The following is a 72089-nucleotide window of genomic DNA, read 5'->3' on the forward strand; positions in this document are numbered from 1 at the left end:
CAAGCGAGGCTCTCCTCACAGCCTCCATCTCACGTCTCTCCTTCTTCCGTGCTCAAGCTTTATCCTCCTCTAGACCCGTACGCCTCTTGGCATGCTATCGAGGGGGAGGTGGTGGAATCTCTGAAGTGGCGAATAGGGTCGCAATCACTGTGTCTTCAGCAGGCTCTACAGAAGGGGCCTCAGACTCAGGCACCCTAGCCTCTAAGATCATATCAATATCCACGCGAAGACTGTCGACTGCAGCCTGAAGGGTCGACACATCCACCGGAGGGGATGGACGGGCTAGCACCCACAACTCAAAAGCGTCCAAGCGCTGATGAACCTCTGCGATCTTCCGCTCTGTGTGCTGGACCAGTCTCCGCTCCAAGCGCTCTTCTGCCTCGGCAATAGACCTCTGCATCCAAGGCTGGATATGATGCAGAAGTGTAGCCATTTGGGCCTCTAATTTCTGGACCCTAGCAAGCTGGATCAGAGCGGGTAAAGGGGGTGAGTGAGAGGAGCTCGGGGCAGTGCTACTACCCGGGATAGACTCGACCGGGGTAGTGTCAGTGGAAGCCGCCTGCGTAGCCGTGCGGGCTTGCGCTACTATATCAGCCAGATTGTCAACAAGCGGAGGCAACTCTGGACGGGGCCCTCTGCATGGAGCCAACTCATTGGCCTCATCCCTGATGAGGCCGATATCAACAGTGCCCAGAGGGGTCTTGAGCTAATCAACGTGCCATATAGGCACACTTGCGGACCTGCATAGAGAAAATATCATGCACGGGAAAGGGTAAGTAGTTGTGACCTTAAAAGCCCTCTCGTGCATGACCGCCTGTAGAATCCACGCAAAAATCCACCTCAAACCCGGCTATCATCGCCGACATCAGTACTGCTCGATCCCCTGTGACGATATTATCAGCAGCTATGGGGGAAAGGCAGTGGCGGACAATCAACCACAAAAACTTCGCCGTGAAAGTCAGGTTGGCCTTCTTGATGGCCCCCTTCGGCTCGGTCACCCAGTCGGCACCCTCTCCATCAACGGACAAGTGTAGGGCCATCCACCTATTGGTGGTCTCTCTCAGCGATGGCTCACGCAGGAATTGGCCATCTTTAACAATCTGCCATCGGTAGTCAAACTCGGCAGTGAGAGGGGTCCGATTAGCATCAACATCCTCGCCGTATAGAAACCGGCGGATGGCAGGGAGGGAGATATCAACCTGAACGCCACGTACTCGGACCTACTCCAGTGGGGCCTGTTTGGCGGGGGCAGCCCGCCTATCTATCTGTGATCGGAGAGTCGCTACGTAGGATGCACAGAACTCTCGGACTAGCTCTTCACTATAACGTCCCAACGGACGTGCTGTCCACTCCAGTTGATGTCTAGTGAAGAGATTGTGGATCTCAGGCATCCTCGGGAGACTTCCTGTAAGGACCCGCCGCTCCAATGTAAGTGGCCGAGTCATAACTCCTTTGTCATTCATGAAGTTTGCATCGGAATAGACTTGAAACTGCCCGTCGACACACCACCGGTTGGGCTGGTCAATAACCGGGGTGAGAGCACGAGCTGGTGAACCGGGTGTGGATTCTTAACTGTCAGCCTCATTAGACGAGGCCGACGCTGCAGCGGTGGCGGGTGCGGGAACCTCAGCAGATCCAGAGGCTTCCTCCGACCACGAAACTCCTAAGGAGCCAGACGCTCCTTCTTAATTAGTGGCTGACCCAGAAGGTGTGCCGGTCAGTGTGCGCTCCTCATCAAATTGGGAGGCAGTGACTACGCCGGACGCCGCCTTTTTGGGTGTGGCTCTTGCAGCACGTGCAGCATGGGATGGGGTGGAAGTGCCTGGGCCGTACTCGGGGTCACGCTCATCATCAAAGCCAATGACCAGGCGGGCAGACGGGGCGACAGACTTCTATCGCCCGCGTGCATAGACTCGATCTTGTTTTGGTGCCATAGTAGATAGTACCTATAAAGGATCAATATTAGTACTAGAAGGAGCAAACAAGAAAAGCAAAACCACACAAAATAAATAAAAAAAATTAAAGTAAAATGACATTGCTATAGTAACAGTGAAACACAACGGACCAGGTGACGGCTCATCGTGAGTACGACGGACCGTCATGGGGTCCGTTGTGTCTTACTTAGACTATGTTTATATGGAGAACCCTGAAGGAGAGTCTCTGACAAGTATGACAGTATGCGCAGGACAGACCGTCACAGGTACGACGGACCGTCGTAGGTGTCCGTCAGAGGACACTTGAAAAAAATATGGAGACCCTTAGGAGATGGGTCTCTGACTGTCAAAACGGTCATGCAGGACGGACCGTCGTGGGTATGACGGTCCGTCGTACTTGTCCGTTTGAGGGCACTTATAAAAATAGAGAGAGACCCTTAGGAACAGGGTCTCTGACAACCAGAACGGTTGTGCAGGATGGACCGTCGTAGGGACAACAGTCCGTCACATGTGTCCGTTGGAGGACACTTAGCAAAAGTGAGAGACCCTTAGGAATAGGGTCTCTGACAACCAGAACGGTTGTGCAGGACGGACCGTCATGGTAAGGACGGTCCGTCGAATGTGGCCGTTGGTCGACACTTGGAGAAAATTGGACAGTGTGGTGTTAGGGCGGTTGTAACGGACCCAATGACGGTCCATCGTGGGTACGACGGTCCGTCATTGGGGTCTCATTCTGTAACTCAGTGACAGAACTGGAGATGCCCATTCATCCCCTATGACCCAAATCGAATTGGTAGTGTTTTTACCTACATTTGTCTAACCCAAATACCTAGTAAACTAGCAATGCTAAAGCACCTATTTATAGGGTTTTAACACGGCAATTTTGAGGATTTTTTAAACCTAGGTCAGACAAAATTTGATAAAGAATGAACATATCAAGAAGAACTAGGCTACTACTAATTGATAAACAAAAATGCAATATAAATGAGTAGAAATTAGAGACACATACCTGAGAATTTGAGAAAAACAAGAGGGAAAGGTACTTGGTGATCAAGTATACACTCACAGCAGCAGCTCCGACTAGTAGATGATGAATTTTGAGGAATTTGGAGAATTTAGGGAAAATGATCGGTTGTAAGAGAGCTTTGAAAGTTGAAAAGGGAGGGAAATGGGAGAAAGAGTGAAACAATGGGGTGAAATGAAGGGGTGGTGGTTTTAAATGATGAATTTTTTTAAAACCCCAGCCGGGTCGGGTACGCTTCATTAAAGATGCGACGATTCCCCGATGATGGTTCGTCTCGGTTGTGACGGTTCGTCGTTGGTTCTGTCGCGTGTGCCCTAGTTTGCAAATAACAGAAAGACGTACCTGTCACGATGGATTCCTGCGACGGTCCGTCGCAGGAGCAACGGTCCGTCGCTGTATCCGTCAGTGACTACTGCAGAGTAATTTTCTGCAGAATTTCCTGGTGATGTGCCTGCAACTTTAAAAGCCATTAGTAGAAAATGCTACCATTACTAGAAAGAAAAAACTATAAGTATTGGGTTGCCTCCCAACAAGCGCCTGATTTAATGTCGCGGCACGACTGAGGACACTTGATTACTCAGCCTTTATCAAGATGGTATGCCTCTATCACTTCATTCACCGATTCAGTATGCCCAAATAGAGTTTTATTCGTTCTCTATTCACCTTAAACCACACTCCCTCCTTGGTTTTTAGCTCAACTGCCCCATGAGGGAATACTTGGGTAATCAAGTAAGGGCCAGTTTGTTTGGATTTGAGCTTGCCCGGAAGACAAGGCAACCCAGAACTGTCTAAAAGCACCAAATCCCCAACCATAAACTCTTGTTTTGCACTTTTTTGTTCATTCTCCTTCTTCATCTTTTCTTTGTGGGATATGGCGGATATCGATTGGAGCTCACCACTCTGCCTCAAATGTTGAAGGTCGCTTCTTCATTGTTCAACCGAAATTTCATCTGCCCCTTTTCCATATCAACTAAGGCTCTACCTGTAGCAAGGAATGGCCTCCCAAGAATAATAGGCACTTCAAAATCGACTTCACAATCAAGAATAACAAAATCTGCCGGAAATATGAATGACTCCACTTTTACTAGCACATCATGGAGTATCCCTATAGGCCTTTTCACTGTTCGATCATCCATCAGTAGCCGCATCGCAGTGGGTTTTGGGTCACCCAAACCCAACTTCTTGTAAATCGAGAGGGGCATGAGATTTATGCTTGCCCCCAAATCACATAATGCTTTCGCAAAATGTAATGACCCGACTGTACAAGGAATAGTGAACGCACCCGGATCTTCTTTCTTTTGTACGAGAGATCTTGTAGCAATAGCAATACAATGCTACATTCTATCATCATCCTCGAAAGTGACCAATCTTTTCTTTGTAACCAGATCCTTCATAAACTTGGCATAACCGGGCATTTGTTCTAGAGCTTCTACCAAAGGGACATTGATAGAAAGCTGCTTCAGCATTGTTATAAAACGCCGATATTTACCATCCTTGGTCTTTTTCACTAATCTCTGAGGGAAGGGTGGTGGTGGTCTAGACATGGGAATTACCTTCATACGGACTTCTGCATCTTTTCCAGTGCTCTCTTCTGCTTCACCACTACCCTTTACCACCTTATCATCATCCTTTCTCACCTTTTTCTCATGAGACGGCATAGGTGGGTCAATGGTTTGCTTACCACCCCGAGTAGTGATTGCCATACAGGGCGCATCATTTTTCGGATTTTGGACAGTGTTGCTAGGAAGAGTGCCCGGTTGCCATGTGTTCACTGTCGCAGATAATTGGGCCATTTGCAACTCAATCTGCTTAATCGATATTGCATGTGTATCGACTTTTTGCCCAATACCTGCTAAATCACACCTTAACTCTTTAATGTGCTCATCACTAGCATCGAACCTCCTCATCATTTTGTGCAACATATCCTCAACTCGCGCCATACTATCTCCACCATCCCTAGGAGTAACTTCACGATTTTGAGGAGGGACATAGGGCCCATTCCTGTCGTTTCTATTACCATAGTTACCCCTGTTGAAGTTGTTGTCGCGGTTGTAGTTTCCATCTCGGACATAATGACCCTCACGATTGTAGTTACCATAGTTCCGACCTTGGTTCCCTTGACCTTGGCGCCAATTATCCTGATTTGAGCCTTGGGCGCTCGGTCGGAAACCCCCCGTCTGTTCATTTACTGCATAGGAGTCCTCCGCATAATAGCATTCATCATTAGGAGGTGGTGGTTTAGGCAAGTAGTTAACTGCATTTATCTTTTCTGCACCCCCAGTGATATGTTTTAGTACCAACCCAAGCTCAGTTCTCATCTGAGCCATTTCTTCATGAATCTCATCTGTGGCTGGGTTGTGAGTGGACTGCACTGCGAAGGTATTTCTCCCGGTATCTGACTTCCTAGTACTCCAAGCTTTATTATTCCGGGAGATTTTCTCTAGTTTTTCAGCAATCTCATCATAAGGACACTCCCCATAAGATCCACCTGCTATATTGTCCAACACCACTATATTATTATCATCCTGTCCCCGATAGAAGTATTCCTTCAGTGACTCATCATTTATACGGTGATTTGGGACACTTCTCAAGAGCGAGGTGAATCTATCCCAAGAACTACTAACTGACTCTCCTGGTAGTGCCACAAAGTTGTTCACTCTGTCTTTTTGGTTTAGTTTCTTGGAGACCGGATAGTAGCGTGCTAAGAAAATATCCCTTAGTTGGTTCCAAGTGAAAATTGAGTTGTAAGGGAGCTCAGTGAACCATATAGCAGCCTCAAACACTCTAAGCCCTATTACATCCAAGTCCAAGTCAGGCCTCCCTACACAGCTTTTACACACTGCCCTTACCTTAGCTATATGGGCATGTGAATCCTCGAAGGTAGCCCTGAAAACAAGCCTCTGGCAGTGAGCATTTGCATAGGCTACTAGTTACCACGAAGGTCTGGCCTGGTGGTAGAGGAGGCAAGACAAGTGGCCCATCAGAGTCTGCTATGTTGTCATAGCCTCTGTAGTATGCTTGGGGCCGTGGAGCGGGATTTTGTCCCCTCTGTTGGTATTCACCCAGAGCATCGGGTAACAACTGACTATGAACATCAACCGGAGCTGGGATGTTCTGGTTTGGATCATCATCATTAATTCCCAAGTTTCTATTCATGTTGCGTAGTGTACGCTCTAATTCGTGATCGTAGGGAAACAGAGGTTCTCTTCCTCTCTGTGTATTTGGCATACAAGGAGGGTGGTTCTGCACGAATCAAAAACAATAAAATAAAGTAAAATCAAGACAATATCAACTAAACTATAGTAATAAGTTTAAGTTAATCTAAAAGCTACTTTCCCCGGCAACGACGCCAAAATTTGATACGCTCAAACTTACTTCCCAAATAAGAAGTAAAGCGGTCGTGTCAAGTAAATAACCCAACTAAGGAGGTTGGGATCGTTCCCACGAGGAAAATAGTTTAGACTTAACTTCAATCTATTATTACTATTGTTCAGTCAATTACTTCTTTGGAAAGCGAAAATGATAAAAAGGGGGGTTTCTATTCCTAAATAAATGAAAATAACTAGCGAAATTAAAGGAGACAACTAACACCTTCGAATGTTGGAGTTTAATCAATTAATCAAAGTAACTAGGGTTTACGTGTTCCCCACAGGTTCATAACTTGATAATTCTAACTATAACAATTCCTTCCTAGTATCTTGCATGCAAAGTGATAAGTTAAGTATTTCTAAATCCTTGGTCCGGCATCTAGAAAATTTCACTCCGCACCTTGGTCATACTAGCCTATTAGATAGTATACACTAAATCTACGTTGATAATTCTTTTCCTATTATCTACCTCCTTGGTCCGGCAAGTGCGAGTTCTAACGTTGGCCATCCGTTAAAAAGACTTCTAAGCGAAAGAATTATCAATACATGCAAGACACTATTCTAGAATTGTTATTTTAGTTAGGTTTTACCTCATTATTTGCCTATGGTTTCCACAACCCTAGTTATGGTGTTTAGTTACCCATAGTCATAATCACAATGTTCAAATATATGGTATAAGAATTCATGTACTTACTTAATGAGAAAGAGTAAAATCCGAAAGTTCTCTTGATTAATCAACAAAAATCACCAACACTCAATTACAAGAATCTCAAAATAATCAAGAATCTCACAAAAGGTCTAAAAATAATCAAGAGTCTATCAATAATCAAGGGCCTAACCAAATAATCCAGAGTCTACCCAAATAATCGAGCGTCTAACCTCAAAACCGAGGTTTTTTGAACTATCTATAAAAAAATAAAAACCTAATTACATAAGGACTCTATTTGCTGGAAATCTGTCAAAACGCGGCTGGATCGACGGACATCGCGACGGATCGTCGTGGTCACAACGGACCGTCATGGACTCCGTCTTCCCATACTTGATGCAATTTCTTCTGCTTCTCTCTTCATTACCCTCGATGGCAGGTATGACGAATCGTCACAGGCACAACGGTCCGTCGAGGGTCTCCGTTCCAAAACACTTGAACTCTTGGAATATGGGTATGGGACTACTTCTCTGAACTTTATGACGAATATGCAGGACGGACTGTAATGGATACGACGGTCCATCACACTTTCCGTAACCCCACACTTGGTCAAACTTCCCCATCTTCCTTCAGCAGCTGCACTATGCTGCCACCTACGGACCGTCACGAGCATGACGGACCGTCACAAGCTCCGTAGGTGGTCTCTTCAGCATTTCTTCGCTCAAAAACCTCCGTATTCATCTTTGGACAGATTTCGTGCAAATAAGGAGAAACTTATACAAAAATTAGCACAAAAAGGCTTTTGGATACACTAAACTTAAGGGAAAAAGTATTAATAATACCGTGAAACCACGGTATATCAGACACTTGGCCACATAGTCTGCAATGTCTTTCTTCATTCCATCCCACCAATAGATTTGTTTAAGATCATGATACATCTTGGTGGAACCTGGATGTATGGAGTATCTGGAACCATGGGTCTCTGTAATGATCCTTGTCCGCAAATCGTCCACATCTTGTACACACAACCTGTCCTGGTACATAAGTATACTGTCATCTCCCAAAGCAAAATAATCATTCATCTTAACAAACATTGAGTCCTTCAGCTCCATCAACACAGGATAAAGATGCTGACCCTCCTTGACTTCAACTACTAAGGATGATTCAGAACTAGGATGAACTGAAACACCCCCACTAGTAGAGTCAACTAATTACACACCTTGTCTGTCCAGTCTGTGTATATGTTTCACAACTCCTTCTTCTCATCCTCAACGGGGGCTGTACTTCCCATGCTCATCCTACTCAAAGCATCAGTTACAATATTAGCCTTACCTGGATGGTAGTGGACATTCATGTCATAGTCCTTCAACAGCTCCAACCACCTCTTCTAACGTAGATTCAACTCCTTCTGTGTGAACACGTACTGAAGACTTTTGTGGTCTATGAACACATCCACATGCACTCCATCCAAGTAGTGCCTCCACAATTTCAGTGCAAATACCACAGCTGCCAACTCCAGGTCATGAGTGGGATAATTCTTTTCATGAACCTTGAGCTGTTTTGACGCATAAGTTATCACTTTACCACTCTGCATAAGAACACAACCCAAACCAACCCTAGATTCATCATAATAAACAGTGTAATTCTCACCACACTTAGGCAAAGTAAGCATCGGGGCTCAAGTGTGTCTATCCTTGATATCCTGGAAACTCTTCTCACAAGCCTCCGTCCATTCAAACTTGGACTTCTTCTTAGTCAAAGTTGTCAGTGAGGCAGCAATGGAAGAAAACACTCCACGAACCTGCGATAATAACCAGCCAATCCCAAGAAGCTACGAATATCTGTGGGAGTGAGAGGTTTTGGCCAGTTCTTAACAACCTCAGTCTTCCTGGGATCTACCTCCACACCTTTGTCAGATACAACATGACCCAGGAAGGTCACTAATCTAAGACAGAACTCACACTTGCTGTATTTGGCATACAGCTGATGTGGTCTAAGTACCTGGAAGGTTAGTCTCAAATGCTGCTCATGCTCTTCCTTGGTCTTAGAGTAGATGAGAATGTCATCAATGAATACTATGACGAATGAGTCAAGGTATTCACGGAAGACCCTATTCATGAGATCTATAAATGCAGCAGGTGCATTCGTGAGACCAAATGACATAACTAGGAATTCATAATAACCATAACGGGTATGAAGGGCTGTCTTTGGGATATCTCCACCCCTAACCCTGAGCTGATGGTACCGTGAATGAAGATCAATCTTCGAGAAGAAACTAGACCCTTTGAGTTGGTCGAACAAGTCATCTATTCTTGAAAGTGGATGCTTATTCTTGATAGTGACTTTGTTGAGCTGTAGATAATCGATGCACATTCTAAGGGTTCCATCTTTCTTTTTCACAAAAAACACTGGAGCGCCCCAAGGGGATATGCTCGGCTGAATGAAACCCTTATCAGTGAGATCTTTTAACTGGAGCTTCAACTCTTTGAGTTCAGCTTGAGCCATTCTGTAAGGAGGAATTGAAATTGGTTTAGTATCGGGTTCTAAGTCGATACCAAAGTCAATCTCTCGAGGGGGAGGAACTCCAGGCAAATCATCAGGAAATACATCTTGGAACTCATTCACTACAGCACCGAGTCTATGAAAGGAACGTCATGATCTAAATCATTAACACTCACAAGATGATACAATAACCCCTTAGACATCATTTTATTAGCTTTAAGGTTCAAAATCAAGGGATTAGGACGACTCGAGTTGTACCCCTCCCAGACTAGCTCTTCTTCATTAGGGAAACAAAATCTCACAACCCTACTATGGCAATCCATACAAGCATAACAACTATGAAGCCAGTCCATGCCAAGAATAACATCACAATCATGCATGGGTAACTCAACGAAGTCTGCGCACATAGTCTTACCACTTACAACTATTGGGCAATCCTTGTATACTTTATCAGTTCTTATATTTTCTCTTAAAAGTGTACTAACCACTATAGGATCATGTAGAACTTCAGCAATATCTCAAAAGTGAGAGCAAGCAAAGGAGTGAGTTACAAAGGAAAACATAGACCCTAGATCAAGTAAAGCATAAATAGAAGTTGAGAATACTTGCAGCATACTTGTGACCACACCAGCGGACTTCTCCTGCTCCTCCCTGCCCTTAAGGGCGTAGAACATGTTCCTCTTAGGAGGCTCGGCTGCTGCTGCATCTTGTGGATTAGGCCTAGGTTGAGCATTACCTCCAGCCTGACCTCTATTCTGTGGGCAGTCCTTAACCATGTGCCCGCTCTTACCGCAACCAAAGCAGGCATTATTGCCCTGTCTGCAATCTCCACTGTGAGCACGACCACACTTAGCACAGTCCTTTCTGGGACACTTCATCTCACCTCCATTGCCCTTTCTGGGCTCGGGTCTGCCTCCTCTAGGTGTTGTACTCCTCTGAGAGTTAGAGTTCCCTGAATAATGTTGCCCCTTTTGAATCTAGGCTGCTCACGGACGCCAAAATTATTTATGTTGCCTCCATTACTAGGACCTGCCCGATCTTGAGGATTAGGCCTCCTAGATTTCACGGATGCCCCTCTTCTTACGGTTGTCCTCTACCTACTGGACATGTACCATCAACCTGGAGAGGTCCATGTGGAGCATTGCAGAGCGACACTCCTCATCTAAATCTCCATTGATTCCTGTTAGGAACCTGCTCATATCATCCCTGCGGTTAGATACAAGGGAAGTAGCAGACCTGGACAGTTTAACAAACTTCAGGGAATACTACCTAACTGTCATGGATCCCTGCTTAAGGTTGATAAGCTCCTCAAACTTAGCCTCACTCATCTCCCTAGGAAAGAATCTCTCTAGAAAGGTTGTCTTAAACAGCTCCCAAGTGACCAAAACTCCGCCCAAAACTTTCCTATCTTGCCACATCTTGCACCAAGTCTGTGCAACATCCTTGAGTTTATAGGAAGCCAACTTTGCTTTATCAGTATCTGTGGCCCCCATACCCACCAAGATCTTATGCAGCTCATCCACAAACTCTTGAGGATCCTCCGAAGTCTTAGACCCTGTGAAAATTGGAGGATTCATCATCGTAAAGTCTCTTAGCCTGTCAGCCATACTGCAAACTGTGGGTTCTCCATCTAAACATTCTGTCGATTGACATGGTCAGTCATGGCCTAGGCCTGCATAGTGATGGTCTGTGCCATCTGGGCCAGAGATGCCCTCACCTAAGCATTAGTCAACCCAGCAAGATTAACCGGCATAGCCGCTCCTTCAACTGGAGCCTGGGGTGGAACCTGATTGCCCCCATCAGCTGCTCCTCCTCTCCTTTGACCAATTGTTCACCTAGTATTAATTTTCTAAAAACAACAAGATTGATGTTAGACACGCTCATAACACCAAGAAAATCAGACATTAGGAAAGGCACAATAAGATTAGAAGAAGGGATATTTTCCTACGCATCATGCACTCTCTAATTCAGGATAGTGGTGCACTTCACTACCATGACTTAGAAACTACTCAATGTGGTTGATGTGATATTATTATCCTCAAAATTTAACCTAGCGCTCTGATACAAACTTTTTCACGACCGGAATCTAGACTCCAGACGAGACCGGCATCGTTGACCTCAAAGGTCGCAGACAAGCCTACATACGTGATTCTTACTTAATCTAGGTTAATTTTTGCGGAAAATTTGAACTTTTTGTTTTCTTATTTAATGCTAAACGTTTTAAACTTAGAATCGTAGGCGTTCACAAGTCAACCATCTAACATAGAGATAATCAAATGAAAGAAATAGTTCATAGTTGCATTAAACGTATGCTTGCCAAAAAGGCACCAATACAAAGTATGAACAAAAGTGGAAAGAAACACTAGTGGAACATGATCCAATACCTATAGCCTACATCTAAGCTAGATAATAACTATAGACATCCTCGAAATCATGACGGCCTACCAAGTTCAGATGAAAGCTCCACGTCTGGATAGCTGCAATGTCAACCTGTAAGCTCTAGCGTCAACCTGTGCCTGCACCTATAATTGTAGAATTGTATGGGATTAGCACACACTTGTACTAAGTATGGGTATATGCAAGCACATACCAAGGACATGCATGAGTAAGAACAACTCTTTCCTAACAACATGATTATGAAAAGTCAAGTCAGTAGACTTGCCAAAATGGAATTAGGAAAGTTAGTGAGCTTCCCAAATTTGGATAAGGAAAGTAATGCCACGAGAGTAACATGCATCATCATACTTATCATATTGCACACAACATATAACATCTTACACATAGCACATAACATAGTGCATATAGCACATAAAATCTTTCACATCATTCATTCATATGCCATGAGACCTTGAAATCATGGACTTGACATTAAGACTTCCCAATATGAGAGCTCAACATATGGGATCTCAACTAGGGAGTCTGCTTTAGCAAACACAAAGTCTTCTTCATTCATTATACGTACTCCATTTCATTTCATTCATGGGCCATGTAAATACCAGTTATACCTACGATGTAGTTTAAGACTTTCTTCTGATTCGTTGTGCAATGACCAAGAATGACCTAATGTCATTACTTTAATCTAACTCACCTCTTGATTATCCCATCCTAACACCTTTGGTATCATTCGTTTCAATATGTTCATCATTTGAGGCTGACCTCATTCATTCATTGGGAACTTTAACTTTAACCGACATAAGATCACGTGAACATCATGAAATCCAGTGTCATGAGACTCAACACCAAAAAGAGGTGGAATCACCAGCCAAAGTGACCCAAAACATGCTAGCGTACATGGGAATTGAACCCCGCTAGATCACTATATTGGCAGTATAGGTTCAAAACTAGGAGATATAAGGAGACCCATACCCGGCATGCCGGACAGTCTCATCTCATCAGAGTTACGTGAACCTCCGCCCTTCCCGAAAGAAGGCATCACCGCTCATAGGTAGTCTATCAATGCTCAGTATAAAGTTCCATTACATGCACTCACACGTCATGGAAGTTGGCTTCTAGTATGAGGATATCATAGCTCAATAGATAATTTCTCATCTCATCATTAGTATTAAATGTGTTAATCTCAATACTTTCATTAGAGTGTTCATAGAGACTGTTCTCTTCATTAAATTTACACTCTCATAGGTGAGTACGTTTTGGTAACATTTACCTAGGCTCATTTGAGATTGCTCTCATCTTTTACATTAGCCTCATATCATGTTGTCACCACATTCATTAACAATAGCACATTTGCTCTTCATAATTGCTCACCCTTTTTTACGTGAATGTTCATTTCATCATATGCCAAAGCACTTGCCTATGTAGTGTATTTCATACTCTTACTAAACCCTTCTATGGATTCATCATTTCATTCTTCATTTCATTATTTCATTGTTCATTTCATTATTTCATTGTTCATTTCATCATGTGTCAATGCACTTGGCCATTTAGTGTGTTTTACACTCTTACTTAACCCTCTAGGATTACATCATTTCATTACATACATCTTAAGTTCACTTATTTATAAACGTATTCTACACTTATGGGTCTCTACATACAAGCCATGAGGCTTCATTCATAGTTCGTTTAAGTGATTCATATCTTTCTAAGATTATGTAGTACAAGACTTATGCATCTTATATGTATGTCAAGATCTGAATTTCGATCTAAATAGACAACATTATTCTTGAATATTTAATACACGTATGACTTATGTATCAATACAGAATTTGGGCAAGGGAACCCGGTTTCGAATCCCCTGGACAACACTTACATTTTTCATTTATTTTATTTTGGTCCACACGGCTTGGGGATCTAAGATCAAGACCCAAAACATTCATTTTATTTTAATTTCTTTAAATTTTTCTCTTCATTTTTCGCTCAATGGGACCGAGAGGATGTGGAATCGAACCCCCACAACCTCATTTACTTTTAGATTTCAATTCTTTTATTTTCTCTCCTTTGGCCGAGGGGGTGTGGGTTCGAACCCCCACAGACCCACTTTAATTTTTTCTCCTTAATTTCCCTTGGTTCTGCCTAGAGGTCATGGGTTTGATTCCCAGGCGCCTCACCCTTTATTTTTCTTTTAATTTTCTTAAGTTGACTGAGAGGTGGTGGGTTCGAATCCCGCTCCTCTCATTTCTTATTTTCATAATTCATTTTCCAACCAAGGTCTTGGGTTCGAATCCCACATGTCACATTCCCTTTTTCTCATCTTATTTCATTGATTTTTAACATGGGGAGGTCAAGGGTTCAATCCTTAGTGATCTCACATATTTTAATTCATTTTTTTCATAGCATGAAAATCCCCTTAGCTTGGCCGAAACTTATTAACAAGATGCTGGAATTTTTTGCACTGTATTTTCTCACTTCTTTAACATTAAATGTTTAGACGTTTTAAGTAGTTTTTAGTGAGTTCTTTAGGTGCATTTTCAAGATTTCATTCGATAAAGAATTGCACTCACATCAGCATTTTTACATCACTTATGAACATCATGATTTACATAAACATGTGTACATGAAATACAAATAACTAACATCACATTTTAGAGCTTTAAACCCAAGAAACATAGTCATGGTTCACATTGCACACACGTACACATAGTTTCAGATCGTACAGGTGATCTTTCATACGATTTCAAACACACATACATGAAAATATTCATCACGAAAACATAACACACGCCTAATATCTTCCAGCAAATGACAGGGACATGCAACGGGGAACAACCCTAGTTTTCGAATTGAATATATTGAACCTTAGGGGTCTCTTGGGAAGGGACCAAGAGAGAAGACAACTCATACCTTTTTGACGTTCAAACCTCGACTTGCTGCCCAAAAACTTCTCCAAACACACGTCCAACACCGAAAGTTCAACACCCACTCGATGGAAAACCTTCTCTTTGCCTATGTGATTAATTAACGATTGTTTTTCTTAAATTTTCATGTGAGTTCTTCAAGTGTGAAAAACCTTGGTAAATTTTTTGTTCTTGAATGTTATTTGGCAGAAAGAAACGTGATGGGAGAAGAGAGATTGTACGTGAAAGTGAGATAGACGTGAGAGAGTGAGAGTTTTATTAGGCTTAGGAGTCTAGTTTAGGACTTAGTCAAATAGGGTTTTTAGTAAATGATAAAAAATCTTATTTCCATTTTATTTTAAATCGGCTAATAAATAATAAACATTATTTGATTCCATTAATTTACCAACTTAAAATAAAACAAATATAATTCATTGCTTCCACCTTGGTTCGAACTCGGGTGGAGCAAGACTTCACTCTAGAGCCAATTTTCGGCCCTCTCTTCTAAAAATACCTCTCCACCTTATTAATTAAATAATTAATTATATATTCATGGTTTTACGATACTACCCTTAGCCTGGAAAAAGACCATTTTACCCCTAGACCCTCCAAACTTAATATTTCCCCTTTTTAAGTCCGGTAATGACTCATCCGGGTAAATCTTCATATTCGGGAGCCCTAAATGGCTGGACGCAACATTTCCTAGCTCAACTAACTCCCCAAGTTAGTTGTCCTGGCTGTTGTAAGGGTTCAGAGGTCTGGTTCTACGCGCATCAACCCGTGTGAATCCGGTCTAATCGTAGGCATTCTAGACACATTTTCATTACTTAACATATCCATTTTTAGGGTTGTCACAGAACCAACTTCCCGGATGTTTTGGTTCTTAAACCTTCTAAATGACCTATATTCATTAAAAATGAACTTAGAAACAGTGTTTAGACTGACACCAATGTTTGTCTTTACCATGAGTCTTGGATTTTTAAGGTGTTAAATTATCCCCCACTTAGGAACATTCGTCCCCGAATGACACTAAAATTCTTTTGAAGGAAGGAATAGACCCAAGACTAGCATCCAACCAATCAACAAAATCCATTTAATATAAATCATGTCACTTCAATAAAGTAGATATCAAAACTCATATTACCACACCTAAGGCTCAAAACACTTCATCATGAGGCATTTTCTTCTCACAACACATATGAGCTCATCATACATCACATGAGTCAATTAGCATAATTCAACTTAACAACATGCTACCTATCATTTCATGAAGACTTACCATATCGAAATGTACAACATAACTCAAAGCAAGCAAAATTTCAAGTTTTTAGTAGCAATATTGAAGTGACTTCACTATAAAACTTACTGTGAAGTTTTTTTTTTCAAAAAATACCTTTACGTAAAACTTCACCCAAAAACCAAGAAACCACAAATCTTTGTCATAATTATATAATTAAAAAGAATGGCTAACCTTAATTCTCAAAAAGATGATGATAACAGGACTTCATATCGGCCTTGGCCTCCCATGTAGCACCCTCAACTAATTGATTTTTTCATAACACTTTTACGGATACCACCTCTTTATTCCTCAACTTCTTGACTTGCCTATCAAGAATTTGAATCGGGACTTCCCCATAAGAGAGGTTATCCTTGAACCAAGACCCTCAATAGGAAGAACGGACTCGGGGTCATCGATACACTTTTTCAACATAGAAACATGGAAAACTTGATGAACCGAAGCCAATTCACTAGGAAGTTTCAGTTCATAGTCAACCTTACCAACCCTTTGCAAGATTTCATAGGGACCCACATAAAGAGCACTCAATTTCCCTTTCTTTCCAAATCTAACCACCCCTTTCATTGGTGAAATTTGTAAATACACCTTATCACCTTCTTCGAACTACAAATCCCTTCTCCTATTATCGGCATAAGACCTTTGCCGACTGTAGGCCATTTGCAATCGGTTCCTTATAATATAAACCATTTCCAAAGTCTTATAAATCAACTCAGAACCAAGAAGTGATGTATCACCCACTTTAAACCATCCAATAGGAGACCTACATCTCCTACCATACAAGGCTTCATAGGGAGCCATGGAAATATATGAATGAAAACTATTGTTGTAGGCAAACTCCACTAAAGGTAAATGCCTATCCCAACTCCCTTTAAAATCAATAATGCATGTTCTAAGCATATCTTCGAGGGTTGATATTGTATGCTCCGCTTGACCATCCGTTTGGGGATGAAAAGTGGTGCTCAACTTCACCATAGTACCTAACCCTTTTTGGAACGACCTCCAAAATCTAGATATGAATAGTGCACCGCGATCCGATATGATGGATAACGGAATGCCATGGTGGCACACAATATCATCTAGGAATATTCTTGCATAATCTTCTACCGAATATGAAGACTTGACGGGGATAAAGCGGGCGAATTTAGTCAATCGATCCACAACCACCCATATGGAATCATAAGACTTTTGGGTCCGGGAAAAACCTATTACAAAGTCCATATGGATGTCTTTCCACTTCCAAATTGGAACTTGGATCTCTTGTAAGCCACCCGGCTTTAGGTGTTCGGCGTTTACTTGTTGGCAATTTGGACACTTAGTGACAAATTCCGCTATGTCCCTTTTTAGACCTTCCCGCCAATATATTTCCCTTAGGTCATGACACATTTTTGTCGACCCCAGATGAATTGAGTAGCGGGACCCATGTGCTTCTTCTAAGATCCGAACCCTCAACCCATCTACATCGGGAACACATAATCTCCCTTAGTACTTTAACACACCATCCCCCTAGGGAGAATGATTCATTCAACTTGCCAAGAACCGATTCTTTCAAATCCATCAAGGCTAAGTCAAGGTGTTGTTTGGACTTCATCTCAACCACTAACGATGATTCAGAGTTATGATGAACTACGACACCCCCATCTGGAGCACTCTCCAACCTCACCCCAACCTAGCAAACCTATGTACTTCCCTTGCTAGGTCCTTTTTGGCTTCATTAAGATGGGATACACTGCCCATAGTCATTCTAGTTAGGGCATCACAACTACGTTAGCCTTGCCGGGGTGATAAACACATATTGGAGACTCTTATGATCGGTAAAAACATCCACATGAACCCCAAATAGATAATGCCTCCAAATTTTCAAAGTAAACACCACGGCCTCTAATTCAAGGTCATGAGTGGGGTAATTCCTCTCATATACTTTAGTTGCCTAGAGGCATAAGCTATCACCTTCCTATTTTTTATAAGCACTCGGAATGCGTCACAATACACCACAAAGCCCTTTGTACCCTCAGGTAAGGTCAACACTGGAGCGGAAGTAAGCTTATCTTTCAACAATTGGAAGCTCTTCTCACAAGCCTTCGACCACTCAAACTTTTCTCTCTTTTGGGTCAAAGTAGTCAAAGAAGACGCAACGGACGCGAAACCATCCACGAACCTCCGATAGTAACCCGCTAAACTGAAGAAACTCCTGATGTCAGTCGGAGTCCATGGTCTACGCCAATTTGTCGCCGCTTCCATTTTCCTTGGATCTACTTCAAATCCCTCACTAGAAATGATGTGCCCAAGAAAAGTAACTGATCTCAACCAAAACTCACACTTACTATATTTGGCATACAATTGATGTTCTTTAAGGGTTTGCAACACTACCCTCAAATGACCCATATGATATTCCTCATTCTTTGAGTATACCAAGATATCGTCAATGAAGACAATGACAAATGAATCTAGGTAATTTCAAAACACTCTATTCATTAGGTCCATAAATGACGCCGGAGCATTACTGAGACCGAAAGACCTGACCAAGAACTCATAATGCCTATACCTAGTCCAAAAGGCCGTCTTTGGTATATCCTCCCTCTCACCCTAAGTTGATGATACCCCGAATTCAAGTCTATCTTGGAAAAGTTACTCGCCCCTTGGAGTTGGTAAAATAAGTCATCAATCCGAGGGAGATGGTACTTATGCTTAATGGTGTTGAGTTGGCGGTAATCAATACACATTCTCAAGGACCCATCTTTCTTCTTCACAAACAAAACTGGAGCACCCCACGGAGAAATACGAGGCCTTATAAAACCCTTATCTAGTAAATCCTTGAGTTGAGCCCTCAACTCTTTCAACTCGGCTTGAGCCATCCGATACGGAGGAATTGATATGGGATTTGTATCCAGTAGCAAATCAATGCCAAAGTCAATTTCCCGTTTATGAGGAACACCGGGAAGTTCATTAGGGAAGACCTATGGTAACTCACACACTACGGGTACCGACTCAATGGGAGGAACTTCGGAGTCTAGATCTTGGACTCTTACTATATGATACAGACAACCTTTTGAGATCATTTTGCATGTTTTTAGACAAGAAATGATACGACCACTAGGAATAGAATTTCCCCCCTTCTACTCTACAACGGGTTCGTTTGGGAAGTTAAACCTCAGCACTCTTGTCCTACAATCAAAAGATGCAAAACATGCATGCAACCAATACATACCCAAAATAATATCAAAATCAAGCATATCAAGTTCTACTAGATCAACATAAGAAACTCTATTGGTCAACATTATAGGACAATTTCTATACACCCTTTTTGCAACAACTGACTCACCCATCGGAGTAGGTACTATAAAAGGTTCATGCAAAATATCGGGTAAAATATCAAACTTTATAGCTACTAGAGGCGTAACAAATGATAAAAGTAGTGCCGGGATCAAGTAAGGCATATACATCAAGAGAGAAAACTTTCAACATACTGGTCACCACATCGGGAGAGATCTCTTGCTCACCCCTAGAGTGGAGAGAATAGAAGTGGTTCTTCTTTGGAGCATCACAAGAACCACTTGCTTGAGCTGGGAAACTACCCTTGTCTTGACTTCTTCAAGTTTGGACAATCTCTCATCTTGTGACCACTTTTGCCACAACTAAAGCAATTATCCGTCCCCTTAAGGCAATCACCATAGTGCTTTTTATCACACTTTACACAAGTTGGCTACTCATTTGGTAAATTAGTACATTTTCCCTTCTTGAATTTAGGGTTAGACACCCTATCACCACTAGCTTTTGGGAATTCAGAACGGACTTTATTAGAACCCCGCCTCTTAAATTTAGGCTTGTCTAGTATCTCAATCCTATTCTTTGAAGAACCTCCATCAAATGACCTTGCTCTCTTAGCATCTCTACTTTTCCGCTTAGCCCTTGCCTCCTCAACCCTTCGTGCATAAACGATAAGACGGGAAATGTTCATGTTGTCATGTAGCATGCTAATTGGCACTCCTTTTGTAAGTCCTCTGACACTCTCCTCACAAAATGGCTCATTTGGTCTAGAGGATCAGAGACCAAAAAGGGAGCATATTTGGACAACTTAATGAATTCCATAGAGTACTCATGTACAATTTTTCCTCCTTGGTGAAGATTGATGAACTCCGTCACTTTATCCTCCCTTATCTTCCTAGGGAAAAACCGATCTAAAAACGCTGCCTTAAAGATCTCCCAAGTCATCGGACCACCCATCAACGACCTAGTATCCCTCCATTGCACATATCAAGCTTGAGCCACATCCTTGAGTTGGTATGTGGCCAACTCGGCCTTCTCACTTGAAGACACCCCCATAGCATATAGTATCTTATAGACCTCATCAATGAATTCTTGGGGGTCTTCATCAACCTTAGATCCATAGAAAGTAGGAGGGTTCATTCGAGTAAAGTCCTTTAGACGGGAAGCCATAGTAGTAACTTATTGATGAGGACAGGGAGCAATATCCCGATTGGCTTGGGCCGTCATAGCTTGGGCTTGAACCGTGTCTTGTGCTTGAGTAGTCATGGCTTGGTCCATTTGAGCAAGAATAGCCCTCATCTCAGCCTCCGTCATGGGTGGAGGGTTAGCCGAGGCTTGCTCCACATTAGCATCTTCTTCAAGTGGAGGAACTTGCTCATCATGGAGAGGAGCTCCCCCATTAGCAACCTCCTCCTCAAGTCTTCGAGTCGCATTCCTTCGAGTGTTCATGCGTCCTATAAGCACAACAATATTATAGATGCAAAAGCACACCATAAGTATACTCTATTGGCACGATATAAGATTTCCAAGAAAGAGAGTGATTCCTAAGCATCACATAGGTTTTTAATCATAAGTGTGGTGTGCTTCACATTAATGAATACAAATATATATTGACATGGTAGAGAGAGACACATAACTCAACGGTATTCAACCTCATGCTCTAATACCAAGTTTGTCACATACGGATTTATCTCTAGAGGTAACCGACGTCGTCGTTTTTTTCAAGGACTAAGACTAGCCTCTTAGTTTCATGTCATTACATACATAGGTTGAAATATGTGGAAAAATTTAAAACATTTATCATCACTACTTAAAGGTTTACATAGACATCTACATACAGATAATACATATTCACATCGAGTATACATAGACCCTTCGTATAGGAAGGTTACATAGCCTTGTAATTTTATTGCGCATACATATATGTAAAATATAGAAACAGTCTCAATGATTGTCTCATATCATACCATCTAAACGAATATCACAATATGGGCATAGACCTTACATCAATTCAACAAGACCATGTATAGGTAATAAGAAAGTACAATATTCAATTAAAAAGGAAAGGAATGATTGAGTCAATAAGCTCATAACAAAATCTGTAAGCTAAAGTATGTCATTGCCCATGAAAGTTGAGGACTTGCCCCACTTGGATGAAAGGAAGAATCCAAGCCTTCAACAATGTTGCCTTCCAAACTCTTCAACGACCGGAACCTAAAGTATATGGGAAAAGGGAAGAAAATGGGATTAGTACTCCACATGTACTGAGTATGAGATCTTATTCACATACACAAGCAAAACATGCTAAAAAGGACTTTTTGTCAAAACATGCCATTTTACCCCTTTAGGGACTTAATGCAAAGTCAAGTAAGTAATATCAATCAACCAAACATGCTTACTATCTCAACAAGTAATACTTATCCCAACATACTTGAAACCATGATTTACTACAACCCTAACATCAAGGAATAATATCACAAGAATGAATAAGAGTCAAACATATCATAATAAGCAAGACAACTACTTACAAGTCTTTCTTGAGTCAACAAGTGCAGTAACCAAGCAAAGCCCCATAACCTTACTCAATAAAGTATCCTCAACAAGAAAACATGATCAATGTCCAACTTTACATATCATGGCATTTAGGTTTGCATTTCATCATATATTAACATTATAACCCAAGGCATATTCATAAATGAACTAATCAACCTATAATATCAACAATGTGCCATCGTCATCATAAATACATCGTATGTTATTATAACATAAAAATATATAAGAACCTCCTCCTAAGACTGCCCTCAAGGCTAACTAGTGCAATGTTTAGGTAGAGTCCCATAACCCTACCTAGACTAAGCTAGACCCCTTAGGTTATCCAAGTTAGATTCAAGTCCTTTAATACGTTTTACTTTTTGGGAACATCTTGCCCTAACCGACATAGACTACATGATCTAGTGTGGAATCCGATGTCATAAAACCCTACAATGAAAGAAAGCGGACTACTTGCCAAGGTAGTTCCAAAACATGAAACATAGAAACTACGTGGATCTACCAGCTAGTATTCCTATGGGGGCAACATATTTCAAGAACTAGGAGATTTAGTTGGGACCCTCTTTATGTGCGATGCTTTATAGCATCCAATCTCAAGAGTAATGTAGTGTTCCTACCTTCCCTATGTGGGAAGGGACACTCCTCTATCTAGTTCACTCGGTGATAAGTTAGAGTCCCTTTTTGAAATGTCTTTAAGCCTTTAATTATCAATCATAGCTTAATTTATGCCATAGGGTCTACCCCTTATATAATCATCATCTTCCATACCTCAATAAGAATTATATGAGTATAAGTCCTTTCATCGCAATTCATATAAGTGAGGTTAACACATTAGCATTTCATAGAATTAAAGGCACATTGATAGTTTTCACCATCCTCATATCAGATACACCTTAACCCAACCCCCAAACCTTAGTAGTTGCTAGTCTTCAATAGTGAGTTCATGTAGAGAGAGAAATAAGAGAGAAGGAAGAGAGTTTATTTGAGAGTAGTCTTTAGGTTAATGAGGGTTGATGGTATTTATAGTGGGACTTAATAAACTTAATTAGTCTCTCTTTAACCCCCAACTAACCTCTAAACCACTTAATTAATTAAATAAGACCAACTTAAATTAGGTTGAAAACTCAACCCTCAAAGATGAAACCCCGATCGATGGGCCGTCTGTGAGTCAACAAACAACCCCCCTCCGTCCTGCACTCCGTCATCTTTGTCAGAGACTGTGCAGGCAAGGTCTTCCTCCAATTGTCTAAGTGTGGGATGACGGTGGCATCGACGCCTCGTCGATCCACACATGGACCGTAGCTTGCACCTCTGCACTTCGTCGATGAGTTCAGAGTTTGTGCAGGTGAAGGGACCTTCTCCACCAGCTTAAGTGTGGGACGACGGTGGCATCGACGCCCCGTCGATCTACACAGACCGTCTTTTGTCCTGTCGATGCACACTACCAGGCAGTGTTGCATCAAACTACAAGGGTCCTCCTCAAGGGCCCTTGGTTGGTCCTTGTGGAGTCATACCCGTACATTTAAACCATGAAACAACTCAAACACATATTAGATATATTTCCACCAATTTTCGTACATTTCTGACTCCTAAAAGTTAGTGAAATAGGCTAAAACACACTAACACCCCTTTGAACTAACTTCCCGGACATCATGGACGTTTTGGTTCTTAAACCTCCTAAATGACCTATACTCATTAACATTGGACTTAGAAATAGTACTTAGAATTTATGACACCTATGTTACGCTTTACGACACGTCTTGGATTTTCAAGATGTTACAGAGGGACTAGGAGACCAAAAAAACCGTCTTTATGCTATCACTAGTTGCCAAGAGCAACAGAATTCCCCAGATGTTGTCACTGGTATGATCAAAGTCTTTAATTTTTATGTTTATGCTTTTCTAGATGCATGAGCAATTCTAGATTTTTTGACTCCTTATATTGCACTAAATTTTGATATTCTTTATGAGCAAATTCTTGAACCCTTCAGTGCTTCTACACCTATTTGTGAGTCTATTCTAGCTGAGGGACTATCATGATTTTACCATTTTTTAAATCACAAGAATACCATGATTGAATTAGATAAGTTGGATATGGTAGATTTTGATGTCATTCTAGGCATCCACTAATTTCATGCCTATTATCACTCAATTGATTGTAGAACTCGAGTTGTTAGGTTCCACTTTCCTAGTGAGCCAGTTATAAAGTGGAGTAGCGGTTCAACACTACCTAAGGGTCATTTCATTTTGTACCTTAAGGAGAAAAAGTTAGTTTCCAATGGTTGTATCGAACACTTAGTTCCAGTTTTTCTTGAGTTTATAGAGGTCTTTCGAGATGATGCACTCGGAGTCCCTCCTAAGAGAGAAATATACTTTTGTAAGATATTCTTCCCGATACGCGTCCTATCTCTATTCCACCATATAGAATGGCTACAATAGAGTTGAAAGAGTTAAAAGATCTCCTTGAGAAAGGTTTTATTCAACAAAGTGTCTCACCTTGGGGTGCTCCAGTCTTATTTGTGAGGAAGAAGGATGGTTCTATTAGAATGTGCATAGATTACCTTTATTTGAAAAAAGTAACTATCTAGAATAAGTATCATCTTCTGAGAATTGATGATCTTTTTGATCAACTTTAGGGTGCCACTTGTTTTTGTAAGATAGACCTCATATTTGTCTATCATCAGTTAAGAGTTAGAAAAAGTGATATCCTTAAGACAACATTCGACAACCCATTATGTTCATTACGAGTTCCTAGTTATGTCCTTTTGTTTGACCAATTCTCATGCAACATTCATGGACCTTATGAATAGAGTATTCAAGCCTTATTTAGATATGGATTAATATAAAAAAATTTCTACAAACTCTTAAGGATATGGAGTAATATAAAAAAAATTTCAAAGTGTGAATTTTCGCTTGAGTCTCTGGCATTCTTAGGCCATATTGTTTCTGGTCCGTACCTAGTCCGGAAGGCCATCTTCGGTACATCCTCCCCTCTCACCCTAAGTTGATGATACCCCGACCTCAAGTCTATTTGTATTTTCAAACTCTGGCTGCTATATTGAGGCAAATCTGTGATGCTCAAAGTCCTATTATAGTGCTAAAACCAAACCTAGACAGACCACCAAACAGGGTCAACCAGAAGTAATATTTGATATGCATGACTATATGCATACCCTTATGGTGGACTGCAAATATACTTTGGTTGGAAAATTTAGCACTACAATGCCCAAAGTGGACTTGATTAGAAAGAGCTTTATTCAGCAGACTCAGCTTAATATGGCGGGGGGGGGGGGGNATAATGCCAAACATGTTTTCATTTACCTCCAAAATGAGCTAGACTACAATGCTGTATGGACACAGCAGAGAATTACCATAGAGGGTAGTCTCATGAGGATTCATGCTTGGACTCCTTTTTTTACCCCTGAAGAAGAGACTCCTACTGTCCCGGTTTGGATTCTTCTACCTGGAGTACCTTGACACTATTATAAAAAACCTTTCCTCATTTCCTTATTGGAAACTGTAGAAAAAGTTCTATATTTGGATACAGCTTCTATCAAAAGATCAACGGCAGGGATTGCTAAAGTTAAAATGCAGATTGATCTAACCAAGCCTAGGCCTAGAGATGTGTGGATTGGTCTAAATGATGATGATGATTCCATAGGTACATGGAAGCCTGTTGAATATGAGAATATTCCCCCCCCCCCTATTTTGAATATTGTAGACAACAAGGTCATGAGCTAGAAGAATGTAAAGCAAGGATGGGAGGCGAGGAGTACAGACAAAGGAAGGAGCAGGAAAATGACAAGAAAAATAGAAATAAAGAAAAGCAAAACAACAAAAAATAGGAAACAATGCAGAACAAAACAAAGGAGGGTAAGGATCAACTGCAACAAAGAAGTTATAAAGAAGGAGGTAAGCAAAAACAACCAACTCAGCAAAATGAGGAAAAATGGCACTCTCAAAGAAAGAAAAACGAAATATTCCAAGAGAAGATGGGACAAAAAGCAGTTTGGAGACCTACAACAACTACCTGTATGGCAAGAAAGGAGAACAAAACAAAGTCAAGTTCAACAAGCAGGTATGAGTACTAATCATCAAAATAATACCTTTTTATAACCTAACTATGCAGGTAGAGGGTCATACTGCTGAGGAGGAAGCAATCCATGTGGGAAACACAATTCAAGAAAGCAAGGACATGGTGACAATGGGAAACAGACAAAAACAACAACAGATGGCTCAACAAAAAGATGGGTGGAACAACAATGCAGGTATCATAGCTGAAAAACCTAACTCTAATAAAATGAATTTAAATTAGATTATGATGGATGTAGCTGAAGTAGCTAAGGAAGGGGGATGTCAGGAGAACACTACTAATCTGCAGGAATGGGTGACCAAAGCGGGGAACATATCTCATGATGGGCATGAGAGGGAGTATACTGACCAAAACCCTGACCTTAGAGACCAGACTAGTAGGAAAAACAACGAAGATGTCAAACAGAAAATGCAAGAAAATGCTCAGCAGACAGGAACTATACATACATATAATAAGGTTGCACAAAGGGGAAAACAAAACATGGAAACTGAAGTCAGGGTGACACAATACAAGGGTAACAATGAAAAGGATATGGACAACAATGTAACCAATGGTAATTTAGAAAGTAACCCAAAGAGCAAAAACAAACCAAGCAAGCATAAAAGAGATGTAGCTAAAAGGAGATTAAACAAGCAACATGATGCAGTTCAAGAAAACCTACTGGTCAGGAGGGAAGAAACAAGAAATACTTTTAATGGAGGTGGATAATCTGCACGGACAGAGTAGCCCCTCAGTACAGGTCAAAAATTTGACACCACCTCCAAGGGCACCTCCGGATAAAGAACAAGGATATTGTGAAGTCAATACTGTCCCCCTTATTGATGAATATGAGGTAGTAAACTAAGAAGATGAACTGGAAAGGGATAATCAGTCTATATTGGACCCTAATGATGACGATGTGACTAGTGAAGCTCTGATAAGAGCTTTCAGTCCTCAAAATGATCAGGCCCTGGATGAGGAGCTTGAACAAGTAACTCAAAATCAAGGTATATCTCCAAGAGGGTTGAAACATGAAATGTTTCACTTCAAAAATTAGGATATCAAAACTGTCACTGTTGGCAGACCAAACACAAGACTTTTCTCATCGAGAGTTTCCCAATGATTAGTACAATCATATGGAATGTGAGGGGGATTAACACTCTGGGAGTTATGGAAAGAATCAAAATGCTCAAGAAAATACACCAGTTATCGATTATTGTTATTCTTGGAGCCCATTGCAGATAATGGTAATGTGATGAACTTCAAGAACCAACTAGCCATGGATAAAGCAGTTACAAAGTGTAATGGCAAAATTTGGCTTTTTTGGAATGGTGATATTGACTGTAATGTTAGATATCAAGATGATCAACAAATTACTTGTGACTTTAATCACAATGAGATACAAAGTTACTTTTGTCTATGCCAAATGTAAAGAACAACTAAGAAGGCATCTATGGGATAAAATGCTCCAACAAGCTGAGAGAGAGGACAAACCATGGTGTTTAGTGGGGGCTTCCAATGTAATAACTTCTACTGAGGAAAAACTACGGGGAATTCCTTACAATATCAGAAAAAGCTTGGACTTCATTGCCATTATTGAAGCTTGTGGCCTGATGGATATTGGATTTAGTGGTCAAAAATACAATTGGTCCAATAATAGAGGTATCAACCACAGAATTTGGAAAAGACTTGACAGAGGCCTTATCAATGATACTTGGTTGGATCAGATTCCCCAAACCATCATTACTCATCTACTCTCTATTGGTTCTAATCACTGCCCTCTATTATTGGATATAATCAACAAAGAGGATGGTCACACTAAATATTTCAGATTCCTTAACTTCTGGGCGGACAGACCCAACTTCTTGGAGACTGTGAAATCTTGTTGGGAGGGGAGGTGACAGGAAATACTATGTGGAGATTCCACCAAATATTGAAAAGACTTTCAAACACTCTGAGTACTTGGTCAAAGAGGGAATTTGGTGACATTTTTCCAAAAGTTAGAGAGTTTTAAGAGAAGGTTAGGGGAGCTGAAGAAAACTTGATTCAGAACAACTGTGATATCAACAGGGAGGCACTACGTGAACTTAATGCTAACTATATTAGATATCTTAAATTGGAGGACTCCATTGTGAAACAGAAATCTCAGTTGCAATGGTTCAAGGAGGGTGATACCAACTCTAAATTCTCCAGTTGTTCATTCACAAAATTCAGGAAAATGGGGAATGGGTTCAAGCTGATGAAAACATTTGTAAGGCTGACTGTGAATACTTTCAACAAATCTTTACAGGGTAGAACAAAACTATCAATGAGGAGAATCATGAATGCATCCCTAGAATAGTAAATCAGGATCAGAATGACAGACTTATCTCCAATCCTGATATGGAGAAATTAAAAGAGGTAATGTTTTCCATGAACCCATGTTAGCAACAAGATCGGATGGTATGAATGGGTATTTTTTTTTCAAAAATGTTTGCAAATCATCAATCAGGACCCGATGGAAGTGATTAAGGCTTTTTTCAGTGGCCAGGAGATTCCAAAATATTTTTCACATTCCTGTATTGTACATCTACCGAAGGTGAATAACCCCAACAAAATGAAAGAGTTCAGGCCTATTAGCCTGAGCCACTTCATTAGTAAAATCATCTCCAAACTTTTGAGTACAATATTAAGTCCTATTCTACCTAACTTGATCTCTCTCTTTTGTGAAGGGTAGGAGTATATCTGAAAACATCATGTTGGCTCAGGAAATCATCCACCATATTAAAAAGCCTAATATAGGTAGTAATGTCATTATAATGTTGGACATGGGAAAGACCTATGATAGAGTATCTTGGGCTTATATATGTCTGGTCCTAAGAATGATGGTTTTAATGAGATCTTCATAGACATGGTTTGGAGAGTTATGGCTAACAACTGGTACTCTATCATTATCAATGGAAAAATATTTGTTTTTTTTCAATCCACTAGGGGCCTCAAACAAGGTGACCTCCTTTCCCCTGCACAATTTATTTTAGGTGCAGATTATACCATTCTGTTCACTTCAAGAAGAGCTAAAATTCTCCAGCTTATCATGCAAACTCTCAAGGATTATGAGGAAACATCAGGTCAAATGATCAATAGTGACAAAAGTCATTTCTTGGTGCATCAGTTCAAAGGATAGAATTAGAAGGATCACTGGTTTTAAACAAAAACGGGAACCTAATACATATCTTCGATGCCCTCTTTTTGTGGGTAGACCTAGGATCTGTTAATTTTCTGACATTGTAAATAAAGTGATATGCAGGATTACAGCGTGGAAAACTAAGCAACTAAGCTATGGTGGAAGAGTTGTGTTGATTAAGCATGTCCTTCAAGATCTCCCAATTCACTTACTATTAGCTATTACTCCTCCCTCCACAGTACTCAAGCAAATTCAAATACTGATGGCTGACTTCTTCTGGGGATGGAAGAGTGATAAGAAGAAATATCATTAGGCTTCTTAGAAGAACCTCAACTACCCTACTAATGAAGAAGGGGTGGGAATGAGGAATTTGAAAGATGTGTGTTTATCATTCCATTATAAAAATGGTGGATCTTTAGGACTAAACACATTATGGGGTGATTTCATCAAAGCCAAATACTGTCAAAGGTCTAATCCCATCTGCAAAAAATGGTGTTTTGGTTATTCCTTGAGCTGGAAGCATATGATAATACATAACAGGAATAATATTGAGTAGCACATCCAATGGAAACTTAACTCTGGTAAATGTTCCTTTTGGTGGGACAATTGATTAGGTGAAGGCCAGCTTGCTCAGTTCTCTAATAATAGTCACCGGTTTGATAATAGAAAAGTACCAGATTTCTGGGTGGATGGCCAATGGTATTATCATTTGTTGATTCAACAGGCTCCTCCAAGTCAGCTGGCCAACATACTGGCAACAACAATTACACAACAGCAACTCCCAGACCAGGCATACTGGAAGGCAAAGTCCAATGGCATGTTTAGTTGTTCTTCAGCTTGGAATGAGATCAAGGATAAAAGACCTAAATCTCAATTCAAGGCTCTCATCTGGCATAATCGCATACCATTCAAAGTTTCCTTTCTCCTATCGAGGGCTTTAAATGGCAAGCTACCTACTAATGAAAAACTAATCATTTTTTGAAATTTATCCTACTAACTGTTTTTGTTGTAGCAACAGGTCAGGAAAAGACACCATCAACCATATTTTCAACAATGGTGAACTAGAAGTTGAAGTCTGGAGAAGTTTTGCAATATGGATGGGGTTAAATCTCATCACAGTTCATTGCAACAACTTATAGAACAATGGTGGATAATTAAACACAAAAACAAGGCTCATTAACTCATCCTACAGGACACTCCTATTCTCATCTGCTGGAACCTATGGAAAAATAGATGTGCTAGTAAATATGGTGGCAAAACATCAAATGGTAGAAGAGTAAGGTATGCAATTTATAATGATAATTATAAACTAATAACTTCTCTTTTTCCACAGGTTAACTGGCCTTCTACTTGGAGTGGAATCATCCAGCTAGCAGAGAGGTGTGAACATGTTATTAAAATACAAAAGATAGCATGGACAAGACCACCTGACCAATGGATCAAGATCAACACACATGGAAGTGCATTACATAACCCAGGCAGTATTGGGGTAGAAGATATATTGAGAGATCAAGCAGACAATCTCCTATTAGCTTATACATCCCCCCGGAAATGGTACAAACAATCATGCGGAAATAGGTGCAGCCATATTTGGAATTACTTGGGCACTGAAATTAGGGTACATAAAGATCATTCTTGAAGATGTTCCATGTTAACAGTCAATTGGATCCTACAAAAAGCTACTCCACAGTGGAACATATGCAGTCAGTTGGACATACTGAAATCACTCGTCTCCCGGACTCAGGAATTCAAATGTGCACATATCTTCAGAGAAGCAAATTGGGTGGCTGATGCATTGTCATAGCATAGTCAAAAACTTACTAGTCCTCAAATATACTATAAGAGTCAGGAGCTACTTAAAGAAGCAAAAGCTTACTATCAGCTAGATTTACTAGAAATGCCAAGATTCCGAAGGAAGAAGACCAAGAAGATTAAAGAGCCCCCTTGAACATGCTGCTAGCTTTTCAACTGAGCTATAACTCAAATTATAGATCCTTTAAATAGTTTGGTTAGTCTTGTTTATTTTTGTGTTTGTATAGGGAGAGTCTCCCTTGTTTATGTTTCTTAGATTATATGTATGGAGAGGAGTACTCTCTTCTAGGTGCTTAGAATTTTTGGAATCATCCTTTTGTAAGGAGAGGAGTAGATTTTCTTTTTGAAAGTTGACTCCAAACCATCATAGTTATGGAGGTTAGGTTTATGCCCCCTCCTTGTATTTTGATTTTTGTTGAATGGTAAGGCCTGAGGGTGTTGCTCAACCCCTACTCATCTAAGGGTAATTAAAATTAAAAAAAAAAGCCCAATATACCAAATCCCAAACATTAAATACTAAACGATAGATTTTAAACCTCAAATGCTAAACCCTGAATCGTAAAACCTCAAAAAAACTTAGACTCTAACCCTAACCCTAAACCCTAAACCATTAACACGAAACCCCAAGACCAAAATACCATCTCTTCCTCATTTCCCAAATTTTTCTCTCTTTAATTTCTCACTCTAACACACGCCCTCTAAGAAAATATCTAACAGCTAACTTCAACGGCTAGTTCAGCCGGAAGGAGATGGCGCCTGAGCTGCCGGAAGACTCCTGTCGACCGCCGGACCAGCTCTAACAGGAGCACTCAAAGCAGACGATCAAGATGAACAAAAACCACCCTCTAATTCATCTCACAAATTTGGGAATTTGCAATTGAATGAAGCGATGAATAGTGTGAGTTCCAAGAGTGAAATGATTGGGAGTCGCGAAATTATTTCCTCGAAAGGTTTAACAAGACTACAAGGATACAGGGAACGATTTTACTAATCAAGGGATACAACATACACTAAAATTGAGAAATTCTACTGTGCCAATTGAGAGAATGGAAGGGGCAAATTCTGGGAAGTCGCAGCTAAGTTCTAAGAGTTTCAATCTCAAAATCGAGCATCTTCTTAGGTGTTTTGCAGTGATTTACCTACTGGGGTTTAATCCCCTGTGGAAGATGTGCACCTCAAAATAATTGCACCTTCAAAGGACGTCCAGGTCGCCGGCGACCTAAATTCCGGTAACCAAAATGTCGTTCTTTTCATAAACTACTGGTGGGGGGGATAATGGATTAGAGGCGTATGTTCCCCTCATGAACATATCTAATCACTTAACTCACCACAATCATAATGCAAATTCTGTCCAAATGAATTTGGGAATGCAACATAGCGGGGAGACAGGAAAATACGACAATAGGAAGGCTGGTCTGGGTTCTAACCACCGACAAACTAAGGCAAGTGTTACACCAACAGAAGTAATTGATGTGGAGATCCCTTCATACTTCTCATTTGGAGTAAAGCCAATCGACACTACAGCACGCAAGGATGAACAATCGTAGCCAGGTGTGGAGGTTAACTACATTAAGGGAAATGCTGGTGATAATATGTAGAGAAAACAAGAAGACTTTAACGACCAGAAAGGAAAGAAACAATACTCAGTACAGAGAGTGCTAGCAAATAAAGTTGTGAAACATAGTGATCAAAATCATAGAAAGGGGGATGATAACCTGGAACAAGCTCAACAAAATATTATGGGAGAAAGCAGTGATCAAAACAAGTACCACAGAGATCTTCAAAAATTTTCTCACAATTTTGATAAAAATGCTCCTCCAAGTCGAAACAACCCCCAGTCTGTTCCTAAAAAAAGTGACTGATCCGAACAATTCAAAAGGACCACAAAGCAGTAGCCAGGACAGAGTCCCTGAACCTGCTCTTTATACTGTGGTTCAGACTTTGGCAGCAAGTTTAAGGCACATACATGCAGCCCAAAATCCCATGGTTGTACTAAAACCACCCAGACAGACCACCATGCATGATTACATGAGTAAATTAACTGTTGACTGTAAGTATACTTTGGTAGGGAAATTTAGTGCAACCATGCCTAAGGTTGAGCTTATCCGGAAGAGCTTCGTTTAACAAACTCAACTAAGCGGGGAGGGGGGTCAACATAGCTCATCACAACTCTAGACATGTGTTTATTGATTTACAGAATGAGTTTATATTATAATACTGTATGGACTCAGCAAAGAATGACTATTGAGGGTAAATTGATGAGAATACAAACTTGGACACCTTTCTTTACTCCGGAAGAGGAAACTCTTATAGTCCTTGTTTGGATTCTCTTACCAGGATTACTTTGACACTATTTCAATAAACCTTTTCTTATTCCTCTCTTTGAATCTGTAGGCAAGGTGCTATATTTAGACATTGCCTCTATTAAAAGATCCAGAGCTGGATGGATAAAGTCAAAATGCAAATTGATTTGACTAAACCTAAGACTACGCATGTATGGGTTGATTTGAATAATGAGGATGATACAATAGGTACGTGGCAGCCTATGAAGTATGAAAACGTTCCACCTTTTTGTGAGTATTGCAGACACCAAGGCCATGATATAGATGAGTGCAAATCCAAAATAAGGGATGAAGAATATAGACAAAGAAAGGAAAATGAAAATGAAAAAAAAAGACAAAAACTGGGAACAACAAAATTAGAGAGGGAAAGAGAATCAACAAGCACATATCAAAGAGAATGAAGATAGACAACGACAACACATTAATGAAAGGGAAACAGAAACAAACAGAGCAACAAAGAGAAGAGGAATGGCATACACAAAGAAGGAAAAATACCAAACCTCAAGAAGATAGAGCTCCCAAGACAATTTGGAAACAAACCCAGGCACATAATAGGCTTACCAATGAACAACTTAATAATTCAGCTCAACAAACAGGTATTCCTATTAATTTTCAAAACAATTCTTTCACTGACTTAACCATGCAGGAAAATAAGGAAGCAGACAAAGAAGATACTACAAGCAGGAATAAGACAGCTTCTCAGGAGAACACAAACAACATTAATTATACTAAAGGACATTCTGATAATACTCCCTTCCTCAAGGGTACAGGTATCATAGCTATACAACCTAACTCTCTTATTCAAACAGGTAATGTGTTGACTGTACTCATGAAAGCATTCCCAAGAGCAAAAATAAGCCTAGTAAACAAAAGAGGGTGCAGCTAAAAGGAGACAGAGTAAACAACAAGGAAATGAAATGAGCAAAAATAGGGAAAGAGGGAGGAACTATGTAGCAAAAGTGTTAATGAAAATCAGCGGCTGCATACTCCCACTCTACAAGATCAAGATAGAATCCCCTCAACAACTGAACCTCCTTATAAGAGGGAAGAACCTTGTCAACTCAATACAGTACCTTTGATAGATGAGTATGATGTTGAAAATTCTGAAGAGGAACTGGACAAGGACAACCAATCTCTATATGATTTGCATGATGATGATGATACTAGTGAAGCCTTAATGAAGGCTTTTAGTCCATCTAATGATCAAGCAAAAGAGGATGAGATACAACAGGTACCACAAAGTCAAGGCTTATCTGGACAACCAATCTCTATATGATCCGGATGATGATGATGAGACTATGAAGCCTTAATTAAGGCTTTGGGCCCATCTAATGATCAAGCTATAGAGGATGAGATACAATAGGTAACACAAAATCAAGGCTTATCTCCAAAAAGATTTCAACAGAACAACTCTTTCAAGAATCAAGATGTCAACTCGGTCACTGCAGGCAGACCAAACACTAGGTTATTCTCCTCTAGATCCTCCCAATGATTAGTACAATCATATGAAATGTGAGAGGGATCAACGCTCAAGAGGTGTTGGAAAGACTCAAAATGTTGAGGAAACTTCATCAACTATCCATCATCACTATTTTGGAACCTTTCTCAAATAGTGTACATGTTCAAAATTTTAAAGTTCGATTAAACATGGAGAATGATACTAGCAACTATTATGGCATAATTGGGTTTTCTGGAGCAGTTATATTGACTATAACATTCTTGCTGAAGATGAACAACAAATAACCTGTGAGATGAATCACAATGTGTTACAGATTCCATTTATCACTACTTCTGTTTATGCAAAATGCAAGGAGCACCTGAGGAGGCCTCTTTGGGACAAGATGTTACAACAAGCCACAGTTGATACCAAGCTTGGTGCTCCATAGGAGATTTCAATGTTATAACTACAAAGGAAGAAAAGATGGGAGGGTTGCCTTATGATATGAGGAAATACATTGATTTTATGGCAGTCAGTGAAGCATGTGGCCTTCTGGACATTGGTTTCAGTGGTCACAAATTCACTTGGCCAATAAAAGGGGTATCAATAACAGAATTCAGAAGAGACTTGACAGGGCTCTTGTAAATGATTCTTGGCTGGAAATGATGCCTCAGACCACTATCACCATTTATCAGCTACTGGATCAGATCACTGTCCTCTTCTTATGGAAATGGTTTCAAAAGAGAATGATCACATCAGGTACTTCAGATTCTTTATTTGCTGGGTTGACAATCCTCTCTTCATGGGAACTGTAAAAACTTTGCTAGGATAGGGAAGTGGAGGGTAATAATATGTGGAGATTTCACAAAAAACTTTCTAGTACTCTTAGTGCTTGGTCTAACAAGGAATTTGGTGATATCTTCCAAAAGGTTAAGATGTATGAGGAACATGTTCACAAAGCTGAAGAAAAATACATCCTTGACCCTATGACTCTAACAGAACAACCCTTCATGAACTGAATGCCCAATACATTAAATTCCTCAAGCTGGAAGATACTATTTTGAAACAAAAAACCCAGCTGCAAATGTTCAAGGAATGTGACACAAATTCTAAATACTTCCATTCAAGGAATAATTAAGAAACTTTTTTTCCACAAAATTACAAGTGAAAATGGGGAATGGATACAAGGTGAGGAGAATATTGCTCTGGCAGCTTGTAAAATTTCAAAGATATTTTTACAGGTGATGAAAACTTATCAATGAGAACACTTTGGAATGCACCAAGGATGATTAGTCATAAGCAAAATACTCAGCTTACCAGTATTTCTGACATGGATGAGCTTAAGAGTGTGGTTTTTTCTATGAATCCTAATTTTGCAGCTTGTCAGGGCGGCATGGATGGTTACTTCTTTGAAAAGTGCTGGCACATCATCAAGAATGATTTGATGGGAGTTATTCAGGCCTTCTTCAGTGTCCAAAGGATTCCTAAGTATTTCTCTCATTCTTGTATTGTTTTACTACCTAAAGTGAGTATTCCTAACAAGCTAACTGAATTCAGGACTATAAGTCTAAGTAACTTCGCTAGCAAGATTATATCTAAACTGGTGAGCATCAGACTTAGCCCTATCCTCCCATCTCTAATTTCTCCTAACCAATCCGGGTTTGTTAAAGGTAGAAGCATTTCTGAAAACATCATGTTATCTCAGGAAATAATTCACCAAATCAAGAAACCCAGTATTGGTAGCAATGTCATCATAAAACCTGATATGTCAAAGGCTTATGACAGAGTTTCATGGTCTTATATCTGTCTAGTTTTAAGAAAAACGGGTTTTGCTGAAGTCTTCATTGATATGGTGTGGAGAATTATGGCCAATAACTGATGCTCAATCATTGTCAATGGCAAGAGATATGGCTTCTTCCACTCCACTAGAGGACTTAATCAAGGTGACCCACTTTCTCCAGCCCTATTTATATTAGGTGCAGAAGTCTTATCCAGGTCACTCAACATGCTACATAACCATCCTGATTATCATGGGTTTTTCATGGAAATGAGGGGGCCCAAAGTGAATCATCTGAGTTTTGCAGATGATATAATTTTGTTCACCTTTGGAAGATGAAAAACACTGGAACTCTTAATGCAAACTCTAAAGGAGTATGAAAATAATTCACGGCAGCTAATCAATGGAGACAAGAGTCATTTTATGCTTCACTCAAATTCCTTCAACAACACAAGAGATGGAATTAAAAGACTCACATGTTTCATACAAAAATAGGGGCCACTTACATACCCAGGCTGCCCTTTATTTTTTGGTAGGCTTATGAATATTTATTTCTCTGACCTTATTAACAAAGTTGTATGTAGGATTACAGGTGGCAAACCAAAAAACTCAACTATGGTTGTAGTGAAGTTCTTACAAAACATGTTCTACTAGCTCTTCCTATGCATTTACTGTCTGCAGTAACTCCTCCGTCTTCAGTACTTAAACAAACTCAATGCTCCTTGCTGATTTTTGTAGGGAATGGAAAAGTAATAGGAAGAGGTACAACTGGGCATCATGGAAAAATCTAAGCTTCCCTTATGAGGAGGGGGGGTTGGAATGAGGAACTTGAATGATCTTTGCCTGGACATCCATTACAAGCAGTGGTGGGTTTTTAGAACTAAACAGACCCTCTGGGTGAGAGCAAAATACTGTCCTCATTGAGTTGGAAATATATGCTAATGAATAGACACCAAGTTGAGCAACATATCCAATGAAAACTTCAAGCAGGGAACTGTTCCTTTTGGTGGGACAATTGTCTTGGCATTGGACCATTGGCACAATTCTCTACCAATAGCAACAGATTCAACAACATCACTGTGGCTGATTTTTGGGAAGAAGGGCAGTGGAGCTGGAGCAAGTTGATAGAACAGACCCCTACTACTCACTTCGACAACATCATTGCAACAGAGATTTCTCCTCGTCACAACTTGCTAGATCAAGTTGTGTGGAAAGTCAAGAGTAATGGAACCTTCCCCTGACTTCTGTCTGGGAGGAGATCAGGGAAAAAAGTATCAAAAATCAATTCAATTCTCTTTTATGGCATAAAAACATACCTTTTAAATCCTTCTTTTACTTTGGAGAACCATAAGGGGTAAACTCCCTACTAATGACAAGTTGACTAACTTTGGCATTGAGCCAACCCACTGTTTTTATTGTTGTAACAGGGCAAGCACGGACATCATAGAGCACACCTTCAATTCTGGACAATTTGTAGCCAAGGTGTGGAGAAGCTTTGCAACCACTGAAGTAATCCAGCAAGACCACACTTCATTGCAGAATCTCATCAAACAATGGTGGACAGTCATGTACAAAAATGCAGCTCACAAGCTACTTCTGTATGCCACACCTATCTTCATTTGCTGGAATCTATGGAAAAACAGGTGTTCCTGCAAATATGGAGCAAAACAACCAACATCAGCTTGGTGAAATATTCAGTTTACAAGGAAAACAACCACTTACTGATCATTCCATTCCCTCAAATCAAGTGGCCATCCAAATGGAAAGAATTAATTCAAGTTTGTGAAAGGTGTGTTCATTATACTTAAGTGAACATGGTAACCCGGATAAGACCCCCAAACCAGTGGATCAAGATCAACACACATGGAAGTGCAATCAGCTACCCAGGAAAGATTGGATCTGGAGGTATTGTGAAACACCAATCTGGCAAGTTGCTGATGGCCTTCATAACTCTACTCGGAGAAGTCACCAACAACGAAGAAGAAATTGAAGCAGCAATTTTTGGTTTAACGTGGGCACTGGAACTTGGTTACAGGAACATAGTACTGGAGCTGGACTCTCAATGGGTTGTACACTGGATCATACAGAAAGCAACCCCTCGATGGAGCATCATAACACAGTTGGGAAGATTACAGAAGCTCATCACATAGACCCAAAACATTAAATGCATACATGTGTTTAGAGAAGCTAATTGGGTTGCTGATGCCCTTTCCAAGCACAGTCACAAAACAACTAGTCCTCAAATATACTTCAACAATCAGCAGTTACCTAAAGAAGCAAAGGCTTAATATCACCTTGATATTCTGGAAATTCCTATCTTTAGAAGGAAAAAGATAAAGAAAATTAAAAAACCTCCTTGAGCAATTTGTTACCTTTTCAACTTAGCTATAATTTAAAATTATAGCTTCTTTGAATAGTTTAAAATAGGTTATTGCCTTTTTTTTGAAAATATAAAGGAAAAGTCTCCCTTGTTTATGTTTCCTAGATACTATGTATGGAGAGGAGTCCTCTCTTCTAGGTTGTTAGTATTTTGGATTCACCATTTTTAAGGTGAGGAGTTGAATTCCTGTTCTGGAATGTTGACTCTAAACCACCATAGGTTTGGGAGGTTAGGTTTATGTCCCCCTCCATGTATTTTATTTTATTTTATTAATGTTAAGGCCTGAGGGTGTTGCTCAGCCCCTACCCCCAAGGGTAATTAAAAAAAGCCCAAATACCAAAACCCAAAAATTAAACACTAAACCATAGATTTTAAACAAAAAATCCTAAAACTTAAAAAAACACTAAACCCTAACCCTATCCCTAACACAAACCCTCACACTAACCCTATCTTTAACCCTAAACCCAAAGCCCAAAATATAAAAACCCTAACACTAAACATTAAACTAAAATCCTTAACCCCAAACCCTAAAACCTAAAAAAAATCTAAACCCTAACATTAACATTAACCCTAACCCTAAACAAATCAAACATTAAACTCTAAATAATTGATATTAAACTTCAAATCCTAAACCCTAAACCCAAAAACCAAAAAAAAGAAAAAAAAAACCTTAACCCTAACCTTAACCCTAACCCTATGTATAAACCAAAAACCAAAAACCCTAAGCCCAAAATACAAAAACACAAACATTAAATACTAAACCATAGAATTTAAACCCAAAATGCTAAAGGATGAACCACGAAACTTAAAAAAACCTACACCCTAACACTAATCCTAACCCTAAACCCTAAACCCTAAGTCCGAAAAAAACCCTAAATCCAAAATACGAAAACTCAAACATTAGACAGTAAACCATAGATTTTAAACCTCAAATCTTAAACCACAAACCCTAAATCAAAAAACAAAATAAAATCGAACTCCAACCCTACCCTAACCCTAACCCTAACCTAAACCATTAACCCAAAATCACAAGCCCAAAATACCAAAACCCAAACATTAAACACTAAACCATGAATTTTAAACCAAAAACTTAAGCCCTAACCCTAACCCTAACACGAACTCTAACCCTAACCCTAACACTAAAACCTAATATTTAAACCCAAAGCCAAAAATACCAAAACTCTAACATTAAACACTAAAGCATAGATATTACAACTCAAATCCTTAACCCCAAACCCTAAAACCTAAAAAACAATCTAAACCCTAACCCTAACCCTAACATTAACTACAATACTAAACTTGCTATAAACCCTAAACCGCAAGCCCAAAATACCAAAAGTAAAACATTAAACACTAAATCATTGATATTAAACTTCAAATCAAACACTCTAAAGCAAAAACCTAAAAAAAATGAAAAGCCTAATCCTAACCTTAACCCTAACCATAACCTTAAAACAAAAACCCAAAACACTAAGCCCAAAATACAAAAACCCAAACGTTAAACACTAAACCATAGAATTTAAACCTCAAATCCTAAATCCTAAACCCTAACCCTAACTCTAACCCTATCCGTAACACGAACCCTAACCCTTACTCTATTTTTAACCCTAACCTTAAACCATTAACCAAAAATTCCAAGCCAAAATACAAAACCCCAAATATTAAACACTAATTCATAGATTTTAAACCAAAAATCCTAAATCCCTAAACCTAAAACCTTAAAAAAAACCTAAACCCTAACCCTAACCCTAACCCTATCCCTAACACGAACATTAAAACTTACCCTATCCTTAACTCTAACCCTAAATCCTAAATTCTAAACCCAAAGCCCAAAATACCAAAACCCTTACACTAAGCACTGAACCATAGATATTACAACTCAAATCCTTAGCCCAAACCATAAAACCTAAGAAATAACCTAAATCCTAACCTAACCCTAACATTAACCCTAATCATGACCCTACCATAAACCCTAAACCCCAAGCCCAAAATACAATATCCCAATCATTAAACACTAAACCATTGACATTAAACCTCAAATCATAAACCCTAAACCCAAAAACAAAAAACCCCAAAACCATAAACTTAACCTTAACCCTAACCCTAACCATAAACCATAAACCAAAACCCTAAGCCTCTAAATACAAAATTCCAAACATTAAATACTAAACCATAGGTGTTTAACCTCACTAAATCCTGAACCATAAAACCTAAAAAAACTTACATCCTAACCTTAATCCTAAACCCTAAACCATTAACCCAAAACCCCAAGGCCAAAATACCAAAAGCCAAATTAGTTCTCTCTCTAACTAATCTCACTAGACCACACACTCCCCAACGTTACACTGAACGGACGAGCCTAATGTCTAGTTCTGTAAGGCCAAACCTGCGGTGAATCTCAAATCGCCAGACCTGCCCCAGAAGGGGCGCTCGGAGGAAAGGAACGTAACTTTACTCAAATCACACTCTAATTCATTGAATAACTCTGAGAAATTGAAATCTTAAGGCGCGATGAACAGGGAGGTTTCTTGAAGGGAAGAAGAGGGGAACAACAACAATATTTCCTCAAACTCAATAAGGTGTAATCAAGATTACAATTGTGAAGAGAATGATTCTAGTCAGTTAAAGATACAACATAATCAATTTTAAAGAAATACTAACAAACCAATAGAAAGAATCTAGGTGTGAGTTCTAGGAATATCGCGAATATAGATGACAAAGGTAAAAAACACAATCGATCATCTTCCCAATGAAGTCGCAAGAAAACACTTACTGGGGTTGACTCACAAGGGGAAAATGTTCATCTCACAGCAATATCAAGTGAAATGGAACCAAAATTGTTGGTAGCAAGAACGCAGATGGTCAAAATGGCAGTCAAAAGAGCAATGTTACAAGCGAAGCATATGAGAGGAATAATATTGAGCAAGGAAGGACTTACACAAACACCTCCACTGGTACAACTCATGGAGGTAATCAGAAGGATGATTGTGAACAGGTGAACAAGGAAATGAACAATGATGAAGAAACACTTCGAGATAAATCTGTGGAAGCAAGCTTAGCCTCCAAGCTTCCACACAACAAGGCCTTAGTTCGTGAACAAGATACTATTGAAGTGGAGAGTTCAACAAACTCTTCATTTGCATTTAATCCTAATGTTGCAGATGTTCAAGGACATGGCTATCAACAAACCTTCAAGGAGCAAGCAGGGGAGGCAAATCAAGCAGGTAACCATACTAACTACAACTCTAATCTCAATTATGTTAGTAATATTGTTAGCAATGGACATGAGCATGAAAATTCCATGGGAAAGTCAGCTGGTAGGAATAGTGTCCAGGAACAGGGGGAGGTAAGCACCCAAAATGTGTACCAACAGAAAAATGATTACTATGAGAAGGACAATACCAAAAGAAACTTGGAGGGTAGAACTAGTAGTCAAGGTAAGGGGAAAAAGGTTAAGAGTGATAAGAAATAAAGGGAGCAAAACAAGAACAATGAGGAAAGGAATCAGGAACTGAATCAGTAGGAAAATCAGCAGGACAACAGTAGGCAAAACCTCTACTAGAGAGTTTCCTAAGATGTCTAGTAACTTTGAGAAAAGAGGTCCTAATGTTCAAAATGCTAACCAAAATGTTCCTAACCTCAATACCAATTCTTCCAAAAATAATAAGAGTATCCCAGCTACCAAACAGGATCAAGTTCAGGAACCTGCTCCTTATACTGTGGTCCAAAATTTGGCAGCAAGACTGAGACATATACATGCTGCTCAAGCTCCAACTGTTGTGCTGAGAACTACTACCAGAAAAACAACCAAACAGGGGCAGCCTGCTGTAATCTTTGATATGTATGATTATATGCATACATTGACTGTGGATTGCAAGTATACTTTAGTTGGGAAGTTTACTACTACCATGCCTAAGGTGGAACTTATCAGGAAGAGTTTATACAACAAACTCAATTAAGTGGGGGGGGGGGTCAACATAGCACACTACGATGCAAGGCATGTGTTTATTGATTTAAAAAGTGAGTCAGATTATAACACAGTGTGAACTCAGCAAAGAATGACTATTGAAGGAAAATTGATGAGGATATAAGCTTGGACACTTTATTTTACACCTGAAGAGGAAACCCCTATTGTGCCTATCTGGATTTTGTTACCTATATTACCATGGCATTGCTACAAAAAACCTTTCCTTACTCCCTTGTTGGAATCAGTTGGAAAGGATTTATCTCTAGACACTTCTTCTATTAAAAGGTCAAGGGATGGAATGGGCAAAGTTAAGATGCAAATAGACTTGACTAAGCCTAGACCTAGACACTTGTGGGTAGGACTAGATCCTGAGGATGACACCATTGGAATCTGGCAGCTAGTGGAATATGATAATGTTCCCCCGTACTGTGAGTATTATATACATCAGGGGCATTATATTGAAGAATGTAAATCCAAAATGAGGGATGAGTAGTATAGACAGAGAAAGGAAAAAGAAAGTGAGAAGAAAAACAAAAACAAAGATACCACCAAAGAAAAAGAAAAAGAAGATAGAGAGAGCAAAAGCAAGGAGACAAGAGAACAAAAACAACAGCAAAGTAAAGACAATAACATGCAGACGCAAACAGAACAGCAAAAAGATGAGGAATGGAAAACACAAAGAAGGAAAATTACAAGGCAACAGGAAAGGATAGAGGCAAACCAGACTACAGAAGACAACCAACAGGCAGGTATAACTACTAACTCTTAACAATTATCCTTTACTAATCTGGTATTGCAGGCAGATCACAATATACAGGGAGAGGATAGAGGCAACAAAGATCAAAGGGAGGTTGAAGTAACAAACAAGAACACAAAGGAGAACACTGTAGGTAAGCAAGGCATGCCAAGTCAAAAGGAAGTCAATAACAGAAATGCAGACTCCCCAGGTATCATAGCTGTAAAACCTACCTCTAGTAATGATTATGTAATTGATGGTTTATCTAGATAAGTTGATGTAGGGATAATGCGGGATGTCTGGAGAGCCAAAATAACATGCAGGAATGGGTGACCAAAGGGGGGGAATTTGCCTAATGCTTTGCATGAGGGGGTACACATTGACAACAATAGAGACTTCAGAGACTCAACTAGTCCTAAAAGCAAGCAGCAGCAGGTGAAACAAAAGCAACCTCAATAACAGGCTCCCAAACAGCAGTAAGACAAGGATACTGTAAGCAGGGAGAATAAACATAGGGATAAGGATCACACAGGAAATCAGAATTCAGTCTCAAAGACACAGGAAAAGGACACCAATCCAGATACAGAGAAATAGGAAAATACCCCTAAAAGTAAGAATGAACCAAGTAAAAAGAAAAGGGATGCTGCCAAAAGAGAGTGAATAAAGAGCAGGAGAACGAGGGTAATAAGGAACTTGAAAGAGGGGAGGAAGCAGAACCCCAGTTAAGCAACAGCAAGAATGCCAACTTAACATTGCTCCTGATATTGATGAATATGACGTTTGTAATACAGATGATGAGGTGGATGGAGATAATAAATCAATGGATGATCAAGAAGATGATAATGAGACAAGTGAGGCACTTATTAGAGCCTTTAGTCCTCAGAAGGATCAATCTATTGAAGATGAATCACAACAAGCTACTCAGACTCAAGGACTATCACCAAGGGGGTTACAACATAGTAAATTTCATTTCAAAATCAAGACATCCCCACTGTCACTGCAGGCACTTGGATTGTTATTTTCCTCAAGACATCCCAATGATTAGTACAATTATATGGAATGTGAGAGGAATTAACACTCAAGGGGTTGTTAAAAGACTCAGGAATCTAAGGAAAATGTACCACCTTTCTATCATAGCAGTTATGCAACCTTTTTAAGATAGTATGAATATCCAAAACTCCAAAATTAAATTGGCTATGGAAAATGCTGTTGCCAATTGCAATTGAAAAATTTGGGTTTTTGGAATGAGGACATTGATGGTGTTTATCTGAGATGAGGATTAACAGCAAATTACTTGTGAATTCAAGCAAATGAACTTCAGAATGAGTTCACAATCACCTTCATCTATGCCAAATGTAAGATCACCTCAGAAGACCTCTATGGGACAAATTTGATAACAGGACAATGGTAATGATAAACCATGGTGCACTGTTGGTGATTTTAATGTTATCACAACAAGGGAAGAAAATATGGGAAGGGTGCCAGATAACATAAAAAAGGTTTGAATTCATATCTGTAATTGAAGCTTGTGACATATAGACCAAGGCTTCAATGGACAGAGATTTACTTGGTGTAATCAGAGAGGCATTGCTCAAAGAATCTGGAAAAGGTTAGACAGAGCCTTAGTTTATGACAATTGGCTTGAATCCATGCCTCAAACTACCATTACTCACCTACCATCTACATGTTCAGATCACTGCCTTCTGCTAATGGAATTTACTGCAAAAGATAAGTAATATACCAAGTACTTTATGTTTTTAAATTGCTGGGTAGATAATCCTAACTTTATGAAGACTGTGAAAGTAAGTTGGGAAAAGGAAGTGGAAGGTAATGTAAAGTCGAAATGTCATCACAAACTCAAAAGGCTGGCCAACAACACTTTGAGCAAATGGTCGAAGCAAGAATTTGGAGTTATTTTTTCACAAGTCAAGGAGTATGAAGAAAAGGTAAGAAAGGATGAAGAAAACATTATCATGAATCCTTCAGAAGGAAATAGAACTATCATCCATGAACTCAATGCCAGTTATATTAAGTTCCTAAAGCTTGAGGATTTAATCATGAAGCAAAAAGCTCAGCTTCAATGGTTCAGAGAAGGTGATACAAACTTCAAATATTTTCATTCCTTGATAAGAGGAGGAAGAAGAAGGCTCTTTATTCATAGAATCATTAGTGAAGATAGAGAGTGGCTGTAACGAGATGATACAATTGGGCATGCAACATGTGATCATTTCTAGAAAATCTTCATTGGTGAGGATAAAACCATCAAGGAGAATATGTTAGAATGTGTTCCAAGAATGGTGTGTCAGGATAATAATGAATAGCTTATTAATATACCAACTATGAAGGAATTGAAAGAGGTAGTTTTTCAATGAGTCCCTGAAAGAGTTGGTTTTGGTTCTTGTGGAATCAAACTAAATGGAAGATGAATTAATATGAATATTTGGTAGGAAGATAATTAGTACAAAATACAAGTCAACGATTGTATCTTGGTAGGTGAAAGTTAGGCAAACCATAAAATGGTTTGCTATCTCAACCTTGACAATTTTGACACATAGTGATGTCATGGATGACATCAATAGGATGAATTTATTCCTATAAATAGGTAGCTCTTAATTCATTTTCAAATCATCCTTTCACTTGCCTTCTCACCTTCTAAGGCATTGTGTTCTCTCTCTTGTAGTATTTCACTTATATTCTTTGTATAGTGAAATAAATATTGGTGCAGTTGTTCTTTGGTGGACGTAGGATCATTTTGATCCGAACCACGTTAAATATTGTTGTTCTTCCTTGTTCTTTAGTTTCACGTTTCCGCTAACAATTGGTATCAGAGCAAGGTTCTGTCTGAGTATGCTCTGTGGTTGCAGCACAGTCTGAACTTCCACATCAGAAAAGGATTACTTTGGTTTTCTGTAGTTCCAAATACATTGTAGTAGAAAAGGAAGAACAAAAAAAAAAAAAATGAGTTCCATGAAGTTTGAAATTGATAGATTTAGTGGGCGCAACAACTTCAATATCTGGAAAATCCAGATGATAGCGTTACTGCGGAGGGAAGGTTCAATCCATGCTATTGACGGAAAGTACCCCGATAAGATATCGGATTCCGACAAAGAAAAGATTGAAGGAGATGCATTGAGTGCAATCCAACTGTCCCTTGCACCTAACGTACTTTGTGAAGTGAGTACAAGTACCGAAGAGACGGCCAAAGAGTTATGGGAAAAGCTGGAAGGGCTTTACCAGGACCAGTCAGTGACAACAAGGATGTTGTTACAACGGCGTCTTCATACATTTAAGATGGATTCAGGTACTTTGTTGCAAGACCATCTAGATGCGTTCAATAAACTTGTGATGGACTTACAAACTGCTGGAATTAAAAAGGACGAGGAGACACTTGCATGTTCTTTACTATTTTCATTGACTTCAAAATATCGTGATATTGAGAATTCAATGATGTATAGCAAACAACCTATTAAACTTGAGCAAGTGCGGCAAGCACTAAACTCTTGTGATGTGCGGATGCATTTTGAAGGAGACAAAAGTGACGAAGCTAGTGGACTCTTTGTAAGAGGTCGTACTAGCCAAAAGGGAAGGAGCAAATCGAAGTACAGATCAAAGTCTCGTGTGAACAAAAAGAATGCGGAGTGTTGGGGCTGTCACAAGAAGGGGCACTTTGAACGAGATTGCCCTATGTCGAAGTCCAAAGAAAAGGCGAGTGCATCCATTGTTGAGAAAGTACATGATAATGATGATGATTATGTACTAACAACATCATGCAATAATGGAGTCTATGACAACAAATGGATCTTAGACTCTGGTTGTACTCTGCATATGACATTCCGAAAAGATTGGTTCAGCAGCTATGAAACAAGCAGAGGAACTGTATTAATGGGCAATAATGCAACTTGTAAAATAGTTGGCATTGGTTCAGTTCATGTTCGCTGCCATGATGGAATCATGAGGACTATTACAGAAGTCCGTCATGTTCCTGATCTAAAGAAGAATTTGATCTCCCTGGGTACTTTAGATAAACAAGGCTATAAGTACATGAGTGAAGGAGGAACTATGAAAGTGACTAAAGGGTCTTTAGTCATGTTGAAGGCCAAGCTGGAGGATGGCCTCTACACACTTGCGGGAAGCACCATTATTGGCTCTGTAAATGCATCTACAGTGCAGTTATCTAATGATGACAAGGCAAAATTATGGCACATGAGACTAGGCCATATGAGCGCACGAGGATTGGAGATGTTGAGCAACCGCAACCTTTTGAATGGTGAGAAGATCAGCACACTTGAATTTTGTGAGCACTGCGTCTTAGGGAAGCAGAAAAAGGTCAGCTTCAGCACTGGCAAGCACAAGACGGGAGGGGTGCTAGACTACATCCATTCAGATTTATGGGGTCCCTCTAAGCTTCCATCAAAGGGAGGAAAGAGGTATCTTCTCACATTCATTGATGATTTTTCACGAAAGGTTTGGGTGCGTTTCCTGAAGACAAAAGGTGATGCTTTTGAAGCATTTAAAGAGTGGAAGATTTTGGTTGAAAATCAAATTGAGAGGAAAATCAAGTATCTTCGCACGGACAATGGCTTGGAGTTTTGCAGTGAAGAGTTCAATGATTTCTGCAAGGTTCATGGGATCGCAAGGCATAAGACGGTCAGGCACACACCACAGCAGAATGGAGTTGCCGAGAGAATGAACAGAACTCTTCTTGAGAAGGCTCGTTGTATGCTCTTACAAGCTAAGATGTCCAAAGTATTTTGGGCTGAAGCAGTTCATACTGCTTCTCATATTGTCAATCGGTCTCCAGCATCAGCGATTGACTTTAAGACTCCGAATGAGGTCTGGTCAGGTGAACCCTCTAACTATTCATACTTGCGAATATTTGGGTGTCCAACTTATTATCATGTTAATGAAGGTAAGCTTGAACCAAGGGCTAAAAAGGCCATATTCGTAGGGTATGTTGATGGAGTAAAAGGGTACAAACTATGGTGTTTGTCTTTACTCAAATTTGTAGTTAGTAGAGATGTTACCTTTGATGAATCCTCTATACTTGATCCTCGTAAAGTTTCTATGGAGTTATCTAGAAACGAGAACAACGAGCAGGTGGAGCTACCGGTGGAGCTTACCAAGAAACGGGATCAAGAGACTCAAAGTGATGAGTCAAAAGATGCAGAAGAACTTGCTTCCAATGAACCATACACAATTGCGAAGGGAAGGGACAAAAGGCGGATACGGAAACCGGAACGTCTTATAGAGCAAGAAAATCTGATTGCACAAGCGTTCGTAGCTGCAGAAGAAGAGATTAAGGATCTCGAGCCCTCTTCGTATATTGAAGCAACTTCTTGCAAAGATGCTGCACAATGGCAGTTGGCCATGATGGAAGAGATGGAGTCTCTTCACAGAAATGAGACATGGGTCTTAGTTAAAAGGCCAAAGGGGATGAGGACAGTTGGATGCAAATGGGTCTACAAAAAGAAAGAAGGTATTCCAGAAGTGGAAGCTGCTAGGTTCAAGGCGAGATTGGTTGCAAAGGGTTTCAGTCAGAAGGAGGGAATTGACTACAATGAGATCTTTTCTCCAGTCGTGAAACATAGCTCAATTCGCGTGCTGCTAGCATTGGTTGCACAATTTGATTTAGAGCTTCAACAGCTTGATGTCAAAACTGCTTTTTTACATGGTGATCTAGAAGAGACAATCTATATGGATCAGCCTGAAGGTTTCCTAGCTGAAGGAAAAGAAGACCATGTATGCCAACTGAAGAAGTCTTTGTATGGTTTGAAGCAATCCCCTAGACAGTGGTACAAGAGGTTTGATGCATTCATGACTACACATGGATTTTCGAGGAGTGCATTTGATAGTTGTGTGTATCACAAGAAGATGTCTGGTAACTCTATGATTTATCTTTTGTTGTATGTTGATGATATGCTTATTGCTGCTAACAACATCACAGAGATAAATATTTTGAAGAAACTGTTGAGCAAGGAATTTGACATGAAGGATCTAGGAGTTGCAAAGAAAATCCTTGGAATGGAAATTTCAAGAGAAAATGGTGTTGTACATCTTTCTCAGAAGAGGTACATCCGAAAAGTTCTTGAAAGATTCAATATGGATATGAGCAAGCCTGTAAGTACACCTTTAGCTTCTCATTTCAAGCTTTCAGAGTTACAAATGCCTCAATCTATGGATGAGGTGGAGCATATGTCAAAGGTTCCTTATGCGAGTGCAGTTGGTAGCATTATGTATGCTATGGTATGCACACGTCCAGATATTGCCCAATCTGTAAGTGTAGTAAGCAAGTACATGGCAAATCCAGGAAAAAGGCATTGGGAAGCTGTCAAGTGGATATTGAGATATCTCAAAGGAGCTCCTGATGTTGGCCTAACCTTTCGGAAAAGTGAAGGTATTTCAATTCTCGGTTATGTTGATTCTGACTATGCAGGGGATCTTGATCGAAGGAGGTCCACAACTGGATACATCTTTACTCTCGTTGGCAGTGCCGTTAGTTGGAAATCGACTTTACAGTCGATTGTCGCTTTGTCTACAACAGAGGCAGAATATATGGCAGCAACGGAGGCAGTGAAAGAAGCTATCTGGTTGAAAGGTTTGGTGGCAGAATTGAGTTCAGCTCAGCTTAAATCAATTCTAAAATGTGATAGTCAAAGTGCTATTCATTTGATTAAAAATCAAAGATTTCATGAGCGCACCAAACACATTGATGTCAGATTTCATTTTATTCGAGATGTCGTAGAAAAGGGAGCTATCAAGGTTGAGAAGGTTATCACAGACGATAACGCTGCAGACATGTTGACCAAAATAGTCCCGCTTGCCAAGTTTGCACACTGCAAGGACTTGGCGGGAGTATGATGCAACTCTAAGAGAACAACTGCTAGGTGGAGCTGGTATGTTCAACAAAGGTTTGATTCTTCTTGTTTCTTACAATGGGATTGCCCAGTAAGCTTAGAAGTTTTGGCCGGAGTTGTTTATACGCATGCTTGGAACACAAACCAAGGTGGAGATTGAAAGAGTTGGTTTTGGTTCTTGTGGAATCAAACTAAATGGAAGATGAATTAATATGAATATTTGGTAGGAAGATAATTAGTACAAAATACAAGTCAAAGATTGTATCTTGGTAGGTGAAAGTTAGGCAAACCATAAAATGGTTTGCTATCTTAACCTTGACAATTTTGACACATAGTGATGTCATGGATGACATCAATAGGATGAATTTATTCCTATAAATAGGTAGCTCTTAATTCATTTTCAAATCATCCTTTCACTTGCCTTCTCACCTTCTAAGGCATTGTGTTCTCTCTCTTGTAGTATTTCACTTATATTCTTTGTATAGTGAAATAAATATTGGTGCAGTTGTTCTTTGGTGGACGTAGGATCATTTTGATCCGAACCACGTTAAATATTGTTGTTCTTCCTTGTTCTTTAGTTTCACGTTTCCGCTAACAGTCCCACATCTGTTGCTGCTCCAGATGGTATGAATTGCACCTTTTTCCAAAAGTGTTGGAGCATCATCAAGCATGACCTTCTTGAAGTTATTAGTGCCTTCTTTAGTGGTCAAATGATACATAAATACTTCTCCATTCCTGCTTTGTTTTGTTACCTAAGGTGAATAACCCTAACAAGCTATTAGAATATAGACCTATAAGTCTAAGCAACTTCATCAGTAAGGTTTTTTCCAAATTGGTGAGTAACAGACTAAGTTCTATGCTGCCAAGCTTGATTTCTCTCAACCAATCAGGATTTGCTAAAGGGAGGAATTTTTTAGAATATTATGCAAGAGATTATACATCATATTAGGAAACCTATCATAGGAAGTAATGTCATTATCAAATTGGATATGCCAAAAGCTTATGATAGAGTTTTCTGGGCTTATATTTGTCTAGTATTAGGAAGATGTGATTTGATGAAATGTTGATAGACATGGTGTGGAGGATTATGGCTAATAACTTGTATTCCATTATTATTAATGGTAAAAGATATGGTTTATTTCACTCCACAAGAGGGGTCAAGCAAGGAGACCCTTTATCACCTGCTCTATTTATTTTAGATGCAGATGTATTGTCAATAACTCTCAATCAACTCAACAACAATCCTGAATTTCGTGGTTTCTATATGGAAAAGAAGGGGCCAATAGTGAACACTTAAGTTTAGCTGATTATATCATTTTATTCACTTCAGGAAGGGCCAAAACTTTGAAGCTCATTATGAAAACCTTTAAAGATTATGAAGACATCTCTAGTCAGATGGATAATGGAGACAAATGCCAATTCATGGCCATCCTAATGCATTTGACACCACAAGAGATAGAATCAAAAGAATAACAGGATTCGGACAGAAGCATGGACCTCTAACCTATTTAGGATGCCCAACCTTTGTGGGTAGACCTAGAATTATTTACTTCACTGACTTGGTTAATAAAGTTATTTACAGGATCACAGGTTGGCATACTAAGCAAATAAGTTAGAGGCAGAGCAATCCTTATTAAACATGTTCTACAATCGCTCCCCATTCACATTCTCTCTGCAACAACACCACCCTCTACAATTCATAAACAGATCCAAATGCTCATGGCCAACTTCTTTTGGGGAAGGAGTAATGACAGTAACAAGTATCATTGGGCCTCATCGAAAAATATGAATTTCCCATATGATGAAGGAGGGGTTGATATGAGGAACATTCAAGATGTTTGTATGGATTTCAAATAAAAACAAAGGTGGAGCTTTAGGACCAAACGCTCCTTGTGGGGGGAATTCATGAAAGCAAGATACTGCCAAAGGTCAAATCCAAATTGCAAAAAAAAGGGACAAAGGAGACTCAATTGCTTGGAAACACATGCTACAAATAAGGGGAAGGATGGAGAAACACATACAATGGAAGCTTAACTCTAGATCCTGCTCCTTTTGGTGGGATAATTGGCTAGGTATTGTCCACCTAGCTCAGTTTTCCACCAACAGTAACAAATTCAATAATAGTATACTGGCAGAATTTTGGTGTGATGGCAGGTGGAATTGGAGCAAGCTCATGCAACAAGCCCCTGGCAGCCAAGTAGCAAGCATTCTTGGTGTAGAGTAACTGCCCACTCAAATGCATCTGCCAGATTAGGCAATCTGGACACTCAATAATGATGGAAGATTCACATGTTTATCAGCATGGAATGAAATCAGGGAGAAAAAACCAAAAACTCTTATCAATTCTTTTCTTTGGCATAAGAGCATTCCTTTCAAAACTTCATTCCTTGTTTGGAGAGCTTTGAAAGGAAAACTCCCCATCAAGGAAAAGCTTACTATTTTTGGAAAAGAATTGTCTAACTGTTTTTGTTCTTCTAACAGGCAAGGCAGGGATGCAACAGAGCACATCTTTAACAGGGGACATTTTGCAGCTTATGTCTAGAAAAGCTTGGCAGCAATAGTTGGAATTACTCCAATCCAAAGATCCCTGCAACATCTTTTCATACAATGGTGGAACACAAAGCACAAAAATAGGGCACAGAAATTACTCTTACAAGCCACTCCTATCATAATTTGATGGAACTTGTGGAAGAGCAGATGTGCAGGTAGATATGGAGGAAGAAACCCTAACATGAGTAGAGTCAAGCATGCAATTTACATGGATACTTACCAGATGCTGACTGTAACCTTCCCTCAAATCAGTTGGCCTGCAACATGGAAAGGTCTCTTTCAAAAAGGGGAAGCTTGTATTCATGAAACAAAAGTAAGGATGATAGCATGACAAAGACCTCAAGATCAATGGATTAAAATCAATACGGATGGAAGTGCAATTGATTATCCAGGCAAGATCAGAGCAGGAGGTATCATCAGGGATCAACAAGGCAAGATGATAATGGCATTTGTTGTCCCACTTGGAGTTGGTACAAATAGTCAAGTAGAAATAGGGGCCGCATTTTTTGGCCTGACTTGGGGGCTATAGATGGGCTACAGAAAAATACTACTAGAGATAGGTTCTCAACTTCTAGTAGAATTGTGTCCCCACATAAGACAAACACTCAATGGAACATAGTATCATAGGTGGAAAAGCTTCAACACCTCATCAACCAAGTTCAAGAATTCAAATTTCAACACATCTACGGGGAAGCCAATTTTTTGTTAGATTCTTTATCAAAATTTAGCAACAAAATAGCTACTAAACAAATCTATTTTGACAGTAAGATACTGCCAGCTTAAGCAAAGGCATACTACCAACAAGATGAACAAGGAATGCCAAGTTTCAGAAGGAAAAAAACCAAAAAGATCAAGGACCCTCCTTAGACAGCAATGTTTATCTTTTCAACTTAGCGATACTTAAAAATGTATATCTTCTTTGAATAGATTAGAATAGGTTGTCTTTAATTTTTAAAATATAAAGGGAGAGTCTCCCTTATTTAAGAAATAAAAAAAAGATCAAAATACCAAAATTCAAACATTAAACACTAAACCATAGATTTTAAACAAAAAATCCAAAACCCCAAAACCTAAAACCTAAAAAAAAAACCTAAACCCTAACCTTAACCTTATCCCTAACACAAACCCTAAACATAACCCTATCTTTAACCCTAACCCTAAACCTAAACCCTAAGCCCAAACCCCAAAATATAAAAAACGTAATATTAAACACTAAACGATAGATATTAAAACTAAAATCCTTAACCCCAAGCCTAAAACAAAAAAAAAACAAAACCCTAACCCTAACAGTTACCTTACCCTAGCCCTAACATAAACCCTAAACCCCAGACCAAAGTACCAAAATCAAACATTAAACATTAAATCGTTGGTATTAAACTTTGAATCCTAAACCTTAAGCCCATTAACCAAAAAAAAACCAAAACCCTAACACTAACCTTAACCTTGACCCTAACCCTAACCCTATCCATAAACCCAAAACCCTATGCCAAACCCAAACCCTAACCTTAACCCTAACATAACCCTATCTATAAACCCAAAATCATAAGCCCGAAACCCTAACCCTCACCTTAACCCAAAACCCTAACCCTAACCTTAACCCTAACCCTAATCGAAAACCATAAACCCATAACCCTAAGCCCAAAATACAAAAATACAAAACATTAAATACTAAATCATAGATTTTAAACCCAAAATTCTAAACCATGAACCGTAAAACCTAAAAAAAACCTACACACTAACCCTAACCCTAAACCTAAACCCTAAACCCTAAACTTTAAGTTCGAAAAAAAACCCTAAATCCAAAATACGAAAACCCAAACATTAGACACCAAAACATAGATTTTAAACCTCAAATCTTAAACCAAAAACCCTAAAACCCCAAAAAAAAACCGAACCCGAACCTTAACCTTAACCCTAAACCATTAACCCAAAATGTCAAGCCCAAAATATCAAAACCCAAACATTAAACACTAAACCATAAATTTTTAAACCAAAAATCCTAAATTCCAAAATCTAAAACCTTAAAAAAATCTAATCTCTAACTATAAGCCTAACCCTAACACTAACAGGAACCCTAACCCTAACCCTAACCCTATCCTAAACCCTAAACCCTACACCCAAAACCCAAAATACCAAAACCCTAACATTAAACACTAAAGCATAAATATTACAACTCAAATCATTAACCCCAAACCCTAAAACCTTAAAAACAACCTATACCTTAACCCTAACACTGACATTATACACAATCCTAACCATACCAAAACCTAAAACCCAAGCCCACAATACTAAAACTCAAACATTAAACACTAAATCATTGATACTAAACCTAAAATCCAAAACTCTAAATCATAAAAAATAAAAAAAACACAAACCCTAACCCTAACCTTAACCCTAACCCTAACCCTAACTCTAAAGCATAAACCCAAAACCCTAAGCCCAAAATACAAAAACCCAAACATTAAACTCTAAACCATAGATTTTAAGCCTCAAATCCTAAACCATAAACCCTAACCCTATCCCTAACCCTAAACCCAAAGCCCAAAATATAAAAACCTTAATATTAAACACTAAAACATAGATATTACAACTCAAATCTAAACCCAAAGCCCAAAGCCCAAAGCCCAAAACATATATATATATATATATAACCTAAAAAAAAACCTAAACCCTAACCCTAACATTAACCCTGATCTTAACCCTACCATAAACCCTAAACCCAAAGCCCAAAATACAATAATCGAAACATTAAAAAATAAATCATTGATTTTAAACCTCAAATTATAAAGCCTAAACCAAAAACCAAAAAATCAAAAAACCCTAACCCTAACCTTAACCCTAATCCTAATACTAAAACATAAACCCAAAAACCTAAGCCCAAAATACCAGATCCCAAATATTAAATACTAAACCATAGATTTTAACCTCAAATGCTAAACCCTAAACCATAAAACCAAAAAATAAACTTATAGCCTAACCATAACCCTAAACCCTAAACCCTAAACCATGAACACGAAACCCCAAGCCCAAAATACCAAAAAGTAAAATTAGTTCTCTCTCTAATTTCTCTATCTTAAACCTAAACCCTAAACCCTAAACCCAAGCCCAAACTCTCCCTAAAGCAAAAAGACCATTCAGCTCTAACGGCTAGTTAAGCCTGGCTGACCAGGCGCGTGAGCCACCGGCGGTACCGTCCAGACCGTCGGAATAGTCCCAACAGGGGCACTATGTGAAGAAGAACTCAGCAATACAGTAACTCAGTGAATTTGTAGCTCAAAGAAATGACGAACAGTGCGAAGTCACGAGGTTAAATGGAATAGGAACTCAAAAATATTTCCACCGAGACTGTTAGGCTAAATTAAGAAATTCAACAAACTTGGAATGAATCAGCTCAATATGAGCTTCAACATACTAGTCAAACAAGGAATTCTACCCAGCAAATTGATGGAATGGATGAGGCAAATTTGGGGGTTAGTGAAAACAGAGGTCGAGATAGTAAATCGCAAAATCAGATCTTCTCTCTGACAAATATGCATAAAATATCCACTGAGGTTTTCTCCCAAGGAGAAGAAGTTCAACTGACAGCGATATGTAGTGGAATCGATGGGCATAGCACGGAGACTAGAATCTCTTGTGAACTTCACAAAAGGCAAAGAAGAGATGATAATGGAATCTTCAAAGTGCAAAAGGTCATCACGAACACTTATTCTACTCAGGGAGTAGAACAGTTACATCAACAACATAAACCACCTTAAATGGAAGAACGAAATGATAGGGAAGTCTATAACCATGAAGGATGGAGGGTAAACAACTCCATCTCATGTTTCAATAGGGGGTAACACGGAATGTAAAAATCATCACAAGGGAGGAATAACACAAACAGGGGGCAAATGATGGAAATGGAGAAAGTTGCAAGGAATTAGGGACAGGATAACCAGCAGAGGTGGAAGGAACAAAGCAATGAGACACAACAGGCAGGTAAGCTCCCTAATAATGCTACTACTGTTAATAGATTCAATAATAGTATTAGTGCTGGACATGTGCATAATCATGCCATGGGAACTGCTGCTGTGAGTATTACTGATAGGAGTCATGATGACAATCCTAGCAACAGTGAGCTTCAAAAAGAAAAAAATCCAACTTCTGGAAAGGAGAATGTGGGGGCAGTGCAGCAAGTTGAAAATGGGAAGGGGGTGATCTTAGTACTTGCCATAGAGATTATCCTAAAATCTCTAGTAAATTTGACAAACAAACCCCCCCAGCATAATCCACACCTAAAATCTTAGCATCCCCAAACCTGTTGAGGCTAGCACTTCTAAAGCTCCGACTACTAACAAGAAGACCAGGTTTCTGAACCACCACACTACACTGTGGTTCAAACCTTGGCTGCTAGATTGAGGCAAATCCATGAAGCTCAAAGTCCTAATATAGTGCTAAAAACAAACCTAGCAACCACCAAATAGGGTAAACCAGCTGTAATATTTGATATGCATGACTATATGCATACCCTTACAGTGGACTGCAAATATACATTGGTTGGGAAGTTTAGCACTACAATGCCTAAAGTGGAGTTGATTAGAAAAAGCTTTATCCAGCAGACTCAGCTGAATGGGGGAGTCAATATTGTTCATTATAATGCCAAGCATGTATTCATTGACCTCCAAAATTAACTGGACTAAAACACTGTTTGGAAACAACAGAGAATGACCATAGAGGGCAAACTTATGAGGATTCAGGCATGGACTCCTTTCTTTACCCCTGAAGAAGAGACTCCTGGTGGAAACCGTAGGAAAAATATTATACTTGGATACAACTTCCATGAAGAGATCAAGGACAGGGATGGCTCCAGTCAAGATGCAAATTGACCTAAAAAATCCTAGGCCTGGGCATGTGCGGATTGGTCTTGAGGATGATGATGATACCATTGGTACATAGCAGCCAGTTAAATATGAGAATATCCCACCATATTGTGAATATATTAGACATCAGGGTCATCATGTAGAAGAATGTAAACCAAGGATGAGAAATGAGTAGAGACAAAGGAAGGAACAGGAAAATGACAAGAGAAATAGAAATAAAGAAAAACAAAATAACAATGGACAGGAAGCAATGCTGAACAAAATAAAGGAGGGTATGGATCAATTGCAACAAAAATCTAATGAAGGTGGTAAGCAAAAACAACCAATGCAACAAAGGGAGGAGGAATGGCACACTCAAAGAAGGAAAAACCAAAAAGCCCAAGATGAGGTGGGGCAAAAAGCAGTTTGGAGACCTACATCAACTACACATCAAGCAACAAAGGAAAATCAGCAGAGTCAAGTCCAACAGGTAGGTATGAGTACTAAACAGCAAAACAATAGCTTTAAAAAACTAACTATGTAGGGGGGAGATTTTAATATAGAGCAGGAGGCAACTCAAGGGAGAAGTACAAGGCAAGGAAATCAGGACATGGAGCAAATGGGAAACATGTCAATCCAGCAGTAGATGAAACACCAAAAATAGGGGAGAAAAAACAATGCAGCATAGCTGAAAAACCTTACCTTAATAGATGCAATAAAATGAGATTATAATGGATATAGTTGATGGAGGTATGGAAGGAGGATGTCAGGAGGACACTACTAACCTGTAGGAAGGGGTGACCAAAGGGGGGAACCTATCTCATGATGGGAATGAGAAGGAGTATAATGACCAAAACTCTGACCTTAGAGACCAAAATAGCTGGAAAAAACAACAAAAAGAAGGCAAACAGAAAATGCAAGAAAAGGATCAACAAACTGAAAACATGCTCACAGGTAAGAATGCTACTCACAAGGGAAAAGAAAATATGGAAATTGAAGGCAGGGTGTCATAAAACAGGGGTAACAGTGAAAAGGATATGAGCAACGATTGAACAAATGGAAATTTAGAAAGTACCCCTAAGAGAAAAACAAACCTAGCAAGCAAAAAAGATATGCAGCTAAGAGAATGTTAAGAAAGAAACAAGATGTAGTCCAAGAAAACGAACCGGAAAGGAGAGATGAAACGGGAAACGAATCAGTGGAGGTGGATAATCAAAAGAGACAGACTAGCATACCAACTCAAGAAAATTTTTTGACACCACCTCCAAGGGAACCACCTGATAAAGAACAAGGATATTGCCAAGTTAATATTGTCCCCCTAATTGATAAATATGAGGTAGTTAACTTAGAGGATGAATTGGACAGGGATAATAAGTCAGTAAAGAATCCAGATGATGATGATGAGACTAGTGATCCTTTGATAAGAGCTTTTAGTTCTCAAAAATGATCAGGCCCTGGAAGAGGAGCTTCAACAGGTGACTCAAACTAAAGGTTTACCTCCAAGAGCGTTGAAACATGAAAATTTTCACTTCAAATATCAGGATATCAAAATTGTCTATGCTGGCGGACCAAACACATGACTTTTCTCCTCAAGAGTTTCCCAATGATTATTAGTACAATCATTTGGAATGTGAGGTGGATCAACACTCAGGGGGTTATGCAAAGAATCAAAATGCTCGAGAAAATGCACCAGTTAGCTATTATTGCTATCAAGAGACCTTTGAAGATAGTGGTAATGTGATGAATTTCAAGAACCAATTAGCCATGGACAATGCAGTGGCCAATTGCAATGGTAAAATTTTGCTATTTTTGAATGGTGATATTGACTGTATTGTTAGAGATCAAGATGAGCAGCAAATTACCTATGACTTTAATCACAATGAACTACAAAAGCAATTCACCAAGACTTTTGCCTATGCCAAATGTAAAGAACATCTAAAAAGACCTCTATGGGATAAAATGCTACAACAAGATGAGATAGAGGACAAACCTTGGTGTTCAGTGGGGAACTACAATGTTATCTGAAGAAAATCTTGGGGGAATTCCATACAATATCAGGAAAAGCTTGGACTTCATTGCCATTATTGAAGCTTGTGGGCTGATGGAGGATTTAGTGGTCAAAAATACACTTGGTCCAATAACAGAGGCATCAATCAAAGAATTTGAAAAAGACTTGATAGAGGTCTTATAAAAGATACTTGGTTGAAACTGATTCCCCAAACCACCATTACTCATCTACCATCTACAGGTTCTAATCATTGTCCTCTGTTACTGGAGATAATATACAAAGAGGAGGGTCACACTAGGTATTTCAAATTCCTTAACTGTTGGATGGACAACCCTAATTTCCTAGACACTGTGAAATCTTGTTGGGAGAGGAAGGTGACAAAAAATAATATGTGGAGATTCCACCAAAAATATAAAGGACTCTCTAACACTCTGAGTACTTGGTCAAAAAGGGGTTGGTGATATTTTACTAAAAGTTAGAGAGTTTGAAGAGAAGATTAAAGAAGCTAAAGAAAACTTGATCCTGAACAACTCTAATACCAACAGAAACGATCTATATGAACTGAATGCTAAATATATTGGATATCTCAAGTTAGAGGATTCAATTATGAAACAAAAATATTAGTTTTAATGGTTCAAGGAGGGTGATACTAACTCTGAATTCTTCCACTCTTGGATAAGGGGTAGAAGGAGAAACCTGTTCATTCATAGAATTCAGGAAAATGGGGAATGAATTCAAGGTGATGAAAACATAGGTAAGGCTGCCTGTGAGTATTATCAACAAATATTTACAGGGGTGAACAAATTTATCAATGAAGAGAATCTTGAATGCATCACTAGAATGGTAAATCATGAAAAGAATGAAAGACTTATATAACATCATACTATGGTGGTATTAAAAGAGGTGGTCTTTTCCATGATACCTCAATCTCCAGCAGGACCAGATGGCATGAATGGCTATTTTTTCCAAAAATGTTGGCACATTATCAATCAGGACCTGATGGAAGTGATAATGGGTTTTTTTCAGTGGCTAAGAGATCCCGAAATACTTTTCTCGTTCCTGTATTGTATTTCTACACAAGGTGAGTAAACCTAACAAAATGAAAGAGTTCAGGCCTATTAGCCTGAGCAATTTCATTAGTAAAATCATCTCCAAACTACTGAGTACAAGATTGAGTCCTATTCTGCCTAGCTTGATCTCTCTCATCAGTATGGTTTTGTGAAGGGTAAAAGTATATATAAAAATTTCATGTTGGCTTACAAATCACCCACCAGATTAAAAAGCATAATATATGTAGTAATGTCAATATAAAGCTGGATATGGCAAAGGCCTATGGCAAAGTATCTTGGGCTTATATATGTTTGATCCTAAGAAAGATGGGATTTAACGAGATCTTCATAGACATGGTGTGGAAAGTCATCGCAAATAACTGGTATTCAATCATCATTAATCGAAAAAGATTTGGATTTTTTCAGTCATCTAGGGGTCTCAAACAAGGTGACCCCCTGTCTCCAGCCTATTTATTTTAGGTGCAGAGATGCTCTCTAGATCTTTAAATGGATTACATAATCAACCTGACTACCATGGCTTTTTCATGGAAGGAAGGGGTCCACAGGTGAACCACTTGAGTTTTGCAGATGATACCATCCTGTTTACGTCAGGGAGATCCAAATCTCCACTGCTCATCATGCAAACTCTCAAGGATTATGAGGACACATCAGGCCAAATGATCAATTGTGACAAAAGTCATTTCGTGGTACATCAGAATGTTTTTGACAGTACAAAATACAGAACTAAAAGGATTACTTGTTTGAAAGACAAACAGGGTATTATCACATATCTTAGATGCCCTCTTTTTGGGTAGGCCTAGGGTTTCTTATTTTTCTGACCTTGTAAATAAAATGATTTGCAGGATTACAGGGTGGCAAACTAAGCAACTGGATTATGGTGGCAGAGTTGTGTTGATAAGACATGTCCTTCACGCACTCCCCATTCATTTATTATCTGCTATTACTCCTCCTACCACAGTACTCAAGCAAATATAAATGTTGATGGAAGATTTCTTCTGGGGAAGTGATAAGAAGAAATATCATTGGGCTTCCTGGAAGAATCTCAGCTACCCTACTGATGAAGGAGGGGTGGATATGAGGAACTTGAAAGATGTGTGCTTATCTTTTCAATATAAACAATGATGGATCTTTAGGATTAAGCACACATTGTGGGGAGAATTTCTCAAAGACAAATAGTGTCGTAGGTCGAATCCCATCTGCAAAAATGGGATATTGGTGACTCCTTGAACTGAAAGCATATTATACACAACAGGAATCATATTGAGCAACACATTCAATGGAAGCTTAACTCAGGGAACTGCACTTTTTGGTGGAACAATTGGCTAGGTGAGGCCAGCTTGCTCTATTTTCTAACCAAAGCCACAGGTTTGATAATAGAAAGGTAGCATATCTTCGGGTGGATGGCCAATGGAATTATCAATTGTCAATTCAAGATCCACCTCCTAATAAACTGATCAATATCCTAGCAACAACAATTCCACAACAACGGCTCCCTGACCAAGCTTAATGGAAAGCCAATTCCAATGGCATGTTTACTTGTTTTTCATCTTGGAATGAAATCAGGGAAAAAAGACCTAAAGCTCATTTCTGTGCACTATCTAGCACAGGCACATACCATTTAAAGCCTCCTTTCTCCTCTAGAGGGCTCTAAATGGAAAGCTGTCTACTAATGAAAAGTTAACCACTTTTGGAATTAATCCTACTAACTGTTTTTTTAGGAACATGTTAGGACCAGACACTATAAATCACATCTTCAACAATGGTGATCTTGCTGTTGAAATCAAGAAAAGCTTTGCAAGTATAGCAGGAGTTAAATTTGATCACAGTTCTTTGAAACAACTTATAGATCAATGGTGGACAATGAAACAATGAAGCTCATAAGCTCATCTTACAGGCTGCCCCTATTCTCATCTGTTGGAACCAGTGGAAAAAACAGATGTGCTAGTAAATATGGGGCCAAAACCTCTAATGGCACTAGAGTTAGGTATGCAATATATAATGATAACTATAAACTAATCACTTCTCTTTTTCCTTAAGTTAATTGGCCTCCTACTTGGGGTATAATTATACAGCTAGCAGAAAGGTGTATACATGTTACGAAAGTACAGAAGATAACTTGGTCAAGAACACCTGACCTATGGATCAAAATAAACACAGATCTACCCCTATTCTCATCTGTTGGAACCTATGGAAAAAACAGATGTGCTAGTAAATATAGGGCCAAAACCTCTAATGGCACCAGAGTTAGGTATGCAATATATAATGATAACTATAAACTAATCACTTCTCTTTTTCCTTAAGTTAATTGGCCTCCTACTTGGGGTGGAATTATACAGCTAGCAGAAAGGTGTATACATGTTACGAAAGTACAGAAGATAACTTGGACAAGAACACCTGACCTAGGATCAAAATCAACACAGATGGGAGTGCATTAGATAACCCTGATTGAGAGATCAAGCAGGCAACCTAATACTAGCTTATACCTCACCCATTGGAAATGGTACAAACAATCAAGAAGAATCAGGTGCAGCCATATTTGAAATGACTTGGGCACTGGAATTAGGATACATGAAGATAATTTTGGAAACGGATTCTATGTTAATTGTCAACTAGATCCTACAAAAAGCTACACCATAGTGGAGTATATGCAGTCAGCTGGACAGACTGAGATCTCTCATCTCCTAGACTCAGGAATTCAAATGTGCACATATCTTCAGGGAAGCAAACTAGGTGGCTGATGCATTAACCAAACATAGCCACAAACTCACTAGTCCTAAGATATACTATAACAGTCAAGATTTACCTAAAGAGGCAAAAGCTTATTATCAGCTTGACTCAATGGAAATGCCAAGCTTTAGAAGGAAGAAGACAAAAAAGATTAAAGAACCCCCTTGAATATACTACTAGCTTTTCAACTAAGCTATAACTCAATTTATAGATCCTTTGAATAGTTTAGTTTGAATTTTTTACTTTTGAGTTTGTAAATGGAGAGTCTCCCATGTTTATGCTTCCTAGATTCTATGTATAAAGAGGGGTCCTCTCTTCTAGGTGCTTAGAATTTTGGAATCATCATTTTGTAAAGAAAGAAGTAGATTTTCCTTTGGAAATTGACTCCAATCCATAATAGGAATGGAGGGTAGGTTTAAGCCCCCCTCATTATGAATGATTTTTGTAGAATGGTAAGGCTTGGGGGTGATGCTAAGCCCCTACCCATAAAAGGGTAATTAAAATTAAAAAAAAGCCCAAAATACCAAAACCAAAAAAACAACCTATACCTTAACCCTAACCCAAACATTAACCACAATACTAACCCTACCATAAACCCTAAACCCCAAGCCCAAACAGTACCAAAACTCAAACAGTAAACACTAAATCATCGATATTAAACCTCAAATCCAAAAGTATAACCCAAAAACCTAAAAAAAAAAAAAAACCCTAACCCTAACCCTAAATAATAAACCCAAAACCCTAAGCCCAAAATACAAAAACACAAATTAAAAAAAAATTAACCCTAAACCATAGGTTTTAAACATCATATCCTAAACCCTAAACCCTAAGCCTAAACCTATCCCTAACACGAACCCTAACCCTAACTTTATCTTTAACCTTAACCCTAAATCCTAAACCCTAAACCCAAAATCCAAAATATAAAAACTCTAATATTAAACACTAAATCATAGATATTACAACTCAAATCCTTATCCCCAAGCCCTAAAACCTAAAAAAAAACTAAATCCTAACCCTAACCTTATCTCTAACACTAACCCTATCCTTAACCCTAACTCTAAATCCTAAATTCTAAACCCAAAGCTCAAAATACAAAACCCTAACATTAAACACTAAACCATAAGATATTACAACTCAAATCCTTAGCCCAGACCATAAAACCTAAAAAATTGCCTAAACCCTAACATTAACCATGATCTTAACCGTACCATAAACCCTAAACCCCATGCCCAAAATACAATATCCCAAAATTTAAACACTAAACCATGATATTAAAACTCAAATCATAAACCCTAAAATCTAAAACCAAAAACCCCCAAAACCCTAACCCTAACCTTAACCCTAACCTAAGCCTAAACCATAAACCTGAAACCCTAAGCCCAAAATACAAAATCCCAAACATCAAATACTAAACCATAGAATTTAAACCTCAAACGCTAAAACCTTAGCCATAAAACCTAAAAAAAATTACACTCTAACCCTAAACCTAAACCCTAAACCATTAACCTGAAACCCCAAGCCCAAAATACAAAACCCAAACATTAAACTCTAAACCATAGGTTTTAAACCAAAAATCCTAAACACCAAAACCTAAAACCTAAAAAAACCTAAACCCTAACCCTAACCCTATACCTAACACAAACCCTAACCCTAACCCTATCTTTAACCCTAACACTAAACCCAAAGCCCAAAATATAAAACCCTAACATTAAACACTAAACCATAGATATTAAAAGTAAAAAATTTTTTAACCCCCAGACCTAAAACCTAAAAAATAACCTAAACCCTAACCCTAACCCTAACATTAACCCTAACCCTAACCCTACCATAAACTCTAAATCCCAATCCCAAAATACCAAAATAAAAAATTAAACACTAAATCATTGATATTAGACTTGAAATCTTAAACCCTAAACCCAAAAACCAAAAAAAAAACCTTACCCTAACCTTAACCCTAACCCTAAGTCATAAACCCAAAACCCTAAGCCCAAAATACAAAAACCAAATATTAAATACTAAACCATAGACTTTAAACCCAAAATGCTAAACCATAAACCATAAAACCTAAAAAAACCTACACCCTAACCCTAATCCTAATCCTAAACCTTAAACCCTAAACCCTAAGTCCAAACAAGAATCTAAATCCAAATAATGAAACCCAAACATTAGACACTAAACCATAGATTTTAAACGTCAAATCTTAAACCACAAACCCTAAAACCAAAAAAAAATAAACCCGAACTCGAACCCTAACACTAAATTATTAACCCAAAATTCCCAAGCCCAAAATACCATAATCCAAACATTAACACTAAACCATAAATTTTAAACCAAAAATCCTAAACCCCAAAACCTCAATCCTAAAAAAAAACCTAAACCCTAACCCTAACCCTAACTCTAACCCTACCATAAACCCTAAACCACAAGCCCAAAATACAAAAACTCAAACTTAACCACTAAATCATTGATATTAAACCTAAAATCCAAAACTCTAAACCCAAAAACCTAAAAGAAAACCAAAACCATAACCCTAACCTTAAGCCTAACCCTAACCCTAAAGCATAAACCCAAACCCCAAGCCCAAAATATGTAAACCCTAAACCCTAACCCTAACCCTATACCTAACAAGAACCCTATCCCTAACTCTATCTTTAACCCTAACCTTAGACCTTAAACCCTAAACCGAAAGCCCAAAATATAAAAACCCTAATATAAGACATTAAACCGTAGATATTACAACTCAAATTCTTAAACCCTAACACTAACATTAACCCTAACACTAACCCTACCATAAGCCCTAAACCCCAAGCCCAAAATACCAAAACTCAATCATTAAACACTAAATCATTGATATTAAACCTCAAATCCTAAACCCTAAACCTAAAAAACAAAAAAAATCAAAAACCCTAACCCTAACCTTAACCCTAACTTTAACCTAAAATCATAAACCCAAAACCCTAACACCAAAATAAAAAAACCCAAACATTAAATACTAAACCATAGATTTTAAACCTAAATGCTATACCATGAACCATAAAACCTAAAAGAACCTATACCTTAACCCTAATCCTAACCCTAAGCCTATGTCTGAAAAAAAACCTAAATCCAAAATACGAAAACCCAATCATTAGACACTAAACCATAGATTTTAAACCTCAAATCCTAAACAACAAACCCTAAAACCAAAAAAAAAGAAACTAAACCCTAGCTCAAACCGTAACCATAACCCTAACCATAAACCATTAACCCCACATTCCAAGCCCAAAATACCACAATACCAAATTAGTTCTCTCACTAACTTATCTCTCTAAAACAAACACTCTCTAGAAGGGGAAAATCTCCTACCGCTGGACTAGCCTAGAAGGGGCGCTTGGAGGAAAGGAACCCATATCTAGTTAATCCCCCATCTAATTCATCAAATAACTCCGGGAAATTTAAAGCTCATGGCGAGATGAGCAGTTAAGGTTCTCGGAGGGAGGAAGATGGGATTAACAGCAATATTCTTTCAGATTCAATCAGGTGTCATCAGGAATCTAGTCGATTAAAGCTACATCATAATCAATTGTTGAGAAATAATGAAGAATCAACCGAAAAAACAAAAGTGAGAAGTCTGGGAACATCGCGGCTGAAGCTCACGAAGGTAAAATGCTAAATCGATCAACTTCCCAGCGAAATGAAGAAGACACAATTACTGGGGTTGATTCAGAAGGGGAAGATGTGCACCTTACAACAATATCTAGTTAAATAGACCCAAAAATCGGTGGTAACAAGAACATTAGTGTTCAAAAGGCCAGTCGAATGAACAGTGTTACCGGCCGAGCTGATACAACTACTGGTACATTCCATGAAGATAATCAGAAAGAGAATCGTGAACATGATAATATCGAAGTGGACAGTTCAGCAAGCTCCTCATTCACATTCAATCCTATAGCTGCAGATGTGCAACGACAAGACCATCAAAGAACTCTCAAGGAGCAAGCAAGGGAGGCAAATCAACCAGGTAACTGTACTAACTATAACTCTAATCGCAATTATATTAGTAAAGAAGTTAACAATGGCCATGAGCATGAAAATTCCATGGGAAAGTCAGCTGGTAGGAGTAGAATACAGGAACAAGGGGAGGGCAACATCCAAAAGGAATACCAACAGGATAGGGACTACTATGAGAAAGCCAATACCAATGCAGTCTTGGAAGGTAATATTAGTTGTCAAGGTATGGGGAAAATGCCTAAGAGTGATAAGAAACAATGGGAGCAAAACAGTAACATTGAGGAAAGGAATCAAGATCTAAACCAGCAGGATGATCAACAGGATAACAGTAGGAAAAATCAATATTATAGAGAGTTTCCTAAGATTTCTAGGAATTTTGTAAGAAGAGGTCATAATGTTCAAAATGCCAACCAAAATGTTCTTAACCCAAATACTAGCTCTTTCAATAGCAGCAAAAATATCCCTGTTACAAAACAGGATCAGGTTCAGTAACCTGATCCTTATACTATTATCCAAACTCTGGCTGCAAGACTGAGGCACATACATGCTGCTCAAGCTCCTACTGTGGTGTTGAGAACCACTCCTAAACAAACTACCAAGCAGGGGCAGCCTGCTATGATCTTTGATATGTATGATTACATGCATACTTTGACTGTGTACTGTAAGTACACCTTAGTTGGGAAATTTACTACTTCCATGCCTAAAGTGGAGCTGATCAGGAAGAGTTTTATACAACAAACTCAATTAAGTGTCGGGGGGGTCAATACCACATTACCAGGAAGGTTGGTTGTAGCTGTTGGAGGTAAGGAAGGGGGTTATCAAGAGACACTACGAACATGCAGGAAGGGGGTTATCAGGAGAACACTACGAACATGCAGGAAGGGGGTTATCAGACGAACACTACTAACATGCAGGAAGGGGTAACCTAAGGGGGAAACATACCGCATGATAGGCAAGTGGAGGATTATATAGACCAAAACTCTGATTATAGAGATCACAATAGTAGGAAAAAGCAACAGAAAGAGAATGTAAGAAAAAGACAGGAAAAGGAGCAACACAAGGATAACAGACTCACAATCAACAAGGAAGTGGACACAGATATCAGGAAGGCTCAATATAAAAAAACAAGGAAAAGGAAATGGAGAGCAGTAGTAACAAAGATATTGTGGAAAATACCCCTAGAAGTAAAAACAAGCCTAGCAAGAAGAAAAGGGCTGCAGGTAAGAGAAAACTCAATAAGCAACAAGAGGTAAACCAGGAAAACCTTCAGGAAAAGAGTCTGAACTCAGGTAAGAAGGTGGGGGTTGAAGACAACCAGCAAGGTCATATCAATAACCCAGATCAAACTAGAATATTAAGCCCCCCTCCTAGAACACCACCTGATATAGATTATGACAAAATGTCAAGTCAATACTACCCCTCTAATTGATGAAGATGAAGTTATCGATTCAGAATCGTATACATAATATGATGGGTTGGTTTAGATTGATCCTAACCGAATAATGATGAATTACTTCTATTTAACTATCAGTCAAATCCTTCATTTTTGTTTCTATCAGTGAAGAGCCCGCGTGTTTCAACGAGAACACCGAAAAAACCTAATTCAGCTCCACGTAAGATAGCCAAAGTACGGTTGAGCAATCGACATGATATATTTGCTCACAATGAGGTTGAAAGAAATGATAAAGTATGGGCATCAAACTGATGATGTGATGAGACTAGTGATGCTCTGATAAAAGCATTTAGCCCTCAAAATGACAAGGATTTGGAGGAGGAGGTTCAACAAGTGACACAACAACAAGGTTTATCTCCAAGAAGATTGAAACATGAGAAGTTTCATTTCCAAAAACAAGACATTAAAACTGTCATTGTTGGCAGACCAAATACAAGACTTTTCTCCTCTATACTTTCCCAATGATTAGTACAATTGTTTGGAATGTGAGAGGTATCAACACTCAGAGATTCTTGGAAAGAATCAGAATTTTCAAAAAAATGTACTACCTTGCCATTATTGCTATTCTTGAACCTTTTGCAGATAGTAGTAGTGTCATGATCTTTAAAAATCAGCTAGCCATGGATAATGCTATTGCCAATTGTAATGGTAAAATCTGGATGTTTTGAAATGGGGATGTAAACTGTGTGGTGAAGGATCAATATGATCAGCAAATTACTTGTGATTTCAGCCACAATAAGCTTCAAAAGCAGTTCAGCATGACTTTTGTCTATGCCAAATGTAAAGAGTATCTAAGAAGACCTCTTTGGGATAAAATGCTCCTTCAGGCTGAGGTTGAGGACAGACCCTGGTGCTCAGTGGGTAACTATAATGTTATAACTTCCACTGAGGAAAACTTAATGGGAATCACTTACAATATCAGGAAAAGCCTTGATTTCATTGCCATCATAGAAGCATGTGGCCTGATTGACATGGGCTTCAGTGGTCAAAAATAAATACACTTGGTCCAATAATAGGGGCAGTAATTAGAGGATCTGGAAAAGGCCTGACAGAGGGATGATAAATGATAAGTGGCTAGAAACTATGCCTCAAACTACTATCATCCAACTTCCTTCCACTAGTTCTGACCATTGTCCTTTCTTGTTGGAGATAACTAACAATGAAGGGAGCCATACCAAATATTTAAAATTCCTTAACTGTTGGGTGGATAGCCCTAACTTTTAGGAATCGTGAAAGCTTGTTGGGATAGGGAGGTGAATGGAAATAGTATGTGGAAATTTCACCAGAAGATGAAAAGGCTCTCTACTACTCTAAGTAAATGGTCCAAAGAGGAATTTGGGGACATTTTCAAGACAGTTAGAGAGTTTGAAGGAAAAGTTAAGGAGGTTGAGGAGAAGTTGATTCAAAACAATATTGTTACCAACAGAGAGAATCTACACGAAATTAATGCAAAATACATTAGATATCTCAATTTTGAGGGTACTATTATGAAACATAAATCTCAGCTCCATTGGTTCAAAGTAGGGGATACTAACTCCAAATTCTCCCATTCCTGGATAAGGGGAAGAATGAGAAGGCTTTTCATTCACAAGATCCTTAAAAATGAGGAATGGATTCAAGGAGATGAAAACATAGGTAAGGTTGCATGTGAATACTTTCAGGAGAAAGGTATCAATGAGACAAATCTAGAATTCATCCCTAGAATGGTAACTCAAGAACATATTGACAGACTTATTTCTCAACCTACTATGAATGAACTTCAAGAAGTGGTCTTCTCTATGAATCCCAACTCTGCAGAAGGGCCTGATGGTATTAATGGGCATTTTTTCAAAAATGTTGGCACATTATCAATCATGACTTGATGGAAGTGGTATTAGCTTTTTTCAGTAACCATGATATCCCCAAGTATTTTTCCCATTCTTTTATAGTGCTTCTACATAAAGTGAATAATCCCAACAAATTGAAGGAATTCAGGCCTATTAGTCTGAGTAACTACATTAGCAAAATCATTTCCAAACTGTTGCGTACAAGATTGAGCCCTATTCTGCCTAGCTTGATCTCTCTCAACCAGCCTGGTTTTGTAAAGGGTATAAGTATTACTGAAAACATCATGTTGGCTCAGGAAATCACCCATCAGATTAAAAAGTTTAACATAGGTAGCAATGTCATTATCAAACTTGACATGGCCAAGGCCTATGACAGAATCTCATGGGCTTACATTTGCTTGGTCTTAAGGAAGATGGGTTTTGAGGAAAATTTCATTGATATGGTGTGGAGAACCATGGAAAATAATTGGTACTCTATCATAATTAATGGAAGAAGATTTATCTTTTTTTCCAATCTTATAAGGGCCTCAAGCAAGGAGACCCCCTCTCCCCTGCCCTATTTATTTTAGGTGCTGAGATGATTTCAAGATCATTAAATGATCTGCATAATCATTATGGATATCGTGTCTTTGTCATGGAAAGAAGGGACCCCCAAGTGAATCATCTGAGTTTTGCAGATGACACCTTCCTGTTTACTTCAGGAAGGGCTAAGTCACTTAAACTCATCATGCAGACTCTCAGAACCTATGAAGATACTTCTGTCTAATTGATTAACAGTGAGAAAAGTCACTTCATGGTTCATCAAAATGTATTTAACACCAGAAAAGAGAGAATTAAAAGGATCACTGGGTTTAAACAAAAGCAAGGGATTACCAATTACCTGGGATGTCCACTCTTTGTGGGTAGGCCCAAAATTTCCTATTTTTCTGACCTTATTTCTAAAGTTATTTGCAGGATTACATGGTGGAAAACCAAACAATTAAACTATGGTGGTAGAGTTGTGTTGATTAAACATGTTATTCAAACCTTACCCATTCATTTAATCTCAACTGTCACCCCCCTGCTAGTGTAATTAAGCAAATAAAAATGCTGATGGCAAACTTCTTCTGGGGCTGGAAGAGTGACAAAAGGAAGTATCAATGGGATCCTGGAGGAACCTTAGCTATCCTATTGATGAAGGAGGGGTGGGAATGAAAAATCTGAAAGATGTG

At 39.1% G+C, this 72089-nt stretch overlaps 1 long non-coding RNA gene across 2 annotated transcripts; it reads right to left on the reverse strand.

The window, feature by feature from the left end:
* Positions 1-21325: 21325 nt before the first annotated feature.
* Positions 21326-39093, reverse strand: LOC114077257. Of its 2 annotated transcripts, none has more exons than XR_003578325.1 (3): positions 38852-39093; positions 37796-38747; positions 21326-21540 (listed from the first exon to the last, which is right to left on the reverse strand). It is a non-coding gene; the product is annotated as an uncharacterized LOC114077257 (long non-coding RNA). The 2 variants fall into 2 exon arrangements; XR_003578326.1 differs by having other exon boundaries at positions 37796-38128; positions 38202-39093.
* Positions 39094-72089: the final 32996 nt, after the last annotated feature.

Source organism: Solanum pennellii, chromosome 5 (assembly GCF_001406875.1).
Source record: "Solanum pennellii chromosome 5, SPENNV200".
NCBI lineage: Eukaryota > Viridiplantae > Streptophyta > Magnoliopsida > Solanales > Solanaceae > Solanum > Solanum pennellii.